The 72,089-nt window shown below is 36.2% G+C and overlaps 3 protein-coding genes and 1 non-coding gene across 5 annotated transcripts; 1 reads left to right on the top strand and 3 right to left on the bottom strand.

Annotated features, from left to right (window-relative positions):
- Positions 1-11,607: 11,607 nt before the first annotated feature.
- On the top strand, positions 11,608-23,889 carry LOC145621197 (zinc finger protein CONSTANS-LIKE 10-like). Of its 2 annotated transcripts, none has more exons than XM_081675936.1 (6): positions 11,608-11,963; positions 13,235-13,919; positions 14,688-14,912; positions 16,441-16,745; positions 23,043-23,188; positions 23,292-23,889. In XM_081675936.1, exons 2-5 carry the CDS (start codon positions 13,341-13,343, stop codon positions 23,167-23,169), a joined length of 1,236 nt encoding a protein of 411 aa, XP_081532062.1. In that variant the 5' UTR covers positions 11,608-11,963; positions 13,235-13,340; the 3' UTR covers positions 23,170-23,188; positions 23,292-23,889. The 2 variants fall into 2 exon arrangements, with proteins under 2 accessions (XP_081532062.1, XP_081532061.1); XM_081675935.1 differs by having other exon boundaries at positions 11,610-11,963; positions 23,303-23,889.
- A 624-nt stretch (positions 23,890-24,513) lies between these two features.
- On the bottom strand, positions 24,514-34,301 carry LOC145619568 (peroxisome biogenesis protein 22-like). Its single transcript, XM_081674283.1, has 8 exons — positions 33,967-34,301; positions 33,316-33,546; positions 33,190-33,237; positions 31,429-31,485; positions 31,241-31,342; positions 29,323-29,388; positions 24,990-25,091; positions 24,514-24,911 (listed from the first exon to the last, which is right to left on the bottom strand). The coding sequence occupies exons 1-8, from the start codon at positions 34,069-34,071 to the stop codon at positions 24,807-24,809; spliced, it is 816 nt and encodes a 271-aa protein (XP_081530409.1). The 5' UTR covers positions 34,072-34,301; the 3' UTR covers positions 24,514-24,806.
- Positions 34,302-45,757: 11,456 nt separating this feature from the next.
- LOC145621693 (small nucleolar RNA R71) lies at positions 45,758-45,863 on the bottom strand. The gene has a single exon (XR_014108504.1). It is a non-coding gene; the product is annotated as a small nucleolar RNA R71 (small nucleolar RNA).
- Positions 45,864-61,310: 15,447 nt separating this feature from the next.
- LOC145619628 (uncharacterized) lies at positions 61,311-63,434 on the bottom strand. The gene is made up of 2 exons (XM_081674337.1): positions 62,713-63,434; positions 61,311-62,355 (listed from the first exon to the last, which is right to left on the bottom strand). Exons 1-2 carry the CDS (start codon positions 63,432-63,434, stop codon positions 61,311-61,313), a joined length of 1,767 nt encoding a protein of 588 aa, XP_081530463.1.
- Positions 63,435-72,089: the final 8,655 nt, after the last annotated feature.

Here is a 72,089-nt window from a genome sequence, read left to right as displayed (position 1 = left end):
TGAAGTAATGGTTCACCAAACAGTGGAAGCGCCGACATATTGGCACAAGAGCAATATTAAAGATCAATACGTAAAGTGATCTTCGACGATATCCCAACGTAGAGAGGAAATTGTCTACAATGGAGAAATACTACTGTGGCGAGATAATGCCACAAATTTTAAAGATGACGAAATATGGTTACCTTCGACGATCTCCCGAGAGCCGCGTACTGCCATGGCGTAATACTGTCACAACCCTGAGAATGACAGCGTACGGTCATTTTCGGCGATGTTCCCGAGATACTGTGGAGGATTGTTGTTTTGGGTAAAATTACCCTGCCACGTGGCGGCCTGAGAATACGACATGTGTCCGCCCAGCATTAGGACACTTGTCCGCCCAGCATTGGTCTAAACAAGACCAACCGAAAACTAACACGTGGACTCCACTGTCACGTCAAGGAATGGCGGCTTTCAGGCCCAATTTCCCATAACTTGTCATAGCCCACCAAATCTAGGTCACATGACCTAGAATAAGGGCACATTTTCCCATGACCCTATAAATAGGGAGAGATTCCCCATTATGGGGACAAGTTGATTCAATCATTTATTACATCACCTGCATTTCTCTCACATCAGAGAAAGCACCTGATCTCGGGATCTGTAAAGATCTCATCTTTATCTTTTACCGCACCTTTTACTCTCCTACACGTTCTAACTTGATCGTCGGAGGCAGAACTCCAACCAACAGGAGTTTCCGTTGTTTTGCAGGTACAGGCCGCACCGGACCAATCTTCGAGCTGTAACTCTCCCAAGGGACTAAAAACACCCGAAACAATTGTCACCAAAAATATTGAAGATGACGAAATAATGTTACCTTCAATGATGGCGTTCACGAGATACTGTGGAGGTTGTCACAAACAACAAAATGCAACAACAAAACGGTTACTCCAGAGACGTGTGCTCGACGGTGCAAGATACGCGTTTCTTAACTCTTTTATCTGTTTAACTAATGTTAGTTTGCAAGTATTGGTGTTACAAGAATGATTTGGGATTGCCGAACGTTCTGAATCATTCTCCGTCCCTATCGCTACTTTGACTTTTTTTTCGAAACCTAAGTTTCTCCAAACTCAGTCAAAGTGGGGGCTTCTGTAGACACCCATTTGTGTCTCCCCAAAACCAAACCCAGTGATGAATACCTTTCATATCGAACCATAATCGAATAAGGTGAAAGTGTGGAAAGGTAAATGTTGCGGTTTAGTTTTTATTAAAATTCTCTTCTCTCTGTTTTTGAAAACAACCTTATTTTATTTAAAATAGCCAATCTAGTTTAGTTTGGTACATAATAAGGGTCCAATAAAGGTGTAATTGGATGAGGCTTGAAAAGACCTTTCCAACGATATATTATAAGCCCAATTCCGATGAATATTGAGGAAGTTATGGCCAAAATACTAAACTGGATCCGGCTCGTTATTCACATACGGCCCAATGATCTAGAGGAGGGCCCAATGTTAATTGTTATTTCTAAAAGTGTTAGGATTAATTATAATCTTCTAGAATTTTCTAGAAGGTTCTTTTAAATTCTAATAGAGTTAGGATTAATAATTATTTTAAGATGGATTTTTACTTGGAATAAAATATTATTATTTTATTATTATATTATTATTTTTAATTATACGTTTTTAGCTTCTGTACGGATTCCGTAGATCAAATTTGGTTAAAGATCGGATTCCGCGTGGAAAGCGCGTGAAAGCCAGGCTGTCACCAAACGACAAGTCCCTGTCGCCTCGCGATAGAGTGTATTTCTGGCGACAACGTGTAGTTTTATTCCTTATCAAATTCTGTCAATTTCCGGACTATTTTTCTTATAAATAGGGTCCTCGACCTCCGTTTTTATTCATCAACTCTTATCAAGGCATACTTGATTTCTTCTCTCTCTTTCTAAACCAACCCTTTTAAACACAATACCGCATTCACAAGACTTAGAAACACCTAGCCAAGTTCGAAGTTACCTTCGCCCTAGACGTGCAAGGTTGATAATTTCTGAGGGTTTGGTCCCAAATCTAGTTTAAACTTTATTTTATTTAATTCTTTAATTTTATTATTTCATTGAAGTTTACTAACGCGTGTATTTTGTTATTAGAAAGAGGTACGAGGCTTCAAAGTAAGTAATTAATTTACTCTCTTTCAATGTAGAAAGCATGTTTATTATTCATTAATTCCTAGTATCATGTTAGGATGTTTTTATTGCTTTCTAGAATCATGTTTAGGATGCTTTTTACTCTTTTCTAATATCATGTTAGGTTTAAAGATTTGATCTTTATTGCTTAGTGACATGCTAGGATTTGTTATTAATCTTGTTAGTATCATGCCTAGGATCTTGCTATTATATTAAGCTTTATTATTAACATGATTTTGATTATGATTATTATGTTGCTTGATATTTTATATTTATTGTTATTGCTTCATCACGCCTTTTATGCTTGTTAAAGGAAATTTGTACTTGAAATCACGCTTAATAAGATAATTAATAATTTGGTTTAGGCTAATATGATTTTAATTCAAGTGATCGCCAATAATAGTTTAATTTGTGCATTAATATTCAACCAACATAGATAAACAGGTTTAGGATTAATATGATGTTTGCATGTTAGTCAGAACGCGCACATGAATACGAGTAGAATAAAGTAGAGGCCTATTTTAGAGGGCGGGTCCTCTCTCTTTTAGATTAGATTCGTACCCTCATCCCCGAACCCTGATTGGTTCCAGACCTTTTGGAGTTGACGATCTCATGGATCGTTAAGGGGTGTAACCTTCACCTTGTGAACGGTTTACAAGTTCCTAAAACTTGTTGGCGACTCTTTTGCTCTTGTTTTCTTCCCTTTGGACGCCACCATACTTAAGTGTATGATCACTGTGGGGTTCAAGCTTGGGGTTATAGTGCTTGAAATATTCCCTACAGTTACCTTTAGTCTTTTCAGGGTTAATTTTGCGATCAATATCTGCACTTAGTTTCTTCCCAGCCTTGTCATTTGTTTGATTGCCTATTTTTTATGCTTGCTTGGTACACATGTCATTTTGGTTGTCCTGTATGTTGTCACTTGTCAGACTCAGATCACTTGTATCTTCAAGCAATAGAGTTTTTTTTGTAGTATTTTATATGTGGGGTTGTTTTATTACTCTCCCCTCAACTATAAAAGCAATTATATGTATGTGACATTTTAGTCATAGCATAATTGTAGTGAAATTACTGGTTATGAATTCTGTACTGATTTATTTGTGACTAGTTTTGTCTAATAAGTGATTGAAGTTTTCTTGTGAGTTTTGATGCTTATTTTATTTTATATCCCCTCAGTTTGATGATACATTGACCATGTTAGAAGAGTTCACTTGGTGACTGTCTAAAACAACCCTTTTTCAATTTTGGCTTTTGTTTTTTTATTTTGGCTTTTGTTTATGTATATATTTCTTTCCCATGCAGAATTCTGTCGCAATATCAAGTGCTTAGTATGAGTTGTTGCTATCCCATACAAGACAGTCAAAATTGTGAAGCATATCGACAAAATCGATAAAATCGTCAAAATTTGAAGGCTGACCATTGTATCAATTAACTTACTAGCTTTTTTTAGTCATTGAGTATTATTTATTGTGAATTGTGAGAGAAATCTTTGTAATTTACAAGTACATCAATTCAATATAATTTACAGATGTTGCTTAAAGATGGTCTTATATTGGTTAGATTGATAGTTATTAACAATTAATGATCTTTACATTAAAAAAATATATAAATGTAGTGTACGGGTGGTGGCAGTAGAGGAATTTGCTACTACTACCATTTTATTATTATTTTTTTTAAATAATAAAAACACTATTCGTAACTGGCATTAGGCTATGCCAGTTACAAATAATACTTTATTTGTAACCGGCATAACTTAACGCCAGTTACAAATAGTATGCTTTCTAACTTGGAAAATGGCCTATTTGTAACTGGCGTTAGGTTAAGCCAGTTACGAGTAGTATATTATTTGTAACCAACATTCGCCGGTTACGAATAATTTTCACTAGTTGTAACGGTGGCATTCGCAACCAACAATGCCAGTTACAAAAAGTTAATTTCGCCAGTTACAAATAGCATTTTTTCTACTAGTGCACACGTAGTGAGTCATCATTAAGTCAAGTTCAAACCTTGAGTCATGTCAAGCCACACGTATCAAACACTTTGAGTTGAGTCATGTCAAGCCACACGTATCAAACACTTTGAGTTGAGTCATGTCAAGTCAATGAGTCAAGCAACACTAAGTCTTAGGTCAACCCTAAGATAATTAAAAAGATGAGCAACGTCCTATAGTCCAAAATATAAATGCAGGTACATTCCAGCAAGCAAGAACATTCCCGGATTTAAGTAAATTTTTTATTTTTAATACAAAATTAATTAATTATTTAGTTAGAATTTATTTGATCTTTTCACAAAAAAAAAAAAAGAATTTATTTAATATTTAATTTAGAGTAAAATGAGAATTTTTTTTTTTTTTTTTTTTTGAAGAAGAAGAGTTAAATGAGAAATTAACCATGCTTAAAATTCCGATTAGAAGTAAATGATGTTGTTAAACGATTTAGTTAAAAAAAAAAGGTTAACCAGTTATATAAGTTGAAGGTAAATTAATTTGTTTAAAGCATACACCCCTAAAAGTTTGTATTATTAAAAAATAATCAAAATATTGACTTATTTTTGGCAGATTGTTCAAAGTTTGTATTATTTTTGATAATTTTTCCTAATAATAATAATAATAATAGATAATAATAATAATAATAGATAATAATAATGATAATAATAAGAAAATAAAAAAAATTATTAAAAAAAAAGTCGCCGGAATTCGGCCACTTTTGGCCGAAAATTTTCATTCATGGTGCTAAGTGCACCCAAGCTAATACTTCAGGGTGTTTTGGCTATGTCGCTTAATTTAGGGTGCTGAGTGCACCCAAGCCAAAGTTCAGAGTGTTGAGGCCAATTTTGCCAAAAAAATGGCTTCAAAATTATTAACAATAGCAACTACAATTTAGTCGCAAAAAATTATAAGAGCGTTGCAGTTAGCAACCGCGTAGCAACTACTCGTCTTTTTAAGTCGCAAAAATTAGTCGATAATTAGCGACCGCATAGCAACTACTGCTAAATCGGTTGCAAAATTTGCGACTACTCGTCTTTTTCAGTCACAAAAATTATCTTTGCGACTGATTATTACGGTAGTCGCAAAAATCAGTTGCTAATTCCCCCTTTTCTTGTAGTGTAATTAAATTCTCAAACTACTTGTCTACTTTCAAAGTTTCAATCTTCCATTCACCATATTCACCAAATAATTTACAAAATCACAAATTCACAAACTAATAACAAATAAACTAAATCACAAATTAATTAAAAAACATGATTACATAAACACAATTACTCATAAACTAATTCTTTAATTTTTATAATCTAAGATAAAAATTAGGATATAATAAAAAAAAAAATGACATGTGTAGGCTGGGTTGACGCTTTGACGGGCCGGGTAGTGGCGCTGTGGCGGTGTTGGACGAGAAGTCCGGTGGTCCGTGGTGCCGTGCTGTGGCGGTGTTGGACGAGAAGTCCGGTGGTCCGTGGTGCCGTGCTGTTGCGGTGGTCGGTGGTCCGGTGGTGCGCGATCTACTTTCTCTCACTTAGGTTTTTGAATTTTAACACTTTTCTCTTTCCTCCCTTTTTTTCTCCTTAACTTTCTCTTTCCTTGTTTTCTTAACCCACATTGATGTCTTGCTGATTTCTTTCTTTTTTTTCTTTTTTTGTTTTGTTTTTCTTTTGTTTTTCTATGTTTTTTTTTTAAAAAAAAAGTAGGGGGACAATGGTCCCCCCTTGTCCTTACGTGGGTCCACCCATGTCCACAACACATCAATTCTAGGAGAGCAAATGCAATTCAAAATGGGCTTAATTACTAAGAGGAGCAGGGAACTTAAAAACATCTAGAGTGATGAAAGCCCACTCTAAACTATCATAAGCCTTAGTAAGATCAACCTTTAGGCACAAATATTTTTTCCTTTCTTAGCCTTTTTAAACACATGAGCAATTTCTTTAACCAATATGATATTATCCTCAATGCCCCTTCCAGGAATAAAACTTGACTGTAAGGGGTTGATAATAGTAGACAAGAAAGGTTAATCCTATTAGAAATCAATTTGGTGATTAATTTGTAGCTTGTATTACACAGCCCTATATAGGCCTAAATTCCGAGAGTTTTGAAGGATTATCAACTTTAGAAATTAAAGCTATGTAAGAATGATTAACACTATCAGGCACGTCACAAGTTTGAAAACAATTATGCACAAACTCATAAATAGAAGTACCTAAGTCCGACAAAAAATTCTGATAAAAACGTGATTGCACACCATCTGGACCACGACATTTCATAGGGTTCATATTAAACAGACATTCTTTAACTTCATCAAAACAAGGACTCCGAGACATGGTAGCACGGTTTGAATCAGTTAAATAGAGCTTAGGTACATAGCTACCCTGCACAACTAAAGATTGCAATCTAGATCGAAAGATATCCTTAAAGTATTCTGTTGCTAATCTTTTCAAGTCGGCACTATCTTTGATCCATGAATCATTGTTATCTTTTAGTGCCAAAATTTTACCCTGACTTTTTTTTTTTAGCCAAAATATGGAAATATTTTGTATTATGATCAGCATATTTTCGCCAATTAATATCAGCCTTTTGAGCCCATATTATCCTTTCCTTCTTGTGAATATCCTCTAAATCTTTTAATAGAGACTTCTCAAGATTTTCAAGAAAAACCGATTTATTACAACCCAAATAAAGCTGAATACCATCTAACCTAGCTATGATTCTCTTTTTATCTTTTCTAATGCTACCAAAAGTTTTATGATTCTAAGAGTGAATATATTATAAAATTACCTAAACCATCTAAAAAATTATTATTAGCCGATTGCCAATTATTAACAAAAAAGGAAGCAAAATCAGGGTGTTCAAGCCACATCTTTACATCTCAAGGGGAACGGGCCTTTAACAGTAGGATTAGTCACATGAATTAAAAGAGGGAAATGATCTGAATAATTAGTATGAGTGAGATGGAAAAACTTTTGTATGAGGGAAAATATCCAACCAAGATAAGTTACCAAGAGCCATGTCCAACCTTTGCCTAATCAAAGCACCATCTTGCCCAGTATTCGTCCAAGTGAAAGGAGCACCATTAAACTCTAGATCGACCATCCCTGCCTTGATAGTAAATTCATTAAAATCCCTGCATTGACTCTGCCTAAAAGGCCTCCCTCTTGATTTTTCAGATTGCTTGGTAACTTCATTGAGATCTCCTAAAAGGAGCCAAGGAGTATCTTCAGGAGGAATAGAGTCCTTCATTTTCTGCCAATCCAAATGTCTCTCCTTCGGCACGCTTGAAACATGCATGCTAGTAATGACTACCTCCGGAGTGTCATTATGCAAGTAAAAAAGACCATGGAAGAGATAGATTGCCCTTATCCGTGAGAAACAGAAGATCAACTCCATTTTTCCAGAAAATCCAAACCCCATCTCTACCAGCATTTGGCTCGATAGCTTTGTAGTCATCAAAACCCAATTGCCTAAAGACTTGTCCAACACGCAAAGAGTTTGCTTTTGTTTCAAGAAAGACAAAGATATTTGGATGGTGAGAATCCACAATATCCTTTGCATGAGGAACATATTCCTCATTGTTTGCCCCTCAAACATTCCAGATGATCGAGGGTCGAAGCTAGGTCGTTGAGGCTAACCCCTACCCAAGGTCAAACAAAATTTATAAACACTTAACCAACCCTATACAAGTATATGGTAAGTCAAGGGTCGAACGCAAAGGAATGGTGGGCTATTGTCTATCGTCTATAGTCAAGCTATCCCGAAGTCTATAGATAGGGTTGTGAATTCTAAAACTAGAACGAACACGGCAAATAAACTTGAAGAAATCAAATGTAATAAGAACTAGGGCTAGGATCCACATGCATTCATAATGGAATTGACTAATTGGGAGGTCAAATTGGCTAAGTCAAACAATGTGAGGGAAGATCAATCATGCAACCAATAGAGCATATCAAGTTATTCTCCTAGAGGTCTAACTAGCGTCAACTACGATAAACTCTAGCTAGGAAACATCACAAGACACCTCAATCGCGTAAATGCAAGCCACAAATCAATGGTCCATATCAATGTGAACTTACAATGCAATCTAGTGCAACAATCAAAGTTGGCCAATCTTCAATCTATCACACACATGCACTGATGCACATGATTATCAACCAAATTTAATCACACTATCAACTCCATCAATTATCCCCAATTAGCACTAATCCATTACTCATACATGCTTCACCATTACCCTAGCAAGTAATCTACTCACTAATCATTGTAATTAAGATCAAAACAAAGCAAATCATCACATTCATCATGATCATATTAAGAAATCTAAAATCAATACAAAAATCAATCAAACCTAATCAAATATCAATCAAACTAAAATAATTAACCAAGCATATGAAAAACAAATGAAATCAACTAAAATCAAACTATATATTGAATCAAAGAAGAGTAATCCTTACAATACTTGATTAAAGATTAATTGAAATGAAGAAATCTTGAATCATCAACAATCAACCATGAAATTCTCTCTCTAAAAACCTAGAGTTTCTCTCTCTAAAATATGATCTCAAAAGTTCTCTAATGATTATCTAATTGATTCTCTCTCTTAAAATAGAAGGAAATACTATATATAAGAAAGATACAAAGGAAACGTCGGTTAAATCGTCCAAAAATAGACCCCGGGAGGCGCGGGCGCACGAAGAAGGGTACGGAACAGAGCACCCAGGTAGGTGCGGCCGCACCTAGCTGGTGGGCGGCCGCACCGTGGTCGTGCGCCCCCGCACCTGGTGGCAGCTCACACTTCCTCTTCTTTGTCCTAGCTCAACCTCGTGCGCTCGTCTAGGTGATGATGATGAACACCAAGGTAGGCAGTCTTGAAATGAATATTTTGGTGGGTTTGTGGCAAAGATGACGCCCCCACCGCATACGTGCACCGATCTCTTGACTTGCTCCTTGCGTTCCTTCAAACTTGAAGCTTCAAAAGCGAACACGAAGCATCCATCTTGATGAGAAATGTAAGAGGAAGGCTCGGAAATCTTTGGAAACACGACCATAACCTAAAAACAAACGAAAACAAACAAATAAAAGGGAAAAAGAACGAATAAACAAAGAAATGCACAAAACAAAGAAACTAACTACGAAAAGCGCAAACTAACAAAATAAAGAGCAAAACTAAGAAAAACTAAGGAAAAGAGCTACAAAATGATATGAAAATCATCCTAAAAGAGATCAAATGAGTGCCATAAATGACACTCATCACCAGATAATGATTTTCATATTTAAAGCTGGGATGGAACGGTGAAGGGTAGTTTTCGAAGAACTAGTTGGAAATATTAGCACTGGAATTGGGAGAAAGTAATTCTTCCAATCCTTCCAATATTCCATTGCTTGCATGGGGCCCACATCCTCCAATTTGATCGGATTCATTAACATTACCGGTGGGACGTGAGAAATAACTCACTTGAAGTTGAACTCTTACCACCTCCTCCTTGGTGACGAACATTGCGATACGGCGACATGGAACCTTTATGTTGTGACCTTGAGTGATGAACACCAAGGGCACGACCTCCATTCTTTTTGGGAACAGCAGCCCCTCGGAGCTGGAGGAGGTATGAAGTGAGAAACTCGAGTTTTTGGAATAAACTCAAAATCTGCAGTTTTGCATCCGGTTTGCGCTGCCCTGCATAATTCATCAACTTCGGGCATATCGCCCCATAATTGGGGAGACCGAGAGTTAGTTTCTCCATTGGTGATGATGTCGGAGGGGGGTGAATTCCATCTTTGATATCTCGTTATCGGCATTACATTCCTAATCTCCCACGACTTCAGCGATGATTGATTTTGGGTTGTGGGAAATTCTTGTTTGAGGTTTTGCAGATGATCAGTGTTGTTGTTTTTGTTCTCCATTTGAGTTTTTAGTAGCATGCAAAATAGAGATAGGGTTTTGTGTGATCGTGACCTGACTTTTTTCAAGACAGAGATAAGGTATTAATATAGAAGGAGAACAATTAGAAGGCTGAGTGACAAGATAAAGAGCGGAGTCATCAATTACTATTTGTGACACATGTTGAGAAACATCTTTTGCATGTTGAAAATTGGAAGCTGAAGAGTCCAAAATATTTTTTGCTTGTTGAAGAGGAATGTCACAATTATCATTAGGGGCAAGCGCGGAAACCGAGGGGGAGTTGAAGAGTTTATTTGGTAATTCAAAAGAAGCACGACCATTACCTGATGTTTTAAACCATTTTGAATATGAGGGGCGCCCTTTGTGACCAATCCTAGGAGCTGTAGAATTGTTAAACTTGACAGAATTAACATTTGGATTGATATTGACCTTTTTAATTTTCGATCTATTAGAAACCACGGTCCATGGGCCATAAGTATCCAAATTAGAATCCTCCAGTTGTGTCTCAGCTAGATGGGCCGACCCAAACTAATACTGGCATTACTAATCTTTGAAGATTGACCCAACTCCTTTGAAAGATTTAAATCCAAATTATTATCCAGATTCATATTATTATCAATGATAGGTGTCAAAGGCACTAAAACAGGAGATGTTTGTTGTTGTTTTCCTTTGATGCCACTACTTAAAACATAGCACTTAGCTTAATCATGTCCAATTCTTCCACAAGTGAAACACAGAGAGGTAAGGTTTTCATAAACAACATGCTGCCACACGCCACCTACCCTCACCTTAGTAACCAATGGCGTTTGTAGATCAACTTCCACGCACACTCTAGCATATCTACCCCTGGTAAGCTTATCGGTGGCATACCACCCTTATTGGCTTTGCCACCACACGAGCTATCTCGAACAAGGCCGACTTATCATAATATTCAACAGGTAATTCAGGGAACCTAATCCAAATCGCCATCGACTCAAAAGAGGACTGATTTGGACGAAAATTAGGCCTCCATTGAGTAAGCATCAGATAATGGTCAAATATAAACCACGACCTTCCAAAGAGAGCACGCTCATAATCATCCTGTAAAGAAAATCTGAAAAGAAAGATACTCTTACCCAAGTCAATCTTTCTCGCCTGTTCGAACCATTTCGAAAAAGTGGCTACTACCTCTCTAAAGCTTTTAGTATCCTTATTAACTGTAGTACCATTAGTGACTTTAGGGCATTAGCAGAGGGATCCCCCTCCATTGAATGATATCGGAATTGTCTAAAATTAAAACGCGAAACAAAGGAAGAACTTTCTCTCACTAGAACTTTAGCTTTTTTTTTTTTTTTTCGTAAATTCCTTTTACTCGAAAGTAAGGGTAACATGATCATTAATAATATCAGCTTGAGTATATTTATATCGTCAAATAGCAATTCAGTTAATTTACGATACCAATTAAGTGAAACCCACGTGTATGTAGATCTTTTACCAAACTTGATCAAAAAATGGGGTATCCAAAAATTGAAGCATTAATTCATCACACTAGGGGTTGGGTCCTAACTCCTAACCCTTTTATTTGTCGCATGAACCCAAGTAGGCCCCCTTTTTATTGCACTTTTTATCACTTTATGTCAGATATTCTTCCCCACCCATTTTTATTTTACATTTCTTTTTTTCTATTTGTTTTTTCTTTAATGGTCCACCTTTTTTTTTATTATTTATTTCTTTTCCTTTTTCATTTATTTTAATATTATTATTAACTTGAGCTGCTCTCTGACGTCTGACCCACAACAACAGATAGAGAGGAGATATATAGCCTCTCGAGTCGTCTTTTTGGTATTTTTTGGTATTTTCATTTTTTTTAAAAAAAAAAAATTATTTTTTGGAGATATTTTCAATCGAACAGATTTGTTGGTGCTTTAATGTTTCTTCCCAGATTCCTGGTAATTTCTTTCATTTTTTGATTTTTTTTTTATAATTTGATGTTTTTTCTTTTTTTTTTTTTTTTTTGTAATTTGATTCTCTTGATAATGTTCTGAATTTTGCCAATTTAAGTACTTGATTTTTTTAATTGTTTGTTGTTGTTAATTTGTGGAAGTTTAAGTTTATGTGATTTTATTGTTTGATTTATGATGTTAATTAATCCGATCATTTCCTAAGTTAGAGATTAAATTGAGCTATTAATTGGAATATGTTGTACGATAAAGTTGTTTTTGTTCAATTTTAGAAATTTGATATTGGTTTTGAGGAGGTTTTTGTAAAGCTGAGAAAGTGTATGTTAGATTTTTAACTTATTAGTTCATACTTTTTATGGCAAAATTAAGACAACTATATTGCTCAGGAGATGCTTAAATAGTGTGTTATTTTGATTAAAATTTGTTTGCTGTTGCTGCTTACTTGTTGCTTGGATTTACTTTCTGACTACTTGTTGCCGGAGTTCACTTTCGGAGTACTGGTTGTTGGGTACTTGTTGCCGAAATTTGCTTTTGGAGTACCTATTGTTGGGTACTTGTTGCCCAACTTTACTTTCCTGAGTACCTGTTAGTCTGTTACTTGTTGCCGGGCTTACTTTCCATGTACCTGTTATTGGGTACTTGTAACCCGGCTTTACTTTCCGAGTACCTGTTGTTGGGTACTTGTTACTTTCCGATTACCTGTTGGGTACTTGTTGTCTAACTTTATTTTGCTGAGTACCTGTGTTGGGTACTTGTTGCCGGGCTTACTTTCCATGCACCTATTATTGGGTACTTGTAACTCGGCTTTACATTTCGAGTACCTGTTGCTTTGCTGGGTACTTGTTGCCTGGCTTTACTAACCGAGTACCTGTTGTTGGGTATGTGTTGTCCATCTTTGTTTTACGAGGTTCCTGTTGCTGAATTTTTTACATAATTTCTGATTATCTGAGTACAAGTTAAATAATAATTCTGGAACTTGATGAATGTCTGTTGCTGATTTTTTAAACATAATTTTCTGATTTCCTCAATATCTGTTGTTGGTTTGTTTTTATTTGGGTGGGGATTTTTGTTGTGGAGTCAAGTTGTTATTTTGGATGTAACGAAATTAATGTCAACCTTTTTTTTATTTTATTTTATTTGGAACAGGTGATTAGTTTGTTCCTTTTGAGTTTCGACCCTTTATATGGAACTTTGATGCATTGAAATAGGATTTTGATTGCTGACGAATTTGTTCATTCTTTTTTTGTGTGATTTTGTAGGTTATAAACAAGTTTTTCACTATCACAATTTCTCTGAGAGAATAAATCATAGCTCACAAATTTGGCTGAGAACTGGATTGATCAATTGAACTTGAGAGGAGATACTATGGGATACATATGTGATTATTGTGGGGAGCAAAGATCAATGGTTTATTGCCGGTCTGATGCTGCTTTTTTGTGCTTGTCCTGTGATCGGAATGTTCATTCTGCAAATGCCCTTTCAAAGCGCCATTCTCGGACCCTTGTTTGTGAAAGATGTAATGTTCAACCTGCTTATGTTAGATGTATTGATGAAGGAGCCTCCCTTTGCCAGAATTGTTTTATGGTTGGACATGATGGGTCTACAACCTCTTCATTACATAAACAACAAAGTATAAGTTATTATTCTGGTTGCCCATCAGCAGCAGAGCTCTCCAAAATCTGGTCATTTATCTTGGATCCTCTCCCTTCATCAGACAATTCTACATGTCCAGAGGGAATAGGTTTATTGAGTATTTCTGAAAGCGGTGCAAAGAATAACGTGGATCCTGTGGGTGAAGACGATGGTCAAGATGCAATGGATGTGGTGGCTCGGAATGATCTGCAGAATATTAATAAATCTAGTGTTTGGTATGAACCTGCATCTATTACCGAATTTGTTTCACGTGAATGTCCTGACCAACATGAACGTGCAGAATCCTCTAAGGTAACCATAACTCCTGATTTTTTAATTAGAAATTTGGACAGGAAAGACATGCAGAAACAGCTTTATCTGGTCCAAAATATTCCAAGAATCTTGTAGTTAATAATGTAATGATGTTGATGAATCAAAACAAGAAATTCTAGAATTCGGGTATCAAAGTCTTCTGGGAGAGTGATCTATTCAAACAAACCAGCACATTACACACTGCTAGTATTATAATGAAGTCACTTGCACTGGTATAGTCCCATGCTCCAGCAGAAGCTAACAATATCTGATATTTAGGAAAATCTATACCCTTATTGCTAGAACTTATCTTGATTGTTAAAATTACCATTCTTTTTCCCAAACAATTAACACATGTTTCACTAGTTACCGCTTGGAGAATCAAGATTAGAGTCATGAAGCTAATAATCACTCTTAAGTTTCTGAAAATTGAGCTTTGCTAAATGCATATTAGATGTATGAAATATCACATTGGCACTTTGAAAATCTGAAAATGAAATAATCCAACTGTCATTGTCATTGGTAAAGCCTTTTGTGTCGATTACTATTCAAAATGTTGTCTCAACCTAGGGAGGTTAGTGTCCTTCAATTAAACTTGCCCCTCCCCCCTTCAATTTTCTTTTATTTTATATGGTTAGAGTCCTTAGGAGTTTTTTTGGATCAGATTCTTACTAGTTGCATTTCAATCACTTTGTTGTTTTAAATTTTCAGGGCTGTTTATTGTCTGGATTGCATGTGACTTTTTTTCTCTCTCAAACTTGTGTGCAGTTGTTTAATTCTACTAATAGAGTTCCAAGGATTTGTGAAGACGATCCACTTGCAGACCTGGACATGGACGAGGTTGACTTAAATTTTGAAAACTATGATGAGCTCTTTGGTGTTACTCTTACTCACTCTGAACAACTTCTTGAGAATGGTGGAATCAACAGCTTGTTTCGAAGACAAGGCATGTCTACAACTGATTCTGAGGGCCAGGGTGGATTCAGTGTTAAGGTTTGCTTCATTTTGGACCTTTCTAATTTTTTTTATATTAGTATCTGTGTTGCAATTAGGATTGATGATTTTAGTTTTATTCCATTTTATCTAGCCAGTTTACTCACTGAGCTATTGCGATTCTACTGTTCCTAGTCTGTTACTGGGACTTTTCATTTCACCTAAAGTACTCACGTCAGATTCCCTACACCTCTGCCACTCCATTCTAGACCAAACTTATGGAATTTCTTGTTCAATACTTCAATTGCTGATTTTGACTCATGTACATGTGTCCGACATGGGTATGCGAGTCTTGAGTGAGAACAATACATACGTATGAACTACGAAAAGAATAAACTTCTGCCCAATTGGCTTGCTGCCTTGCTAATTCAATTTTAAATATCAGACCTATATATACATCTACTTTACATGTAAAGTCTGAGTGACACAACAATACACAAGCATGATCTATGAAAAGAATAAACTTCTGCTCAATTGGCTTGCTGCCTTGCTAATTCAATTTCAAATATCTGACCTATATATACATCTACTTTACATGTAAACTACTTATCAATCTAGACAAATGCTTCATGCTTCCATTATGTTACCAATCCTTTTTAGCCAATACCACACCAGTTTTAAAAAAAAAATCAATTTAATAAAATGCATGCTAACCTCATAGAACATCATTACAAAAAATGGGAAATCTCACAGAGGGGTCATGCAATGAAAGCAAGATAATCACTTTATTCCACAAACTACTCACACCCTGTACTTCTATTAGCACATCTTATTATGCTGCTCAAGCTACAAAATCTGAACAAATTGTTATACTTTTTAACCTTCATAGGAAGTCTCTTTCCTTTTAGGCTGATAACTTTCAAAAAGGCATTCTTAGCATGCAAATGGTTCAAAATAAATGTTGAAGAAGTGCACTGAATCCTTTGACCTGCTATAATTATTCTCTAACTTAACAGCCACCCAATGTATGAAAAGTGGTTTCTCATGTGATGATGTGATTACATCATAAGAAGAATACGCCCACGTCAAAAAAAAAAGTCATTAAATTGGAATCAGTTTGTATAGAATGCAAGTCTGAGAATAAAACCATTTTTTAATGGACTTATTTTTTTTTCATTCTCACTCTCCATGTTCCCATCTCCTGCTCCTTCGTTTGGTCTTCCTAGCTCAGTAGCTCCTATCTCCTAGTTACTCCTTACAACTGAATTAAAACAAAACTACAACTGAATTGAGGTATCCTTTGATCAATTGATTAATAATTAATGATAATGGTGATGATTGTGATTTATGGCCTATTATCTCCTGTTTTTGTAGCAACTAGTGTCCCATGTCCCTGTTCCCATACCACATATTGAATCAAATCATGTACTGTGTAAAATTGGTCAATAATTATGCTAATAAAATTTAATTTTGTCAGAATTGTCACTTATTATTCCTTTTTTTGTAAATTACTTTGTGCAATGCGTGTTCTTGACTAGGTATCTGCTCTTAATAATGATGATGGTTATGATATTTTGATACAACTCAGGGAGAATCTGCTGGAAACACCGGCCAAGTGCAGCCCGCATGCAGCAATGCAGCTTCTGCTGACTCAATGATGAGTGTCAAAACTGAACCAATCCCTGTTATTGCTGCAAAGCAAGCCCATTCCAATCTATCCTTTTCTGGCGTCACTGGAGAAAGCAGTGGTGGGGATTATCAAGACTGTGGGGCTTCTTCAATGCTTTTGCTTGGAGAGCCACCCTGGTGCCCTCCTTGTCCGGATAGTTCAATCCAATCCACCAGTCGAACCGAAGCTGTTATGCGATACAAGGAGAAAAAGAAGGCCCGAAAGTAAGTATCTGGTGAAAGCTGGGTTTGTTTTTCGATGGATATTCTATTTCTAAAGTTCCATTGTGCTCTTAATGTTGTTGTTTAGATAATATTAATTCCTTTGGACTATCTGCTAATTGAAGTTCTGGTTAATATGCCCTGTTTATCTGCTGCCATATGTTATGTTAGATAAAGAAAAAAGGTCTTTATTCTTAAATCAAAAGGGTTTGGAAATGGACCAGGTGTCTTACTTCAAAGAAAAAGTAAATAGAAGAGCTCTAATTAGAAAGAGAGTGTAGAATGAACCCTGGAAGAATATGATAAAATATACTCCCTCTGTGCTTTTTTGTTCTGCTCACTTTCCATTTTGGTCTGCTCTTCTTTGTTCAACTCACTTTGCATTATTCAATTTTTGGTATACTCCTTTTACCATCTTACCTCTTTAATCCCACAAAAATTACATATTTCTGCACTCTCTCTCTTACTTTATTCACCTTTTTCTTACCTTTTTTCATTCTCTCTTACTTTATCCTATTTTATCTTACAATTACACCCACTCACATTCTTCAATATTTTCTTAATTTGCATATTCATGGTCACTGAGTAGAACATAAAAGAATAGAGGGAGTATATTAGTTGGAATCTCTACCCCAAGAATAAAGTCAATAAACTAAGATAGTTAGTCCCAAAGGATCATGTCATTTCTTTCTTACATAGCAAACTCATGATCAACAAACAAGCTTAATCCCACAAGTGTTTTGCCCCCCCTTGCCTTAAGTTCTCCATTTCGAAAGACACTTGATAGTTGACACAAACCTCAACTGATGGTGTCTTTTAATATATATGTATATACGGAACCCTGTTTTTCATTAAGCTTTTGCCATTGTCTTTCTCTTCCATATTTAGAAGGTTTAGACGTGAGATAAATCTTGCAATGTCAAGTCCCTAAAGTTACTCGATTTTTAATAGTTAAAGACAAAAAGAACGGTTAATAAAACTTTCATGATTAGAGGAAAGAGCTTAGTGTGGGGTCAGATTTAGCAATTGATGAGTATTTTGATATTTTTTTTCTGGTGCATATCATCAAAATCTCCATCTGTCCACTACAGGAGAATGATAGTCTAGTCAGCATATATATGGTTCATGAACTTTCTACTTTTGTCATGGTTTCCTCCAGATTGTATTCTCCATCAGTCCACTACTGCAAGTGAACAATATTGCACTAGTCTAGTGAGCCATATAATGTACATAACTCATAAGGTGTCAACATCGAGTTAAAATAAAGGCAATTTCCATATCTCTAGACCATTCTTTTTGGATATTCAAATGCTTCCGCCACTGCTTCATCTGTTACACACTGCTCTGTAACTTCATCCGCCATTAGCATCCGTTATTAAGGATGTTTGTGTAATTATACTATTGAACTGAATACTTCATTACAATAGAATTGCAACAATTGTTTTCTCGTGGTCTGGTACTTAGACCAATTTTATGTCTAATTGTATCAGTAAAGTCTATGATATATTGACAACTTGACCTTTTAAAACTTCTCATGAGACGAATTTAATAAGAGCTCACATGATTGTACATATTCTCATACATTGGTGTAAATTCTTGATCTAAGTTCATGAAGTTTGACCTCTAAAAAGAGATATTTTGCATTTATTCTGGAATGGAGGAAGTTTAAGATAACTTGACCCAGGGATATTAGTATATATGTTGTATTGATTGTCTCCATTCTTTCCAAAATGTGGTTAAAAGGTTTTGTAAGGTGTATTTTCAATTATATAATGATAAAGTGGTAAATTTTTATTGGTCAATTCATATTGCAATGGCTGCAAAGTCAATGCAATAGCATGATGTCGCTTACAACTGTTGTTGTTTTTCTTTTTATTTTTTTTTGATGATTAAATTCTACGACTGTGACCATGATTTTGTATGCAATCTTATCATTGGAATTCACTAAAACATCCTTCATGACCAAATCTTGTTATTGAAGTAAGAGAAAAGCGAACTTGTAATGCTTTATATTGGTAACTGTTAACATATATTTGGGTAGTATGTTTTTTTTTTTTTTTTTTTTTTTTTTTTTTTTTTTTTTTTTTTTTTGGGTAGAGAAGTGGAGTCTGGAATCTTACTGAATCTGGTTAATTTTGTAGAGATAATGAGGATCAGGGCTTTGGGAAAACGGTTATTGGTTTCTTTCGTACAACACTTGGAAATTTCTATCAAATCTATTACTCCCTCCGTTTTTTTTATATGCATCACTTTGGTTTGCACAAAGTTTTAGGAGAGTAATACAATATTGTGAGGGGGTGAATAAATTATTATAGTAAAAGTAAGATGGAGACCGTGAAAGAGAAAGTATGTGAGAGAGGATAGATATTTTTATTATTTTAGTGGGGACCATCAAAGAGAGAGAAATAATAAAATAAGTTGAGTGGGGTTAAAGTAAGAGAGAGAAATGATAAAATATAGTAAAAGTTACCAAATATAGAAGTGATGCATTTAAAAAAAACACCTCAAAAAGGAAAGTGATGCATATAAAAAAAAAACAGAGGGAGTATTAAAGAAACTTTTATTGGAAGGAGATTATCTACAATAGTACTTCAAATTAGTTCGTTCATATATAGGCAGTTTTTCCTATAGCTGAGAGAATTGTTCATTTCCAATGGAGTCAAAGTTTCATTGCCTTAAGATCCATGACATTCAGCTGCATGCTATAACTTTTATTTGCGTGTCAGCAAATGAGCAAATTGTTGAATGGGAGCACCTGCATTATAAAGGTCTTCATAAGAAAGGGATTACATTCTCATCTTTGTAGGGAAGCCATCTACAGAAGAGAGATGTGAACAGGACAGAGAGAGAGTGAAAAGATGAGAAATAATAGGGTTTCAGGCTAGATGTTAAAGGAGGGCTGAGGAAGTATAATAAGTAGAGGGGAAGAAGTCAAAATAGAGGAGATTGAATGAAAACAAAGTACAGAGAAACATTTAATAGCCAATTTATCATCAATCAATTTTTATGATGTGGCATAGGATGCCTTGAAAATAAAATAGGTGGTAGATGTTATTTATAACCCACAATGATTTCCAACTTGTGCACCAGCAAAGTAAAGATCTGGGTATCTTAACATAGTCTATTTAATCTTGGGGCGTACGACAATCTTGGTAACATATTCCCAAATGCCTATTTTGACTTTCCTAGAACTTCCCTAAAATATCCTAGAATCCGACCCCTTTTTTTCCCATTTTTGGCATGCTAATGTTGTTCAGAATGAAAAAATAAACACTTTGGGCGAAAAGGTTTCTTAAAACTGTTTTTAGAGCTCCGACTTACGGCCAAATTACTTTTCGGCTTAGGTCTATACGAAAATAGGCGTAGAATCCGACCTCTATTTTTTCCATTTCTAACATGCTAATGTTGTTCAGAATGATAAAATAAACACTTAGGGCGAAAAAATCGCTCAAGAATTGTTTTCTTAGCTCAAACTTACGGCCAAATTACTGTTCGGCTTAGGTCTATACGAAAAAGGTTGTGTAGAATCCGAACTTTTTTTTTTTTTTTTTGCATTTTTGACAAGCTAATTTTGTTTAAAATGAAAAGATAAACACTTTGGGCGAAAAAATGACTCATAAATCTTTTCCGAGCTCCGACTTACGGCCAAATTACTTTTCGGCTTAGATCTATACGAAAATAGGCGTAGAATCCGACCTCTTTTTTTTTCTATTTCTGACATGCTAATGTTGCAGAATCTTCAGATTGAAAAAATAAACACTTTGGGTGAAAATTGCTATTTTCCAAGCTTCGACTTATGACTAAATTACTTTTCGGCTTAATAGACTTAGAATCCGACCTCTTTTTTTCCATTTCTGACATGCTAATGTTGTTAAGAATGATATAATTAACACTTTGGGCGAAAAAATCGCTCAGAACTGTTTTCCAAGCTCCGACTTACGGCCAAATTACTTTTTGGCTTAGGTCTATACAAAAATAGTTGTGTAATTTTTTTTTATTTATTTATTTTTTATTTTTTATTTTTTTTTTTTTTGACAAGCAATGTTGTTGAAAATGAAAAAATAAACACTTTGGGCGAAAAAATTACGGCCAAATTACTTTTGGCTTAGGTCTATACGAAAATAGGCGTAGAATCTGACCTTTTTTTTTTTTTTTTTTTTTTTTCCAATTCTGACATGCTAATGTATGCTAATTGTAACTATAAATAACTTAAATTAATTGAGGTATTATAATAAAAGCTAAAAAATGGAAATTTCACTATTATAAGGTGAAGTGACTTGGCTCCTAGCTATATGCATTGTAATAGTTTAAAAGTAGTTTTCTTATTCAGCTACAATATATTTTCATTGAAATTTGAATTTTTTTTCTCTTATCTTGATATAAAATTGCTTCTTTTTGGAAAGGATTGAAGCTAATAGTATATTTTTTACCCAAGGAAATTTGATTTGTTCATGATTATGGGTTTCCCTTGTTCTGAATATTATTTGATGTTCTACCCGCCAAAAAAGTTGCCAAAAGAAATACAGAGGAACATTAATTTATCTTGACCAGAATTAAATTTTCTTGTTTTCTAAAAATTCTACAATTCATGAACCAGATAAAAGCACTTTGTAGTGTATGATGTTAGGACTTACTTGATTACCATATGTAGCTAAAGCTATAAGAAAAGTCCTCCTGGATATAAAAATGACACACAAAAGCTTTAGAAATTGGTGGTGGGATTGAAAAATGTTTGAGTGTAGGTGGGAGAAGGGAGAGGGAAGAGTTTATGGTGGAGAGTAGTGGATGCCTTGATGTGGTATTTGTAGTACATCAGGTAAGTGGGGTGCTCGGCGGAGGGAGGGGGGGGGGGGGGAGGAGTGGTATAATTTGGTTGCTTCAAGGGGCATTGGGTTTGGTCACTATTGTTGAGCTTCAGACCATTGATTGTTGGCTACTGCCAACAGAATGAGTGATACATATGTAAGCCCATAAAGGAGTTTTTAGATTCAATTGTTGATGCAAAATGATTATCCTATCCAAACATGATACAAATCAATCATCTTCCTGAAGAGAATAGTACAATGCTCCATGTATATGAGCTTCACATAATAGTAAACTGTAAAATAACTTTCTACTGTTAGTTATTTTCTCATTGCACAGATTTTGAGCTGTTTCTTACACTTCTTGGTGGCTTTAAGTTGTGGATGGCTCTTGCAAAGTGAAGGGATTCTATATTTGGGGTGATCATAAGTTGTATATGGTTGCTAGTACGTAGAGCTAGTCACTAGTAGTGAGTGGAGACTAGTAAGTGGGGAATTAAATCCTCACGAAAATAGGTATCATAGTGGACTAGTGGGAGTCAGAGGGGTTATGGAAAGAATAAGACTCATGGAGCTTCTAAAGTCCTAATCTAGTTGAATTATTTAGATATTTTTCCACTTTGTTTTGTAGACACAAGTTGTAAGCAAGGTGATTTATTAGTGAAAGAGGTGTGAAATGAATTTTGTGGGGAGTATGCCGCAATGGACAGTTTATGAAAAAGAGTTACAGAGAACGCCTGCCCACTTTTAATAATTTATAGTGTTGGATTGAGTGGAAGGGGAATGGAGAAAGGGAGTAGTTAAAGGCTGACTAACCTTGACTTTGAAGGGTTTGTTTAATCCTTGTCAAAGCTGAGTTACAGGGTTGGTTACATGGAGGCTGTTAAATGAGCAGAGTATTAATTCCTGTGACCTGCGAGCCTCATAAGAGCTGAGTTGCTGGTTGAGTTTGGTTGCATGTGAGCCTTTTTATCCTGGGACTCACACATGTCAGCTGTCAGCTTTTGGTTTGGGACGAGGAGAGGAAAAGTCAACAATTTTTTTGTTTTGATTTGTGAAGAAGAGTTGCACTTGATTCAATTTGATTGACTATTTAAACTACTTTAGCTCTTGCTATACAAACTTCGAATCTTAATCATTGAATATTTATTCATTGGTATAATGTGATATCCATCAGCTGGAAGTTGCTTCCATGAAGTAACACTTGTATATTTACACTCCCTTCATCTGCAATTAGTCTTTACATTTTTTAAACTCTAATAACTATCAATGTAATAAGATGATTTTACAACATATACTCTTAGTAAGGGCACATATAGTGTAGATAAGTTGACATGTTTCTGGCATCTTAAATATGATGTGACTATCAATTTTAGTATAAAGGAGTATTAAATTATGTCCAATGATTTCTGAGTTACGTTGTGCTATCACTGCTTTTATAATAAGAAAAGGAAAAAAGTATAGATCTAATAACCTTGTTTCTTTATTGACCAATTAGATTTGAGAAAAGAGTGAGATATGCATCCCGCAAAGCCAGAGCTGATGTGAGGAAGCGTGTAAAGGGCCGATTTGTCAAAGCTGGTGATGCTTATGATTATGATCCTCTGAATACTAGGAGCTACTGAAGATTAAATTCTCATCTTTGTAAGGAATGAAGTTTTGGATTATGTCATCGTTAGATATGGTCTAACATATCTTCTTGTTTCTATTCTGTGATGACATTATGTGTCTGTATTGACATATGCAGTTGTATTACAGGAGCGTGTAAGCAACGAAATATTTGGTGTACAATGTGGTCCACAGAAGCTTTAGGGTTTTGACCCGTTAATTGATTGTACATCTGGAACATATCAGATGATTATGAAATTGCCATCAACATGAAGGTTGGCTGTTTGCCTTAGCTTCAGATGGTTAGCACTCAGAGTAACTCTTTGGCTGACAATATGCTCCTGTCATTTTGAATAGTCTATCCAGATTCTCCTGCTCGTAAATTCTGGCAACTGATACATGCCAGGCATAGATGTATAATTGTCTGCAAGGATATGGCACCTTCATATGGCTTCTTATTCTCAGTATGTCTGCCGTAGCTTCCTGTGGAGTCTTATTACCATTGTATGTATAACCAAAGTCCTATAAGTTATAAAGGGAACTGGCGAGGGTTCCTTTATTTATTTTTGCAGGGGGGTGGTGGGTGTTTGGGGAATGTGCTTTGTAGATTTTATGTACATTGCTTGTGTTTTGCGGAATCAACCATAGAGTTGAAAGTGTAAATTGTAATCTATCGTCAGAGAATCATAGGCTATATTTGGTTTTGCAATAACATCGTCTGGTATTTCAGGTGTCCATTTGTAGTAGTATTGGACAATTATTGTGGTACAAATTACATGAACAAAACCAACATGACAGATGCAAGTAAAGCAATAAGTTAGAAATACTGCCCAGAAAACGATGATCAGTATAAAATGCAGTTGGTAAAACCAAGAAGTGATCAAGTTAGAGCTAGATATTGTTTCCGGCATAAAACAATCACCAAATCAGAGATTTACTCTGAATGTAGATAATATTAGGCATAAATTTATGCTTTACTTGCACGCAAAGATGATTAAACTGGCCCTAAGGGATGTTTGAGAATATTTGGTTTGGTGCTTAAATTAGTACTTGTAAAATTATGAATTTTATGAGGAAATAAATAGATGGAATTAATTACCTTAATTGTTTTCCCCTAAGTTGCTATATACCGTTTCATCTGAGTTGCAGCCCTTGGCTTCATTAAGTGATTATCATGGGATTCAATATTTACAATTAATTAAAGATTTATATCGATATACGTAAATGGGACTATCAAACGCTTTATCTAATTAACTTTTTTTTAAGGGAATCTCATCATTCCATTGATTATTACAACCATGGTAAAACACAAAATAGAATTCCATCAACTCAGTAATTAAATAGAAGTCGTACACTGCAGATATAGACAAACATTCATCGATCTTTTAACAATGGACAAACTGTGGGATGCCAGACTTCAAGTACAGCAATTCAACATTTTCAATATTACAGACCTATGGCTTATGGCCAATAACAGATCTTTATATCCATTGTCAGAGTACTAATGAAGTCCAAAACTACACATATTACAAGAAAATCTCGCCCTCCACAATTAATGGAGAAGTAATATAGCCTACAACAAATATGACGAGAGCAAAGAAGGCAGCAACTGAAAGCAGCACAAAGCATTTGCAGATCTACTGTCTTCTAAATATCACACACATCCAAAGAAATGTTCCAGGGATGTTGAATTAAACACATTTGATGCCAGTCGTTCTGGTCTGCTGGGAGAAATATGAAGCTGATATTTGATGAACCTCTGGAACCAGTAAATTGACATCATTAATCACAAAAAAAGTGAAGTATATGAAAATCAAAATGTAAAATAAGTGATTACCGCTAATTGTGTAGTAATTTCAGAATTTGAGTCAATATGCCAATCAGGCTCTAGTTGCCGCACAAATGATGTACGCCCAATCTCTGTACTACAAAACAAAACCTGCAAATGGAGGATGTTCACAATGAGTAATAAAACATGCATAATTTAATTTAATTTTATTTACCAAAATAAAGGAAACTCCACCAAAAAAAAAAGCACTCTTAGGCAGGCTTTCTGATATAACCACCCCTAATTGCAAAATTATAAAATATGAACCGTACTTGTCATTCCATCTCTGCATTAACACTGAGAAGCAGTTCAATCCATTACCATTAGTATTTTCAGTGATTGACAGTATTTAGCCTCATTTATAAACAACACCTGAAAAGCTACTGCTGCACAAGTCCAAATATGATATGACCAAAGTAACTAATAAGAATTATTCCTTTATATATAAGAACAATTAGGGGTAAATTTAATTAAGGATGATTTAAACTAGAAAGATACTCTCTCCATTCCCTATTGTTCTTCACATATTCTGTTTAGGGTGTTCCCCTTTGTTCTTTTCTTTTTTAAAACATCAATTCTAGACACAATTACCCTTGCTTAGGTTTTTATTTCCCATTTTGTCCCAAAAATCCCATGTGATATACTGATATTGTACCTTTTCCAATTTTTTACTGAATAACTAGGCTGATTTCAATGCTAGTTATTACTTTTTTTCTCCTCTCTCTTCTTCAACCTTTTCTTCCTCTCTTCTCTACTCATTAAGTCATTCCCACATACCACCGCCACTTCTGGCATATTCAATCTCCCCCACCACCACTTCCTCTATCAGCATCAACTTCGGCTGTTGACAACCCCAACTTCCTTCCTCGCCTGCTTCCTCACCTCCCAAAATCACCGGAAAACCTCAAATCTCCCACCACTGGTAAATTCTAAGATCACCTACCCATATCCCACCGGAGGGAGAAAAAAAAAATTGTAGAAGAATCCGGAAATAAATTAGTCTTAAGAGCAAACATTAACAGATTTGGAGTAGTTGCCTAGACCAATCTAACCCCAATATCGGAAATGAGCTAAAGTGGAGCATTTATAGTCTTGTCAACATGGAAGAAGCCCATGCAAAGAACTAAGCAAGACCCAACCTGTCAACCATAAAGGCCACCATGCAATCTACCTAATTGCTCCAATCCCTCAACTTGCCACTTACACTTGCCAAATGGTCCAAGATAGATTATTGAGCTCGTAATGCTGCCACTATTGTGAGTTCAAACCTCATTTTCTATGCATCTATAATCTATTTACAAAGTTATAGGTTAGTTCTTATCTATCACTGTATGGGCCATTCAGTCATATTCATATTAATGTTCACATACACTAATATCAGCAAAAACAACAGTTGCTAGTTGTTACTCTCTCCCAACTTTTGGCATTCATACCATTTGCATTGCTCCCAACAAAACATCAAGGTAAAATTCTATTTCATGAAAGGGAATTTAATTTGGTCCTAGAGAACCACTTGAACTCTTTTACTTCCATAGCTCTTCAACAGGCATGTTGTGCCTTAAAGTGGGTTAAGAAGATGATCCACAGCTTCCATTCATCTCACTTTGGAAAGTAGGGAATAGTCGCACTGAAATATCGGCATACAGGGTTATTCAAAGTGAACCAAAGCATTTTTTTAATGCAGTTTGCGGCTTCAAAATTGCAGTGTGCGCACGTGGCTTGAAATTTTGACCAAAATGCGGTTTGAGGTTTAGTTGTGGATTCCAAAATTTTTGAAACCAAATTGCATTGCAAACCACAACTTAATGCGTTTGTGTGGGTCAAACTGTTTTGCAATGTTTTTTTTTTTAAAAAAAAAAAAAAATTAAAAGTTTTTAATTATTATTACTTTTTTTTTTGGTAAGCAACGAGAAGGCGCGCTACCACATACGCGGGCAAGGCCCCTTGGGAGTAGAGGTGGGGAAGAGCCGGAGGGGGAAGGTAAGGGAATCTCTACCCCCAAGTTGCCTCTGGAAGGGATTCAGCCCACAAACTCATGATTGTGAGATAACAATCCTTTCCACAATTTTGTGGTGCTTGATGGTTTTAGTAAAAGAGCCTAATTTAGAATTATGTTAGCAAAATATATACTAGACTAAATAAGTGGATTTTATTTTTTTTGAATTTAATAGAAAGAAAAAGATAAGAAAATAGAAAAGAGAGGGACAAGATCAGTTACTTGACTATCTCACTGATTCACTAGTTTGTGGGCACCCACTGTAAAGCATATATGAGAGAGAAAGAGAGGAACAGCACAGAATTCTGAAAGTTCAGAATCTTCATAGAGTGCATGTAAGCGAATGGACAAGAAAGAAGAAAAAGGATAACAGAAAAAGACGAGGAAGGGAGAGAATGATAGAAAAAAGATTAAAGAGGGAGTAAATGAAGACCACAAGGGAGTGAATAAAGTACTAGCCTGAAAATGCTTAACCAGTGATAAGTCTGATAACCACTAGAGCAACTGGAGCTGGGCCCTGGCCACTTCCAGTCTACCAGGGATAGCTCGCTGGCAATCTCTCAAGCGGACGAGTTGTTGGCCACCGCTACTTCCCAGTTTGTAATTTAGGGTTTTCTTCAAATTTGGGATTTCAATTTATGGTTGACATAAAAGAAATTTCATGGATCCATTGTGGTCTTAAATTATATAGTAATAGCAATATAATAATAAAGGCATCTTGCTCAATTATATTAATTTAGAAGCCAGGGAACAGTTAATTTGAAATAATTTTGATTTTTCAAAAATTCAAAAGCATGTGTACCCAAACACATTGCAGAGTGTCAAAGGTTCTGCACCTTGCACCTTGCGCCTTGGATAAAGTGATGAGAAGGCGTGCACTTTCTGGAATGTGTTGTGCCTGAGAAGGCGTGGACTTTGTGGAATGTGATGTGCCTGAGAAGGTGGATGCTCAACTGTTTGTGTGAGCCTAGGGTGCACTTTTAAAAACTGAGTTATGTACAGTATATAATCGTTAGGACACCATGCATGTCTTATTGCAATCAAGAGTTGATCTAGATTCTGCATTTGTATAAATCTTAATTACAAAAAAGCATATCACAGGATCACAGCAAATCAATATCATATCACTGAGTGTTTAAGAAAGCTTAAATATAGGTGTGAAAACATCACGCGTCATTCACACCGCGATTTAGAATAAATAACTAGCGTATGGCCCGGGCGTAGCACCGGGTTGCTACTTGAAAATATAATTTTAGTAAAAAAAAAGAGGATTGAGAACAACTATCCATTGTCTTTAAATTGTTGAGGCTATTCCTCTTTATTTATTTTTTTAGACTACAGATTTATTTTTTATTCTTTTATTGTACTAACTCAAAGATATATCATATATATATTTATGTGTATATAATGAACATAAGTTAGTATTGGCTAAGATGGTAAGAAGTGTGATCTTATATTCATGAGGTTCAGTATTCGAAACTTGGGGAATGTTTTTTCTAGTTAATGATGAAATGGAGTAATTGTTGCAATGCTAGTAGTGACGTGACTCAATGCTAGTTAAATGACGACAAGGCACAATGCTTGTGCAGATTTACGTGGCACATGAACGGTTTTAGGCACGCTTTTTAATATATAAGTATAGATATTGACCATTTACAAAACCCAAAAAAAATAAAAATAAAGCACCATAACCACAACAGATCATAAGAAGACAGTCACCATATAAGAGTATAAGACTAGCCTAATAATCCAAGACCTCGGATCACCTCACGGCTCACATCGCTCAACTAACAACTAAGTCACCCATGATCCTATTAGCAATCAAACTCAATTAGATGACTGACAAACAATGGTTAACTAAAAGACAAAGTCATCAATCCAATTATAATCTCTTGGGGATTAAGAAGGAAAGGGGGAAGATAATTAGAGAATTTATTTTTATGCACATGTAAAATAGTTATAGGAGCTAATTAGACTTCTTCTAACCATGCAACATGATAGACTTTAAGGAAATTGATCTTCACAACCTTTAGTGTCAGATTAGAGAAAGTTCTAAAAAAGGCTACCGATTATTATTTCACACACACACACCCAAAAAAAAAATAAAAATAAAATAAAAAAAATATCATCATTCCAACTTGTTAGAAGCACTAGCAGTCGAAAATCATCTAAATCAAATAAAACAGTTAGTGAAGTATATCCATCTTTACCAGCTAGGTAAAATTTGCAGATAGATGATAGATAACCCCTCACTGAAGAGCAATACATACACCACAAATCCTTGCCAAATATATTGATAGAAGACATAATAAAGCTTTCGTGACTTTTGTTGAGACAAGAATATACCTTATCTTTGACTAAACCTCCAGATGTAAAGATCCCTGCTTCCTCCAGAGCCATCAGAACCCTTTTCTGCACAATAAAGGGAAAAATTAATGAGTGAAACAGGAAAGCACCAATTCACTAGTAAAGGTTCAAAAGACTACCAAAGCATTAAATATCTAGAATAGATGCAATAAATTCCACTAATGACATAATCCATTCACATTCATCAACAAGGATCGTATATTAATAATAGAAGCAGTTGTGTGCAAACAGATTCAGAAAACTTAAAGTAGTTTCACTTTTGATAACCAAAAAAAAAGGTAATTGCCAAATCAAACAACACTAGATGTAGTTCAGCGTAGATTAAAACCAGCAAAACTTAAAGAAAACAACAATAAACAATCACATATGAAACATTGGATGAAAATAGCCAGTCAAATCATGATTGGAACAAGGCTGTAATAGGTTGAATACTGTCTTTTATGAAAAATTAGACTTGTCTATAGAATCATGAAACTACTAATTTTACAAATACGGAGTACATACATACATGCAAATTCTCTCCATCACATAGATGAGAAAAGTTATAGGAGCTAAATAATTTTAACATATAAGGCGCCTTTCTCATCTTGTTATTTCCCATAAAATTCTTAATACGTATCTTAATAGGTGTATTGTTAGATAAGAAATCTAGAATTAAAATAGCCATTGCTAAACCTAAAAAATTTTGATCCTTATCTTCATAATATAAGCCAAGGGGTGAGGTAGTGTTGTTCACATGATATACCTAATACGCCCTTCCCTTTCATTTACTCATTTAAAATGATTACTTACACTTTGTTTGGATTGAAGGAAATGGAGGGAAGGGAAGGGAAGGGAAATAAAGGGATGACCTATCTTTCATTTGGATATGGAATGAGGAAGGAAGGGGAATTGGAGGGAAGAGAAATGGAGGGATTAAAATTGTGAGAAATTGATCTCTCCAACAATAAAGAAATTTGGAAGGAAAACTCATCTTTCTTCCCTCCCCTCCCCTTCACCTCCCTCCCCTTCTTTTCTTTCCCATTTCTTTATACAAACACACCGTTAATGAAATTTAAAGCACACATCATGTGCACATTGATCTAGTTTAGAGATGTGGCAGAGATAGTCATAGTATGCAATTATCAAAAAAAGGGGGGGTGGGGGGGCTAGAGGAAAAAAAAATGTCCAAAGGTAGTTGATCCTGTATTTATACATAAAAGTAACAAGTTCCCTCTTGAGAGGAGGGGTGTGGGAAAATTTGGTTCCCTCTAGGTTTTCTCCTTGGGAGGGTGTTTTAGTTCCCTCTAGGGTTTCTCCCTTAGGAGGGTTTTTCTAGCCTCCATTGCTAGATTTTTCTTCTTTTTTTTAAAGGTTTTCCTTCAATCTTCTCCTTCTCTATCAAAGTTTGAAGATTTAGGGTTTCACAATCTCCAAAAGTGTCTAGAAGGCCATATGAGTTTTTTCACCCAAACAACTATTCATATGTGGATCTCAAGCCGAATTAGTGCTAACTCACAGATTGTATTGCTTCAGATGAAGATTTTTATAAAGGCGATCGTTGATCAAATCTGCGATGTAACTAGTTCTAAGGTGAATTGTATTTGTATTGGAATTTTACATTTCCTCAGAATTGTTTGTAAGTGTCGTTTGACTATCTTTCATTAATGAAATCCTTTCTCTTCTTGTCAAAAAAAAAAAAAAAAAAGAGAGGAGGGGTGTGGGAGGGGGAGGGGGAATCAATCAATCAATATTGACCATGATTTTAGCAAAGACTTCAGAAATTAATTAAGAACAAATAAAATAATGATCCTCTCTCAAAATCACAAGCAGATAACATTTTAAAAGAAAATAAAGTCAAGGAAAAAAGAACTAAAGCATCATGACACAATGGGATTTCCATAAGTGGTGTACATACTTCGCTTTCATCATCAAGAACTCTTTCCATGAGATACAGGTCACAGAATTTTGTAATCTCCAACAACACTTCCAAAACAGAAGATTTAACTGTTGCTTTCAACTGCATAAACAGGGGGGAAATTAAAATGCACTCAACCATTTTACTTGTTCATCCAAAGATCAGAAAAATTAAAATAATATAAATACCTGAAGCTCTTCAGGACTAGTTTCTTCAAGGACAACACCAAGCAAACGACAGGTCACCTACACAGTTTAAGGCAAGGACTGCTATCATACAACGAATAAGAGGCTTATGTAGTTATGCATAATTCAAAACTATAGCCCAAGGAAGTTCATATGTCACATGCACGTGAGAGGAAAGAATGCATTGCAGGGATCCCAATCATTTTTATTTTTTTTTATCATAAACCATTGACAGCATACAGAGATCAATATTGTTAACTAACTAATTAATCACCTACCACAATATAATATTGCCCCTGTGTATAGCCCATGCAACCCATTTCCAATCTAAACAGCATTTTATCTCACTTTTCTTAGCTGTAAACCTTAAATAGTTAAATGGGGTGTAAAACATAGAGTTGGGAGTGCTTTGTAGACAAAATAACTCTTTATCGTCATCAAGGGTACTTTTTTTTCTGGGTTTTTCAATTTGGTAGCCAGATACACTTATGCATTCTCATTGGTAGCTATGTTTTTTCATAAATCCCTTTAATAGCATTAAAATTATAATCTTTCCTTAATCTAGCTTTATTTTAATACTTCTGACACAATTAACACCCTCACTACCACCCCACCATACCCTCACCCTCACTCCCACCACATCCTTCAGTGAACTTTACCATAACCCTACCACTGAAATCACCCAGCCACCCCTCACCCTCCCGCCTTTCCCGTCCCTTAAAATTTGTTGCCACTCTTCCCTTTCCTCCTGAATCACCGAGCCGCACTTACCCCACGCCTGAAGCACCATGGCACAGCTCCCCCTTCCCCGAACAATCCAATCGTATCTTCCCCTCCCCACAAAATCCTGAACTACCCCTAACGTATCCCCACCGAGAGAGGTGCAAGAAGAAGCGAGGGAAGGGAAAAGTGATTCGGAGGGAGGGGAAAGGGTTGCTGATGATTTCAAGGGTAGGGGGAGGGCCGGTTGAGGGTTTCACGAGGAGGGGTTTCGAGGATGGGGGCGGTGAAACTGAGTGGTTCGGGGGGAAGGGAGGGGCGGCTGAGTGTTTGAGGGGAGGGGTGGCAAGTTGGTGGCTGGAAATTTTGGTGGTGGGGTTGGGGAAAAGGGTGGTGAAGGTGGGCGGCGGTGGTGATGGTATGGTGGTGTGATGGTGAAGGTATATTAATATAATCATGGTCAATCTATTTTAGGTTGATTATGAGAGTACATGTTTTCCTTATAACCTCAAAAGTACATGGTAAAAATTCCTGCTATAACTAGAAAGATATTTCAGTGGTCTAATTATGGTTCATCATGGTTGTGGCTACGCTCACAGTGACCAAGGTGTTGCAAAAGTCCATCTCAAAGGCATGACAAGAATCGGCAGATTGAAATTTTTGTAACATTTTTTTTTATAATAATACAGGACACTTTTATGATTTTCTAAACAATAATCATGACTTGAAAAAGAATTCAAGTTTTCATATTGGTGACAAGGTCCAAATTACAGCTTTAATATAAATCGTAATTGCTCAACAATAACATAACAATGCAACAAAAGCATGCATTCTTCTCAATTGAGGCTCTAAGAGTGAATCAAAGTGTACACCAAAGTAAATTTTCAGTTTAATACAGTAATAAAATAACATACACTCTTCACAACTGAGGCTCTAAGAGAATGCTTACACAATACTCATGGACATTATTGTGAATATTTTTACTCAGGCGATTCAATATAACATAAACATACAAACCCTGGAATATCTAAGAGGAGAGTATACCTTTCTCCCTTCACACAACTTCTGCCTGACAATTTGCGTCAATGTTGGCTGAAAAGCAAGAGGAAGATATCATTCAGTAAAGTTTCAAAGAATATGGTTCGACAGCAAGAATCGAGACAATCATACCTTTACAGGCTGAAAGAAATCATCAACAACATGTTGCGCCCTCAAATCCTCTGATGATGCCGAAGCACCAGAAGGGTCCAAGGTAACCGTCTCCGAAGTGGCACCGGAAGAAGTAGTAGCTCTAGTAGGCTGCCTCTTCGGTTGCCTTGGTTGTGGGGCACTTGGAAATACTTTCCACGTAAAAACAATTGCAATAGCAAGTCCAGCAAGAGCACCAACAGAAAATAAATCCTAATTCCAAACACAACACACAAAAATTTAAGATTTCTAGAATTATTAAAAGGGTTTTCAAATCTGATAATATTGCAATTCAATTCCACATGTTCAATTCAAAGGTTTTTACGCTTCAAAGATTAATCAATCACCAAAACCTAAACGGAAAAAATCGACAATTCAACCAAAAAGCAACCAAGTTGCAATTCAACATGTTCAATTCAAAGGTTTTTAAGCTTGAAAGACTAATCAATCAATCATCAAAACCTAAACGTGTAAGCTGGAAAGATTAATCAATTGAAAGCAAAATTCAACAATTCAACCAAAAAGCAATCAAATTAAAGCTAAGAAAAGTCAGAAATCATGAAAAACAGGTACAAATTCTAATCAGATCCAATAATCAACAAAAACAACGATAAAAACAAGGAAAATTGGTACCAATTTCTGGGAAGCGATGGTGAATAAATTGGACATTTTAAAGGTAAGATAAGCACTGATGCGCTTAACAAGCTGAAGAAGGTCGTCCTTGGAATTATCAGCCATAACCGAGGTAGAATGAGGAGAGAGAAACAAAGGTTGAAATGAAGAGGAGAAAAAGAGAGAGAGATAGAATCTCTAATCTTCCATTAGAGAAGAAATTGAAATTGAAAATGGTGGTGCAATTTTCGATGTGATGAGCAGAGTTAGAAAGAAAAAGAGTTATGAAGAAGTACTCAGCTTTTTCACCGTCGGCCGATCAATCGACAACAGAGGCGTGTTCGATTGAAAAGGAAAAACAGTACGGGGGGCATAAACAAAGAGTGGTATATAGCCGTAAAGGTGTCAATTTGGGTGTTTGGGTCGGGTTTGGTGATATTGAGTCAGGTTTAATTTTAAACTTGAGTTATGCTAAATTACTACGTATTTAGTTTATGTGAGTCGAAATCTGAATCAGATATTTTTCAATTGATTTCAAAGCGGGTTGGTCGGGTCCTGTTTTGACACCTCTTGTTGGTGGGGACTAGGGATTGAGGTGATCAAAAGGGAGGGATGGGCCATTTGGTCGGGCCAAGCCGAAATGGGAAGATTTTATGTTTAGAAAAATACTTCTTTCGTTTCATACTAATCACAATACTTTAATTGACACATATATCAATGTCAACTAGCTTTTTGGCCTGTTCAATGCACGGGTTGTTGCTTGGGTTAATTAGTTGATTTGAACTCTACGTTACTCTCATATTGGGTAATGAAAGCCGAAACTACATCTTCCCATGTCGCTTTGAATTTTGGATCTAGCCCATAGTACCACTCTCTCGTGGCTTGGTCTAGAGATAAAGGGAAAGTCAAATCATAAAGCTTAGGATCAACTCCCTTTAATGCCATGGTGCCAGCAAAACACATTAAATGATTTTTTGGATTATAGGTCACCTTAAATATTGGCAAGTCCGTAGCTACGAACTTTTTTGGTAAAGCAAGTTCTGCGGGAGGAGCAAACTTTTCTGCGTTGAAGTACTTGTTCCTCAGTGTAGAACGAAGAACTAGCTTCTCTAACAACTTTTCTTTGATGGACAATTGTTCCATCTTTTGTTGCAAGGCTAAGGTTTCAACATTTTTCTTTTCAGCCTTTCGAGTTTCTCAATTCTTTTCTTTTTGGCTTCTTAAGCCTTTTCCTCTCTCAAACGAAGAATCTCTTCTTGAAGTTCTTCAATGGTTGACATTGTTGTTGAACTAAGACTAGTTGTCGAGGGAAGGCGGTTTGAAAGGGATTGATTATTTGATGGTAAACGTAGAATGCGAGTGCCCGGGAGTCTTCGTTCCTGTAGACACCTAAAATTGTCTCCCCAAAACCAAACCCGATGAAGAACAACCTTTCACCGCCACTATTGGTTGGGTTGAGTATGTAATCTTTAGAGTGCTTAAATCCATGTTCATTCCCAATACATTTCATAAACCAACCCAATTTGTAACCCATTTCACCAAACCATAACTTATTTTCCTCTTTTCGTGCCTTTAAACCCAAAATAATTCATTTCGTGTCCATTAAAATCATTCATTTCATGTCCTTTTTATAAAACGTTTAGACCAGTTTATTTTGGTCCATAATATGGGTCCAATGATTTAATATTTGGATGGGGTTTGAAAAGATCTTTCCGACGATATATTATAAGCCCAAATCCGAGTTATAACGAATAAGTTATGGCCAAAATACTAAACTGAGTCTAAATCGAACCTAAGCCCACCTTACCTACGACCCAATGATCATGTGGAGGGTCCAAAGGCTTAAATACCACTCCTAATCCAATTAGGATTAATTAGAAGCTTCTATAATTTTCTAAAATATCTTAATTACACAATACCCAAAGATAAGATTAAAGCGTTTAAAATTGAATAAAACTTTTATTTTTGAAAGTCCTAATTCTATTCGAATTGAAAGACGTTCAAAGATTGACAGATATTATTTTCGTGCTTCATAGTTTTAATCTAAATCTTATATGGTTGGATAGCCCTTGAAATTATCTTTCCAGTTATATATTATAATATTAATTCTGAGCTATAACAAAAAAGATATGAATGAAATACGAAACTCTATTCAAAACTGACACCGTCCCACTATTTCGGCCATATCTTTTGTTTTACAGAATATTTTAATCTGATTCTAATTGGGTTAGAAAGTAGACTTCAAGATCTTTCCAACGATATCTTTTTTATTGTATTCCAATTTTTGGATCAAAAGATATGATAAAAACAAAAACCGCAAAAACTGCTGTCTATCGCAAGAGTTTTATTCCGATTCGAACTCTATCTTTTCTTGATTCTTCGACCCTCTTTTTTCCCTATAAATAGAGGTTATATCACCCCTTTTTCAATCATCAACAAGCTTGATCATCAAATCATTCTCTCTTCCTCTCTTCTACACAAAAAAATCATTCTATCTCTCCATACACCAAAAAATCATTCTTTCTCTCCCCTCTTTAGCTTAAACCCTAGCCACCCTATTCTCTTATAATACATCCCTTAAGCACTCCAAGGAGTCCATAAAACACCCGAAGTTCTATACTTAAACGAAGGCGTGGAAGGTAGAACTAACTGAGGGTTTGGACCAAATCAACTCTACCTTTTATTTAATTTAATTTCCATTTGATTTATTATTTATTGAAGTTACTAACAATTTGTTCATGATGTAACAATTTATAGAAACGCGCGGAATGTGAGTAATTAATTAATTTAATTACATATTTTATTTTATATTGCTAATATCATGATTAGGATTATTATTATTTGATTTGACTAACGTTATTATTGTTAAATTGTTTCCAATATTAATGTTTATTCTATTATTATTTATGATCACCGTATTGCATGTTTAAAGGGAACATGTAATTGAAAATCACGACCGATAAGATAATTTGGACAACCAGTTTAGGTTCCTTTTTAATCTTGTTATTTAATCAAGTGATCACCAATATTTTAGAATAATGTGTGCATTAATATTAAACCAATTCAGCATAATAATAGTTTGGAGCAAATTGAATATTTTGTTCGCATGCCTTTGAGATTACAGGAATACTTTTTACTATAAGAATCGAGTAGAGGCCAATACGGGCGAATGTGACTCCATGACTCACTTCGTACCATCATCCCCGATCCTCCTTTCGTGGTTCCGAACCATATGGAGTTAGTAATCTCATGGATTATGAATGGGGTGTAACCTTCACGGGTCAATTGTTGTTGCCTATCGTGTCTCTTTTCGTGGTTGCTTTTTATGATCCGTGAACGGTTTACAAGTTCCTTAAAAACTTGTTGGCGGCTCCCTACTTTCCTTGTCCCTAACCGTTGTCCCTAATCGTATATGTCAATTCCCACTTCCTATGAGTGCCAAACATATTCACACATGCTTTAACGTAGGCGCACTTCAAACGACGCCTACAGTTCCAAACTTGAAAACCGGCCCTAAAAGAAGTACGAAAGGATAAGTAAATCGCTATGCTTGTTTAGAAAAAAAGAAAGAGGAAAGAAAGCAAGATATATTCGAACGGATAACATCACCCCGAAACAATTCTTCAATGAAGATAATGTTTGAATGAGCCAATTTGTTTTTCGAAAAAAATCAAAATGGCACGTAGCAGTGGGTGCGCGCAAGTGACTAGGCTGCACACGGCTAGCGCACGCTTCTCAATCAATTGCGCTTGTCGGGGTCGCGCAACTCAATGAGTGGCGTGCACCACTTGCTCGTTAATTTTTTTTTATTCGAGCGTTTTTTTTATTTGTCATCATTTTTTTTTCCGATTTTTTTTATGTTACCCTTCAAATATGACTCAAAATTACGAAGAGACAACTTTGTAATTGGGAACCTAAACCAAACTAAAAATAAAAAAGACTATCCTAACACGTCGCATATAGTCACGTAATCACATAAAGCATATCATAAGCCATGATTCACACAATGCCATTATATGGTCAAAAGCTTGGATTTCCAAAGGTACCATATCTTAAGAAACGATGCACAAATCAATCATTCAACGTGTTGAATCATGGCATCGTTCTCCCAACATTTTGTTTGCGATATAGGTTGGATGATTATTATTGATTTCTGGATAGAAGCCTAGTGTTGGCAACCTCTAATCAATGAACCAATCCCCAAAGGTTAAAGTGAGCTATGATTATGCATGATGCAATGTTGCTTGTTTGGTTTTTACTTTTGTGCAAAAGGAAGATATTATGCGTTCAAGTCTCGCTCTCTAACTAGAGTTTTCCAAGTTAATTCCTGTTACAACCCATAGGCAACCTAGTGTTGGAAACCATGGACTATAACTAAGAACTAATCTTGTAACCTCTAAGTCCCCAGTGGAGTAGCCACTGTAAGGAGGGTGTTCCCATCATAGGGGATCATTCTCCTTAGATGCCCATGGCCCTTTAGAAGCTTAGGACTTTACACTTGTTAGGGTGTATTAGGATTTGAATTCCTAACTATTTTAGGGACCTTGAATTAGAATTCGGTCTACATAAATCAGAAATGAGTTCGGGAGCGAGGGTACTAAAATAACGTTCCCTATAGGGGGGAATCGCTATCCTAGCCCTAGTGCAGCTTCTACTAGCTCTTCCTTTTTTACAATTTCATCACCAAACAATATACGCAACGTGATACATAAAACTAAGTTAGTTGATTTTATTTACATGCATCAATCACGTAGGAATTACACTGCAAAGTCGTTATTCTTATTTAATCAACATTCGTGAAAAGAGCAAAAATAAACAAGATTCCCCTTGGCTTAAGTGATCAATCAATCAATTAATTATTCAATTCTAATCTTTATTTAACGCAAGATACTATGTGGAATTGATTAATTAAGAAATCCTTTTACGTGATCAAACAACACTAATTAATTCATTAAAGTTCTTTTACACAAGACAATAAAGGTGATTTATCTAAGTGCTCGGGATTTTACCACTTCTCCTTGCTAGATCTCTGTTTAGAACACTTATGGACTCCTTCTTGTTCGGGAACCTCCACCGTAGTAACAAAATATCAAAGGGCTGAGTATTTAGGACAAGAGGGGTTTGGTAGCACAAGTTCACAAGATTTCATTCAGGATTTTAGTTTAATTTCTGTGTGTTTAAGCCTCGGATTAAGCCTCTATTTATAAGGAATGAGTACGATTAGGGTTTAAAGTATTCTGCCGCAGCAGGTGTCGCGTGCATCTGGATGACTGCGCGCGACATCCCAACGCAAGTAATTTGGTTGCGCTGCTATGGGCAGCGTAACTGAATGTCTTGCGCGCGGCATTATGGTAAGATTCGGTTATATATTTTTATGAAATTTCTGAATCTTCCGCGAGAGCATTACTAAAAGTTGTGCTGGGTTTCGCGCGTAACTAAATTAGTTGCACGCGCTAGCCCAGCGCGACTCATTAAGATGCGCGCGGCTTTTTCTGCGGCAGCATTAATTTTAACCTAGGCGCTTCTAAATTTGTCACTATTGGGCTTTAAGCACGGGCTTTAGCCTAATTATGATCGAGTTTAGTTAATTGGACCCTGTTTACATTTGTTTTTGGGTTAGACTAGTCATTTTGCGTCTTTGCGGTTTAACCAGTAATCCATAAGCATTCTTTACTTTGATCCAACACGAAGATGGTTATATTTATCGACATTGCACTTCCTGTTGGGACAGGAGGCCAAAAGTAGATGTCTACAAAAGCTAGAGTAAAAGAGTCGCCAACAAGTTTTAGGAACTTGTAAACCATTCACGGGTGAAGGTTACACCCCTTCACGATCCTAGAGATCGCTAACTCCATAGTGGTCTGGAACCATGACTGGATATCCGGGGATGAAGGTACGAATCCAATCTAAAAGAGATTGAACCCGCCCTAAAAATAGGTCTCTACTTTATTCTTCTCATATTCATATGCGCTTTCTGACTAACATGCAATCATTAAGTTAACCCTAGACCTGTTATATCTATGCTACTTTGGTTGATCATTATTGCACAAACAAATTATTATTGGCGATTGAATTGAAATTATATAAATTATTAATTATCTTATTAAGCGTGATTTCAAGTACAAATTCTTCTTAAACTGCATAAAAGGTGTGATCAAGCAATAACATTAATATACATCAAGCAACATAATAATCATAACGATCATAATCATAATCATCATAATATCATAAGACACAATAGGGCTTGATAATAATAGCAAGATCCTAGGCATGATACTAACAAGATTAATAACAAGTCCTAGCATGTTACTAAACAATAAAGATCAAAGCTTTAACCCTAACATGGTACTAATAAGATATTAGAAAACAACAAAAACATCTTAACATGATACTAGCGTAGACACCCAATTGTGTCTCCCCAAAACCAAACCCAGTGATGAATACCTTTCATGTCGTTTAATAATCGAATGAGGTGAAAGTGTGAAAGGTCTAGTGTTGCAGTAATTTTTATTTAAAAATCCTTCTTTATGTTTTCAAAAATCTACTCTATTTATGAAAATAGCCAGTCAATTTAGTTTGGTCTATCATAAGGGTCCAATAATAGTGTAGTTGGATAGGGCTCGATAAGAGGTTTCCAAAAATATATTTTAAGCCCAATTCCGATGAATAATGAGGAAATTATTTGCAAAATACTAAGTTGGGCCCGATTTGGTACTTGCATGCGGCCCAATGATCTAGAGGATGACCTATTATTATTTGTCATTCCTAAAGCTAATAGGATTGATTATAGTCTTCCAAAATTATCTAGAAGGTTCTCTTAAATCCTAATGGATTTAGGATTGATAATTATGTTTTTAGAGTTTTGCTTGGAATAAAATATTAGCTTTTATGAAAATACCATTTTAACCTTAAGCACGGATTTTACGACTTAAATCTATTAAGAAGTGGATTTGATAGGCATGAAATAGGTCGTTAAACTATTTCCCTAATCAAATTAATTATTTATAACCTAAGCTACCCTAACACAAGTATAAGGGTAAGTATAGGGTCGAACCCAAAAGGAAGCATGCAAGTTAAACATCAAGTTCACTAAGCAAGAGTCAAGGAAAGGATAATTTTGTTGTTTTTTTTATTGAAGGCACTAAAACTACAAACAAAGAAAGATAAAATAAATTAAATCAAGAGAGAACGACGCTAGGGGTACGGGGGTGTGAAACATGATTAGAAAGAGGGGAACAATAATGGTTATCATGATGAACATGCTAAAGAACACAAGATTCTACCTAAACAATTCATTCTCATGCAATAGTCTAGGCAAATCAATGAAAAAGGTCTTTACTAATTAGGATCATTCTCATGCATCCTATTAGTTACAATCAAAACAAGAGATTAAAGAAGCACAATCCATAAAACTCCATTTTAACAACCCATTCTCATGCAATCATTAAAATAGAGGTGATCTTAATCTAGTTCAAATCATTTTCATGCATTTAAACTAGAGGGCAATCAAATAAAGTGCAACAATAATCTCAAGCCATCAAAAATCATGTCTTTCATCAATTTAAGGCATGTATTCATTCCAACCATCATCATTCATCCAATATTGAACACATATTTTCCACCCCTTTCCCCTAGCTAAGAAATTAGCCTAAAAAAGGGGGGTTAAACATAATAGCAAAACTAAAAGTAAACTCAAGAAACACAAAACCAAACATGATTAAGAACAATATAATGAAAATAACAATAATAACTAGATAAACTAAAAGGATTAATGAAAATAAGCAACAATAAAGCAAATAAATAAAGCTAAAAGAAGAGATTAGAGATTACTAAAGATGAACTTGATTAAAGATGAAAACTTGAAAGAATAGCTTGATTGAAATGAACTTGAATAAAAGTTGAATACAATGAAGAAAATTGAGCAATAATATACTTTCTCTCTCTAAAATAATCTAATCTAACCCTAAGAGAGAGAAGCTCTCCTAAAACTAACTAAGAAAATAGCATAATAGATGATGGTTAATCACCCCCAAAAATGGGTATTTAAACAACTTAGAAAAAATAGGAAAAATAAGAGGGGAAAAATAAAATAAAGAAAGAAATAGGAAAAGGGAAAGAAATAAAAGAATAAAGAAAAGAAAATAAAAATAAAAGAAAATGAAATTTAATAAACCCACAAATCCCACCATCAGACCCATCCTCCTCTTCGATTTCGGCTGCTCTAAAATGGGGGTTTTAATCCCCTACTTCACTCACCATCAAATACCATCAGCTTCACCGTAAATCAGCATCATCATCATCTACCATCACCAAGTGGTCAACCGTTCGATTAATTGAAGTAATCACAGCCGCACAAATTCATTAATTCGTACGATTAAGCTCGATAAAAACGGAGTGGCCGCTCATACCCATTGGAGCGGCCGCTCATACCTTCTGCCTCAAATTGGTGAAAGTGAGTGATAATGGAGCGGCCACTTCAAAATTCAGAGTGCCCGCTCTAAAGGGTATGAAATTGGGGTTCATTTTCGGTTGCAATTGGAGGAGCAGAGGAGGTGGAAACGGTGGTGACCATAGTGGTTGTTGCGGGTGGAAATAGGGGAAGGTGGCAGAGGTTGGTGTTGCTGGTTGCTATGAGTTGCGTGGCTGATTGGAGTTGCGGGTGGAAATAGCCATGTTTAGCCCTTAATAGCCTAAGCACTTAGTCACACGGTCATGACACGAGTCTTCGCATGCCACTTGCACTCACTAATGAAGCACACACTTAATTTGTATGTTACACCTTGACCATGTCTAGAGAGTGTTGGGTGTAAACGTTTCTGTCATTCGAGTAGGGGGTACATTCCATTTCTATTTCTCTTACATGCTCTCTTCCCATCTATTACATGTTGAATAGAGCTTGAGTTAAAAAAAATAATAAAAAACTTACCCCTAACTTCCCTTTCCACATCGCTTGGTCAAGAAAGGAAGGGCGTTTAATCAAGGACAACACCTTCGTTCAAGTTCAACTTTTTAATAAACCAGTTAGTCGGAAAAGAAAAGCTAAGAAGATAATGGCGAGTGAAGAAGAAGTCAACGAACTTAGGATGGACGTGGCTAACATGACTGAGATGATGAGGGCTTTGGCTCTTCAGATTAATGACCCTGCGAGGCAACAACAAATGGAGCGTATGCAAGAAAGCTTGAGCAAGCTCTCTAGTGACTACAGGTTCTAGGGCATTAGCTCGCAAGGGGTCTCGGTGGACAAGGAGCTTCATCCGCAGAAGTTCAATGCCAATGACATCCCTAGGTTCAAAGCAACGGACAATCCTTACTTTCATTTAAGGGCTTTTAAAACTATAATGAACATTAAGGGGATTGATAGAAATATTTTTCACCTTTTGTTCTCACTATCTCTTGAAACCGTTTGTCAATATTGGTTCTTTTCTCTTGATAAAGAGAAGACCTCTACTTGGGATGGAATAAAAAAATACTTTCATTGATAGATATAAGTGCAACATTCAATTTGAAACTAACCATAGACAACTCGAAATGCTGAAGCAAAAGGAAAACAAAGGGTTCACCACTTTCTTCAACAAGTGGAGGGAAACTTCCGCTAATATGGTTGAGGTTCCAACTGGAAAGGAGTCTATAAGGATGTTCATTAAGAACATTCAAGACAAGTATTCAAAACATTTGAAATATCAACACAATTTGAATACTTTCAAGGCCGTCTATGACATAGGTATTGAAATCGAAGATGATCTTGAAAAATAGAAACCTACTAACAATAGTAACCATAGTGGCTGGGAAGGAAAGAAGAATGACAATCCTTCTTCTTCCGAAAACGCCCACTCTAGTAACAATGTTAGTACCTTCGACCTCAATGAAGTCTTAGCCATGGATAACCAAGGACCTAAAAAGCAACTAAGGAAAGAGTTCACCCTTATTGGGATGAGCTATGATGCTGCCTTCGATCGACTCCATGCCAAAGGACTCATTACTCCCATTGGACCTATTCAAGATCCCGTACCTAAAAGAGGTTACCTAGTTGGAACCCAGATGCACACTGCAAGTACCATCAAGGTAGGGGACATGCTACCGAGAGTTGTTGGAAGCTAAAAGAGGCCATCTAATATTTGATTGATAATAACAAGCTTCTAATACCTCCAGCTGGCAAGAAGACCGAGTGATAATAAAGCACAAGACGCGAGGCGAGCTTCAGTGACAAGATTTCATGACCCCTTTTTCTATTTTTTTTATTCATTTTTTCCCCATTAAGTCTAGTATAGGCACCTTTTATTTTCCCTTAGATTTATTTTGTAGGATCATTCTTTCTTTTCTTTAATAAAATGAGCATACGATCATCGCATTGAAAAAATAAAAAAAATAAAAAATAAAAAATAAAAAATAAAAAAAAGAAGTCGAACTAAGCACAAGGTATACCAATGATTTGAGGCACCCCTTGTAGCCTATCATATTATCTTCACCTTTCATATACATAATCCTTTCTTGATAAACCACTTTGAGCCTCGTCTAACGATATACCTTTCTTTCTTCAACCCACATCTACCTTGATTGTAGATGTAGAGAGTTAATTGTAGAGAGAGAAAGAGTAGATTTGTAGAGAGAGAAACTCTTGATTGATGATTGAAGATTGATGATTCTAAGAAATTTCTACTTTGATTTGAAGCAAGTTTGTAAGGATTTCTTTTACTTTAATGCAATCTTTAGTTCTTGAGTTCATTAGTTTTGTGAATTGTTCAAGTTTGATTGATTTTAGTTTGAATAATATGATGATGATGATGATGAATTTGTTGTTTGGCTTAGTTTTGATCTTAATTTCCATGGATTGTGTGTGCTAGGGTGATGGTAAAGCATATATGAGTGATGGATTGATGTTAATTGGGGGAAATTGATGGAGTTGATGATGTGATTAAATTGGTTGATTGATTATGTGCATGTGTGTTATTGATTGAAGAGTAGCTAACTTTGATTGATGCACTAGATTGCATTGTAGGTCTACATTGATACGGACCATTGATTTGTGTCCTACATTTGTTGATTGAGTTGGTTTGTGAAGTTCCTAGCTACAGTCTCTCGTAGTTGACGCTAGTTTGACCTCTAGGAGAGTAACCTATCATACTCTTAGTTTAACGACCTAGTCCAATCCCTAGTCAAAAATGGCGCCTTTGCCGGGGAATGGTGTAGATGATTGTTTTTGTTGTTGAGTCTATTTCACCTTATTTTCAAAAATACAAAAAGATTTTCTTCTTTAGGCTACACTTGTAGCCGTGTTACTAATAGTTTCATTGAGTTTTGTATCCATAGAGCACGTAGACGTTCCCTAGTACCTTTTGATCCGAAAATTGAGAAGACACTTTCAAGGAGAAGGATTGCTAGTAGGTCTTTGAGCAAAAGTTCTTCAAGTGAAGAAGAATAAGAGCAAAGCATGGGAGAAAATCCGAGATTAGCCTTGAAGGAAATGGGAATTCTCGGTGCATATAGGTTTGAAAGTGGGATTGCATTGCCAATAACACCAGCGAACGACTTTGAAATAAGACTGGCCATGATCACTTTGATCGAAAGAAGACAATTTATTGGGGCTAAGAATGAGAGTCCGCTAAACCATCTCAAAGAATTCGAGAAGTATTGTAACACTATCAAAGTGAATGGAGTTTCTCAAGAGTTTATCCGGCTCAAGTTGTTCCCCTTCTCTCTCATAGGTCGAGCCTTGGAATGGTTGGACAAGGAGTTCAAGCCAAATTATCTTAGAACATGGGGTGAAGTTACTAGGGAATTCTTGTCTAGATTCTACCCCAAAAGAAAACGGCGGAGGCAAGAACTTTGATCCAAAGTTTCAAGCAAAAACCTAGTGAGAGCTTGTATGAAGCTTGGGAGAGATATAAGGAGTATAAAAGAGAATGTACCCATCATGGAATCTCAACCTATCAAATCATTCAAATTTTCTATGGAGGTTTGAGTCCCCAAGGCAAATCATGTCTTGATGCGGGAGCTGGAGGGCCAATCATGAACAAAACCGAAGAAGTGGTTGTGGACATTATAGAAGATGTGGTGCACCATTATTTGGATTGGCAAGAAGGAGAAAGAGAGTCTTCGAGCAAGAATGGATCAACGGTTTAATCGGTTGATCACCTTAATACCGTCAACAATCTATCCTCTCAAATTGCAAGTTTGGGAAAGGAAATGACAACAATCAAGGCTAAGCTTGAGAGTGCAACTTCTAATGCACAAGGTCATCCCTCCCACATTAAAGGGAGGTACATTTTCTAACTCTACCCCTCCTTCTACTTCTAACAATATGCCCAATTCCAATGGGAGTTATAAGACCTTTTGCGTGTAGGCGATCAAACGCGGTGTCATAACTCATGCCGATAGGAGTGTAGTTCTTCCTAAACGGTTTCTTTTGTCCTTGGTTGTTATTCATGGCTAGGACTTCATTTAGATTAATGGTGCCAACATTATTTGAGTGGGTGGTTTTGGAAGAAGAAGGATTGTCGTTCTTCTTACCCTTCCAGCCACTATTGGAGTTATTGTTAGCAACTTTTTATTTAGCTAGGTCGTCTTCAATATTGATACCAATATCATAGAAGGCCTTAAAGGTGTTTAAATTACTTTGGTACCTAAGGTGCTTAGAATATTTTTCTTGGAGGTTCTTAATGAACATCCTTACAAGTTCCTTTTCACTGGGCACCTCAACCATTTTTGCGGTAGTCTCCCTCCATTTGTTAAAGAAGGAAGTAAAGCCTTCATTTTCTTTTTGTTTTAAAATTTCAAGTTCTCTATGATCAGTTTCAACTTGAATATTACATTTATATCTATCAATGAAAGCACTTGCAATGGACTCCCAACTAGAGGTCTTCTCTTTATCAAGAGAAAAGTACCATTGTTGACACATAGTTTCTAATGACAAAGAAAATACAAAATGAAATGCTTTTTTGTCTATTCCCTTAATATTCATTACAGTTTCAAAAGCTCTTAAATGAAAATAAGGGTTGTCCATAGGTTTGAACTTCGGGATGTCGTTGGCATTGAACTTCTGCGGAAGAAGGTCCTTGTCCACCGAGACCCCTTGTGAGCTAATCCCTTGGAACCTAAAGTCATTAGACAGCTTGCTCAAACTTTCCTGGATTAGGTCCATTTGTTGTTGTTTCACAGGGTCGTTGATTTGAAGGGTCAGACCCTTCAATATTTCAGCCAAGTTAGCTACCTCTCCCATAACTTCATTAAGTTCTTCTTGACTTGGCATTATCTTCTTAGCTTTCCTTTTCCAACCAATTGGTTTGTCAAAAAGTGCTACTTGAATGAAAGTGTTGTCCTTGATTAGACGCCCTTCCTTTCTTGTCCACGCGTTGTAAATTAAACCATATTCGTTTTAATTACCCGACTCTAATCGACTTTGATTTTATGGTTTAAAAGTAAATAAAAAATGAAAAAAGCAAAAATAGGGTGCATATTTTGGGAATGGGTTCAATCAAGTGGTTAATTGGAGGATTAATATCCGACTTACCCCCCTACAAAAATGACGGAAAACACGCATTCAAGACTCTCTAGACATGGTCATGGTGTGACAAACATGTTATGTGTGTGCATTATAAGTGTGTGTGAGTGACATGCTTTGACTCTTGTGTATGACCATGGGACTTAAGTGCCTAGACTCAATTAAAGGCTTGGACATGGTTTGAATCATTAATAAATCGGTGAACTGGTTAGTAGACTGTTTAATTAGATTTGTCGCGATGACTCGAGCAAGAAACTGGACTGTCGCTATAACAACAGGACTGTCGCCACTGTGTAAAGCATGTCGCCAGACGACAGAGCTGTCGCCAGGCGACAGACAATAAACAGAGGCGCCACAGCCCAGATTCCTGCGCCATTGTTGGAACATTAATCTGGACTGTTTCCAGTAATTTTACTCTAAAGGGACATGCTTAAAGTCGTACTAAGTCAAGTTGATTAATTTATTAGCCTTTAATTAATCAAATTAATTAATTAATTAATTAGACAAAGTCCTTTTAGTCATTAATTGATTTATATAGTCTTAAACACAAGTCAACAAACGGTTAGCACATATATAGTATGAACAAGCAAGAATGCACAAGTAGTTCACATAGTCACAATATGATGCAATGAGTTTGCAACCTAACCATGGCTCTAGTTCTCTAAAGTTCAAGGATATGGGTTAAGTCAAAGAGGGTCCATGGTTATGAGTCCGAATGCATCGCGCGGAAGCCTTACCTTTGGAAGGGTTGGCGCGTATGGATGGGACCCCGCAAATTAAAAACTTGCTTCCACGGTTTGGTGGATTCACTAACTCGGATGTACCCGTCGTTGCCAGGAGCGTTCGATTGGGTAGATGGAGCGTGAACCCCCAGAGGGTTATGGTCATATGTAGAACATATATGAGTTTCAGAAAAGTGAGAAAAACTCAATCAGAAAGTAGAATCGAGCCAACAGTATTAGAAATGGTCAAAACAAGAAGGCAGAGTTCTGGCTCGATATTGGAAGAACTTGGCGCCAGACTACAGGAACTGTCGCCGCAAAAGAACCTCTGTCGCCAAGCGACAGAAGCTCTTTACAGGCGACGGTCTCTGTTTTCTAGACGCTAGTTCCTACATGCCTCAGCAGGTATTGTGCTCTTAGAACTTTCTAAATTTCGCAGTATTATTTCGATTCTAGTTGTGAAAGATATTTCTCAAATTTCCTACGTGTAAAATCCTATGTTTTTGACTCATTTCGGATGGTCTATCCAATGAGGACCTTTTTTATGCATATGACAATAATGTTAATCAAAATTACGCACATGAAATACTTAGAACTTTTCGAGTCTTATCCGCTCATTCTAAATCATTGCCAAAATAAATTTCAGGAATTAAAATAGAAATCCTCCCTAGTGGAGTCGCCAAAAACTGTAGGGAATATTTCAAGCACTATAACCCCAAGCTTGAACCCCACTATGATTATACATTAAAGTATGGCGGCGTTCCAAAGGGAAGAAAGCTAGAGCAAAAGAGTCGCCAACAAGTTTTAGGAACTTGTAAACCCAAAACGATCCAGGAGATCGTCAACTCCATAAGGTCAGGAACCAAATAGGGTTCGGGGATGAGGGTACGAATCCAATCTACAAAAGAAAGGACCCGCCCTATAAAATAGGCCTCTACTTTATTCTACTCGTATTCATGTGCGCTTTCTGACTAACATGCAAACATTAAATTTACCCCTAAACCTGTTTATCTATGTTGGTTGAATATTAATGCACAAATGAATCTAGTATTGGTGATCACTTGAATTAAAATCATATTAGCCTAAACCAAATTATTAATTATCTTATTAAGCGTGATTTCAAGTACAAATTCCTTTTAAACATGCATAAAAGGCGTGATCAAGAAATAACAATAAATATAAATCATAGTATCAAGCAACATAATAATCAGCATTATTATAATAATAATCATAATAACAATAATAACAATCATGTTAATAATAAAGCTTAATATTAATAGCAAGACCCTAGGCATGATACTAACAAGATTAATAACAAACCCTAGCATGTCACTAAACAATAAAGATCAAAGCTTTAAACCTAACATGGTACTAACATGATATTAGAAAGAAAGTAAAGGCACCCTAAACATGATTCTAGAAAGCAATAAAAACATCCTAACATGATACTAGGAATTAAACATTAATAAACATGCTTTCTACATTGTGAATAATAAATAGGGAGTAAGATATTCTACTTACTTTGAAGCCTCGTACCTCTTTCTAATAACAAAATACACGCGTTAGTAAACTTCAAAAAAATTATAAAATTAAAGAATTAAATTAGAATAAAGTTTAAACTAGATTTGGGACCAAACCCTTAGAAATTATCAAACCTTCCACGTCTAAGGCGAAGGCAACTTCGAACTTGGCTAGGTGATTCTAAATCTTGTGTATGCGGAATCGTGTTTGCAAAAGGTTGGTTTAGAAAGAGAGAGAGAAAGAAAGCATATATTGCTGAAAAGAAAGAATAGAGAGAATCAAGTAATTCTTGATGAGAGTTGATGAATAAAAACGGAGGTCGAGGATCCTATTTATAAGGAAAATAGTCCGGAAATTGACAGAATTTGATATGGAATAAAACTACACGTTGTCGCCAAAAATACACTCTGTCGCGAGGCGACAGACTTGTCGTTTGGCGACAGCCTGGCTTGCACGCGCTTTCCACACGGAATCCGATCTTTAACCAAATTTGATCTACGGAATCCGTACAGAAGATAAAACGTATCCTTAAAAATAATAATATAATAATAAAATAATAATATTTTATTCCAAATAAAAATCCATCTTAAAAATAATTATTAATCCTAATAATATTAGAATTTAAAAGAACCTTCTAGAAACTTCTAGAAAGTTATAATTAATCCTAATTATTTTAGAAATAATAATTAACATTGGGCCCTCCTCTAGATCATTGGGCCGTATGTAAATAATGAACCGGGCCCAGTTTAGTATTTTGGCCATAACTTCCTCAATACTCATCGGAATTGGGCTTATAAAATATCGTTGGAAAGGTCTTTTCGAGCCCTATCCAATTACACTATTATTGGACCCTTATCATGGACCAAACTAAACTGGATTGGCTATTTTTAATAAAATAGAGTTGTTTTAAAAAACAGAGAGAAAGAGAATATTTAATAAAACTAAACCGCAACACTTGACTTTTCCACACTTTCACCTCATTCGATTATGGTTCGACGTGAAAGGCATTCATCACTGGGTTTGGTTTTGGGGAGACGCAAATGGGTGTCTACAATACACTTAGCCTTTGCAGCCTAACTTTAGTGTCACTTTCACACACTACACAAATACATGACCAAATAATCCTTCCCATTAAGAAACCTTTGTCATGAAGTCTTAACATAACGTTGAAACATGCCTTATCAAAATCACACATCACTCATAATCATCATTGTATCAGGAAGTATAAAGTGCTTAGCCACCATGCCTAAGTTACCTAAATACTTTCATAATCGAGTCAACTAAGATAGTTTAGGAGGAATTAATCCTTGCACCTTGAGGGACAGTATCGAACGCATATATTTGCCTCAGCTCATTCGACATGCACCATCACTCACTTTGATTCTTTTTCACGTCTTTCTTTTTCGGGAGAAAGTCGGTACCCTCCACAAAAATGACGGAAATTTTTTGCTTTTTTTGCACATCACACACGAGTCATGTACATTGAGTCATGTCGTGTCATATCACATCGAATTGAGTCTAATACATGTGTCAAAACACATTAAGTCACACGAGTCATGACTCACACGTGTCAATTTATCTTGAGTCAACCTCAAGTCAGTCAATCACCTTAGGTCAACCCTAAGAAACACATCAAGCCTTAGGTCAACCCTAAGAAAAACACCAGCAAAGTCTTTTGGCAATCTTTTGATTTTTACAGGATACAACCATTTAGCAAAGCTCCTGTTCGCAACCAACCGAACGATCGCAACAAACATTCAAGTATCAAGCTCTATTGTTCAGAGACGCGTGGACATATCATCAAATCTCTTTTGTTCAGAGACGCTTGGACATATCATCAAAGCTCTTTTGTTCAGAGACGCGTGGACATATCATCAAGCTCTTTTATTCAGAGACGCATGGACATATCATCAAGCTCTTTTGTTCAGAGACGCGTGGACATATCATCAAGCTCTTTTGTTCAGAGACGCGTGGACATATCATCAAAGCTCTTTTGTTCATAGACGCGTGGACATATCATCAAGCTCTTTTGCTCAAAGACGCGTGGGCATCCTATCATCAAGCTCTTTTGTTCAGAGACGCGTGGGCATCATATCTTCAAGCTCTTTTGTTCAGAGACGTGTGGACATATCATCAAAGCTCTTTGTTCAGAGACGCGTGGACATGTCATCAAGCTCTTTTGCTCAGAGACGCGTGGGCACCACATCAAAGCTCTTTTGTTCAGAGACGCGTGGACATATCCTCAAAAGAAGCTCCATTGTTCAGAGACGAGTGAACAGTCCTCAAAAAAGGCTCCATTGTTCAGAGACGAGTGAATATCAACAACGGAAAGATGGCGTTCTCTAGCTTGTGGAAGGTCATCAAACAAAATGCAGCAACAAAAACGGTTACCCCCAGAGACGTGTGCTCGACGGTGCAAGATACGTGTTTCTTAACTCTCTTTATCTGTTTAACTAACGCCAGTTTGCAGTTATTGGCATTATAAGAATGATTTAGGATCGCAGAACGTTCTGAATCATTCTCCGTCCATATCGCTACTTTGACTTTTGTTTTCGAAACCTAAGTTTCTCCAAACTCAGTCAAAGTGGGGGCTTCTGTAGACACCCATTTGTGTTTCCCCAAAACCAAACCCAGTGATGAATACCTTTCATGTCGAACCATAATCAAATGAGTAAAAGTGTGAAAAGTCTAGTGTTGCTGTTAGTTTTTATTAAAAATCCTTCTTTCTGTTTTCAAAAACCCACTCTATTTTATAAAAACGTCCATTCTAGTTTAGTTTGGACCATGATAAGGGTCCAATAATAGTGTCTTTGGATGGGGCTTGAAAAGAAATTTCCAACGATATATTGTAAGCCCAATTCCGATGAATAATGAGGAAGTTATGGCCAAAATATTAAACTGGCCCAAACCGGATTTTACCTACGACCCAATGATCATGAGGAGGGTCCAAGGGTTTAATCCCATTCCTAAACTAATTACGATTGATTAGAATCTTCTATAAGTTTCTAGAATATCTTAATTATCCTTTTTTGAAAAGATAAGATTAAGGAATTTGATTTAAATATAAACTTTCCTTTTATAAAACTTTCCTTTTTTAAAGTCCTAATTCTATTCGGATTTAAACATGTTCAAAGACAATCATATGTTATTTTCGTTCCTTATAATATTTATCCAAATTTTATATCGTTGGATAGATCTTGAAACTATCTTTCCAATGATATATTATAATATTAATTCCGAGCTATAACGAAAAAGATATGAAAGAAATACGAAACTCTATCCAAAACTGACACAGTCCTACTATTTCGGCCATATCGTTTTATCTATTAAAGATTTTAATCTGATTCAAATTGGGTTAGAAATTAGACTTCAAGAGCTTTCAAAAGACATATTATATGACTTATTTGGACTTCTGGGTCAAAAGATATGATAAAAACAAAATTTGCAAAAACTGCTGTCTACGAGTTTTATTTCGATTCGAATTTGGATTCTTTTCTTAATTCTTCGACTCTCTTTTTTCCTATAAATAGAGGTCATATCTCCCTTTTTTCAATCAACAATCAATCAATAATCACCCAATTTTCTCTATTCTCTCTTGAGCAATAAAGCTTATTCTTTCTCCCTCTTGTTTTTCTAAACCAACCTTTTTTAAACACAATACCGCATTCACAAGACTTAGAAACATCTAGCCAAGTTCGAAGTTGCCTTCGCCCTAGATGTGCAAGGTTTATAATTTCTGAGGGTTTGGTCCCAAATCCAGTCTAAACTTTTTAACTCTTCCTTTCAATTTCTTTAATTTAATTCTTTGATTTATTATTTTCATTGAAGTTTACTAACGCGTGTATTTTGTTATTAGAAAGAGGTACGAGGCTTCAAAGTAAGTAATTAGCTTACTCCCTATTTTAATTTCAATGTAGAAAGCATGTTTAGATTTTATTAATTCCTAGTATCATGTTAGGATGTTTTTATTGCATCTAGTATCATGTTTAGGGTGCCTCTTATGCTTTCTAATATCATGTTAGTGCCATGTTTGGTTTAAAGCTTTGATTTCTATTGTTTAGTGACATGCTAGGATTTGTTATTAATCTTGTTAGTATCATGCCTAGGATCTTGCTATTATTATTAAGCTTTATTATGCCCTATCATGATTATGATTATATTATGACTATTATTATTATTGTTATGTTGGTTATTATTATATTGCTTGATATATATTATTATTATTGCTTGATCACACCTTTTATGTATGTTAAAGGGAATTTGTACTTGAAATCACGCTTAATAAGATAATTAATAATTTGGTTTAGGCTTATATGATTTTAATTCAAGTGATCGCCAATAATAGATTTATTTGTGCATTAATATTCAACCAACATTGATAAACAGGTTTAGGATAAAAATAATGTTCGTATGTTAGTCAAAAAGCGCACATGAATACGAGTAGAATAAAGTAGATGCCTATTTTATATTGCGGGTCCTTTCTTTTGCAGATTGGATTCGTACCCTCATCCCCGAACCCTATTTGGTTCAAGACCTTATGGAGTTGACGATCTCATGGATCGTTAAGGGGTGTAACCTTCACCCTGTAATGGTTTACAAAGTTCCTAAAACTTGTTGGCGACTCTTTTGCTCTCTTTTCTTTCCCTTTGGACGCCACCATACTTAAGTGTATGATCACAGTGGGGTTCAAGCTTGGGGTTATAATGCTTGAAATATTCCCTACACATCTCTACATCATGCCAATCCATGTAGTTCCTTACCACGTCATCTATTACATCCACAACCTCTTTTTTCGTTTTGTTCATAATCGGCCCTCCGGCTTCAACAAGGCTCGATCTACCTTGAGAGCTCAAACCACCATAGAAAATTTGTATGACTTGATAGGTTGGAATTCCGTGGCGAGGGCATTCCCTTTGGTAATCCTTGTACCTTTCCCATGCTTCATAGAGATTCTCTCTAGGAAATTGCTTGAAACATTGGATTAAGGCTCTAGCCTCCGCCGTCTTCTTTTGTGGGTAAAAGCGAGACAAGAAAGATTTTGTGACTTTATCCCACGTCCTAAGGGACCTTGGCTTTACCTCCTTGTCCAACCACTCTAAAGCTCTTCCAATGAGAGAGAAGGGAAACAACTTGAGCCTTATATATTATTGAGTAACTCCGGCTACCATGATTGTATTACAATACTTCTCAAAAACGTTGAGATGGTTGAGAGGATTTTCACTTTTTGTACCACCATATTGTTTCCTCTCAATCAAGGTGATCATAGCCAGTTTGATTTCAAAATCACCGTCCGGGATCAATAATGGAGCAATCCCGCTCTCATACTTGTAAGCACCCGGTGTGCCTAACTCCTTCAACGTTACTCTATAAGCTTCTCCCATGTTCACTTGCACACAATCTCAAACGAAATTATTAGTAGCACGGCTACAAGTGTAGCCTAAAGGAAAATCTTTTTGTGTTTTTGAATTAAGTGGAATAGACTCAACAACAATATACAATCACGACACCATTCCCCGGCAACGACGCCATTTTGATCGAGGGTCGAAGCTAGGTCGTTGAGGCTAACCCCTACCCAAGGTCAAACAAAATTTAAAAACACTTAACCAACCCTATACTAGTATATGGTAAGTCAAGGGTCGAACCCAAAAGAATGGTGGGCTATTGCATATTGTCTTTAGTCAAGCTATCCTGAAGTCTATAGGTAGGGTGTGAGTTCTATACTAGGACAAACACGGCAAATAAACAAGAAGAAACCAAATGTAATAAGCACTAGGGATAGGATCCACATGTAGTCATAATGGAATCAACTAGTTGGGAGGTCAAATTGGCTAAGTCAAGCAATGTGAGGGAAGATCAATCATGCAACCAAAAGAGCATATCAAGCTATTCTCCTAGAGGTCTAACTAGCGTCAACTACGATAAACTCTAGCTAGGAAACATCACAAGACACCTCAATCGTGTAAACGCAAGCCACAAATCAATGGTCCGTATCAATGTGAACTTACGATGCAATCTAGTGCAACAATCAAAGTTAGCTACTCTTTAATTAATCACACACATGCACATGATCATCAACCAAATTTAATCACATCATCAACTCCATCAATTTTCCCCAATTAGCATTAATCCATTACTCATACATGCTTCACCATTACCCTAGTAATCTAACTACTCACAATCCATAGAAATAAAGATCAAAAAAAGCTAAACAACCAATTCATCATGATCAAAATGAACAAACTAAAATCAAATCACAAATCAATCAAACTTCAATCAAACTTGAACATTCAACAAAACAATTGAAATCAAACTAAAGATCAAACTAAAGATTGAATAAACGAAAAGGAAATCTTACAATCTCGATCAAAGATCAAAGGAATTAAAGAAAGCTTCAATCATCAACAATCCACCATGAATTTCTCTCACTAAAACCTAGAGTTTCTCTCTCTAAAAATATCTCTAAATTGATCAAAAACTAATTCTAATTCTATTATAATTCTTCTCTCTCTAAAAAATAGAAGGAAAGACTATATACAAGAAATATACAAAAGAAAAGTCGGTTAGATCATCCAAAAAGAGACCCCGGGAGGTGCAGGCGCACAAAAAAGGGTACGGAACAAGGCACCCAGGCAGGAGCGCCCGCACCACCCTGGTGCGCGGCCGCACCACCCTCGTGGGCACTTTCTCTCTTTCTTCGTCCTAGCTCATCCTCGTGCGCTCGTCTTGGTGATGATGATGAACACTAAGGTAGGCAGTCTTGAAATGGATATTTTGGTGGGTTCATGGCAAAGATGATACCCCCACCGCATGCGTGCACCGATCTCTTGACTTGCACCTTGCGTTCCTTCAAACTTGAAGCTCCAAAAGACTAACATGAGGCATCCAAATTGATGAGAAATATGAGAGGAAGGCTCGGGAATCATTGGAAATACGATCATAACCTAAAAACAAACGAAGACAAACAAATAAAAGGGAAAAAGAACAAATAAACAAAGAAATGCACAAAACAAGGAAACTGGCTACGGAGAGCACAAACTAACGAAATAAAGAACTAAACTAAGGAATACTAAGGAAAAGAGTTATAAAATAGAATGAAAATCATCCTAAAAGAGATCAAATGAGTGTCATAAATGACACTCATCAGTCCAAGACCTCAAGGTAATGGTGACAATTCCTATTCTCAACCCTTATCGTCTAAGTCCAATTTGGAAGAGATAATTGAAAATCAAACAAAAATCTTTAACACTTATATCACTGTGAGCGATAAGAAATTTGATGAGATGATGACACATAACAAAATACTTGAGACACAAATCACTCAACTAGAAAACACCTTGAAAGATTGTGTTAGTCCTTCTTTATTACCTTCTCAAGGAGTTGATCATAAGAAACCTGTTTATTCTATCACCACAAGGAGTGGAAAAGTTCTTGAAGAGAGAGTTTCTAGGGATTGTGAGGGGGATGAGAAGAAGAGTGATTCAAGTGAGGAAAAAGAGGAAGATGTGTCAAAGAGCGTGAGCAAAAAGGAAAGCTATGAGAAAAAGAAGAGTGTTGAGAGAATGCAAGAGGAAGTGGTAAAACCCAACCTTCCATACCCCCAAAAGTTTATGAGGAACAAGTTGGATGAACAATTTGGGAGGTTCCTTGACATGTTGAAGGAGGTCCATCTTTTTATCCCTCTTACCGAAGCCATGACCCAAATGCCTAGATATTCCAAATTCCTTAAGGATATCTTGAGTGGCAAGAGAGAGTGTAATGAGATAGATTCGATGGAGCTTGGTGAGTGTTGTAGTGCTTTGATTCACAATGACTTACCCAAGAAGATGAAATATCCAGGTAATTTCTCCATTCCTTGCAAAATCAAGAGTAAGTTGTTTGAGAATGCTTTGTGTGACTTAGGTGCTAGTGTTAACATTATGCCTTACTCGGTCTTTAAGAAGCTTAAGCTAGGAGAACTTCTTCCTACCAGTATGACTTTGCGATTGGCCGATAGATCCATTAAGTTTCCAAAAGGAAGAGTTGAGGATGTTCCCCTTAAGATAGGTGGTTTCACAATTCTCGTTGATTTCATTGTGCTTGAAATAGAAGAAGATGACCACATTCCTATTATCTTAAGGAGACCGTTCTTAGCTACTTTGAGAGATTTGATTGATGTTAAGGGAGGCCGTATCACATTGAGAGTTGGTAACAAGAAGGAGAGCTTTAAGCTAAAACCGATGCATGAATCCTTATCCCTTGTGAAAGGAATCAAGAGTGATGATTCCCTTCGTCCATTTGATAATATGTATGTAATTGATTCTTCATATAAAATGTTCATGAGATTTTTGATGATGTGCTTGTGAGTTTTGATTTCATAAAAGTTAGTGAAGACAAGAAGGAGCTTTCAAAGGCTAATGATGAAGAGGTAATTGACATTCCGCGTTGATTTGAGCTTTGTCTTCAAGAGGAGGGCGATTCCATGGAAGTGGATGGTGTGAAACCGTCTACAAAAAGGAACAAGGCTAAGAAGAAGGCAAGAGCTTCCAGAAAGAAGAGAATGAGGTTGAAGTTAAAGAATGGGAAGGTTGTTTTTGAGATTCATGCAAGTGAGGTTTCATCAAGAAACAATGAGGGGTTGCTCTAGATGAAGAGGAATTTGTGCCTTCCACCACTTTGAAGAAGGTGGTGTCCTTTGACCCTCCATGATTTGGAGGAAGAGTCGAGCTTAGGACAATAAGCAAGCGCTTCCCGGGAGGCAACCCGGAGATTTGTAACTTTTTCTTTTGATTTTCTTTCTTTTAGTTTCTTTTAGTTCACTTTTCTACTTGATTGGATATATAGGTTGAATTCTTGGAGTCGGATTTCATCAAGTGAGCACGAGCAATGGTAAGGTGCTTTGCGATTTTCGATGTGATTGAGTTCGATGTTATCAAATTTTGAGGTAAAAGAGTATGAATCTTATCAAATTTTGAGGTAAAAGAGTATGAATCTTAGTGAGGTAAGGTAGGGAAACTAGTGCTTAAAATTTAAGAAAGTTTGAACTTGGTGGGTTCATTGTGGTGCTACCATTATTTTGGGATGTTGAACCCATTGTCAACTTGATTTGAAACTGCCACTTTTGGTGGGTTCAATAGCCCCGGGATGATATTGAACGAAGAGCCCACGCATGAACGCACCAAGGAAGCAAAGTTTAGCGGGAGCCAGTTGGCGCGTGTGCGCTGCCAAGTCGCACAGCCGCGCACCCTGCGTGCCGAGCCCCTTTTATTTCTTTCTTCCTCTTTTCTTTCCCTCATTTCATATTTTTCCTTATCACTCACGACCTCATCTCTCTTATCCTCACCATAACCGTAACAACCCTCAATTTTTGCTCATACAATTTAATCACAAATCCATTAAATTTCATTCAAAAATCATCAAATCATTCTACAAATTCCTTATTTTCAACAAATTTCACACTACTTTACTCAAATTCAACCTCCATTCTCTCTCCTCCATAGTTGAGCAAAATAGGGGTTTTTCATTTTGGAGGAAATCGGTCGCCATATGGTGTTCAATCTTGCTTCTTATATGGTATAATCATCATCTCCTACTTTTAATTGCTTTATTATATCATATAATTGCAAGTTTTAGATTGTTCATGGTTGTGAATAGTAGTAGTATGATGTTTGGTGATTTTGATGATGAATTTGATTTTTGGATGATTATTTGTGTTGTTTGTTGATTGATTTTGCCTCACATTGTGTTGTTTGTTGTTTTTGTAGCAATTTTGAGCTAAATTGTTGTGAATTGTTGATAGGCCGTCGTCGAGCCTACCAAAGAATAAGTCCTAACTTGGTCTCTCTAATGGGTAGAAAGGGCAAGTAAGGGTCGATCCCACAAGGACTAAGGGGAGCACTAACAAATATTGATTTGTGATAAGCTAAGACAAGTTTTTTTTGGGTTTTGAGTTATAAAGAAAAATTACAAACAATAATATAAAAAGGATCTTGGGAAGGTATCCACCAATTAAGTCATTCACAAACTACAATTTAACATACAAAACATAGCATTTGGGGATAAATTAGGGGAAGTCATCTAAGGCACCCAACTACTCTCTCAAGCTAGAGGGATTACTTGAATCATGAATACAACCTACTCTCGTGGTTACAAAGCATAAAGCAAGTGTTAAAACATAATCACAATGACATAAACATTCCCTTGACTAGAAATTCCTATTTTCATGGCATTTCAAGTCAATTAAGCATAATGGAGCTAACTCAAGTTCATCTCTCGATCCTTCGTTGAGAAAGCTTAGATAAATAGTTCTAGCAATGGCCACTTACAAGAACTAACAAAGAAACCACTTAAGCTCAACTAATTAACATCTCACATTGGCTAAATCAACACATGCAAATAAGTATTTTGTGAATTCATTAATGGTTCCAACCATCCCAAGTAAATAAACTACTCACAAAACATTATAAATTGCAAAACTAAGGAATTAACAACTAAGAACATGAATTCAAACACTAAATTAACATAAACAAGTAATAAAACTAGAAAAGATACAAAAATAAACAATTAAATCAATAAAATAAAAGAGAGAGTAAGAAATTCTCATTGATATTGCAAGAAATAATCAAATCTTCAAGTCTCCTTCCTTCAATTCTTCATATTTCAAGCTTTCAACAAGTTTTTCCCACTTTCTCTCTCTAGAAAATGAGAGTTTCTCTCTCTAAAAACCCTAACCTAAGCTAAAATTACACTAAGAAGCTCTCCCTTTTACAATCGGAGCTAAGAAGGTATTTATATTACCCCAAATAGAAAGGACGGAGAAAACGAGAAACGACCCGTCTACAGGTTGGCACGGACGTGCCAAAGGTTGCACGAACGTGCAGACCTGTTAAAATACGAACAATAGCTACTGCCTAACCTTGCACGGACGTGCTTCATTTGGCACGGACGTGCAGGGACCTGCACGGACGTGCCACTTATTGGCACGGACGTGCATCCCTTTTCTGGCGAAACAATTTATTTTCGGAAGGTCATAACTTCTTCGTTACTCATCGGAATAAGGCATGTGACCAGTTGTTGGAAAGCTCTCGATATGAACTTTATTCTCCAATTTGAATCACTTCAAAATGTTGAGTAGAACAAAAGTTATATTCAGTTGAAGTTGACCCTTGTGCAAACAATGCTTCAAAGCTTTCCATTTCTCTTTAAGGCACTCATCCTTCTTCCTCCATTGCTCTATCAACCAAGCTTGCCCTTCTCCTTGTTCACTCATGATTGATCACATCCATATATGGTGCTAAAAATAGCTACATTACATCAAAAACACAAACAACCCGTGAAGCATGGATGGTACAAAATTTGTATAAAAATAGGATAAATAATGAACTTTGATGTCGAATAATCACGAAAACAAGGTTCAAAAGTACCCTAAAATCATACCAAATAACAAGTTATCAATTGTGGAAGTTGAATTTTGGTAGTATTGGTAGTATGGTTATGGTTTGATAAGTATTGGTTGTTGTTCTCATTGTGATTGGAGTTTATTTGGAAGGGGTTTGTTGAATTGATTGGTGTTGATTTTTTTTTTTTGACAAAAGAGCTATCAAATAAAAGGAACAACAACCAAAAAACAACTGTCAAACCAAAAAAAACTAAAATAGAAAATACAACAACTGACGACGTCGGGCACAACCAGCCAACCAATGAGCAGGATTGACCCACAAATGAGGAACCTTTTGAACCTGGCCAACTAAAAAAGACTGAACCGAAGCCCGCAACTCCTGAATGAGCCACCAAGCAGAGATTTCCATTGAACCAGAAGGAGGAAGAAGAGCAAGGAGGGCAGCACAATCTGTATAAATCCGGATTTTCAAAAAACCTTTACGAATCGCAAACTCCAAACCCCATATACAAGCCTGAAGCTCAGACTGCAACGCTGAACTAGCCATAAAAGCCCGACAACCCCCTCCTAAGACCTCAGAAGAATCAAGATCACGGACTACCCAGCCTGCACCCGCCCTGTTAGTAGAACAATCCCAAGCCCCGTCTACAATCAAGCATGTCGTTGGAGAAATATAAGGTAACCCCCGCAAACACAACCACTTAACATCCTGCTTGGCCTCCAAACTAATCAAACGAGAGGACCTCACAAGCCGATTCCAATCTAGAGCCTGCATATTACGAAGAACCCAATTTGACGCCAGGCCAACAATTGACCCAGGCGACCAAACGACTTTCCTAAACCTCAAATGATTCCGAGAAATCCAAATTGCCCAAAGGAGAGCAAAAAACGAAGCAATACCCTTCCAATTTCTCCAAGACGAAAAGAGAGAAATTGTTCTCGAGAACCAAATACTAAATGGAGGAAACTGCATAAGATCCCATTGGATGTCCAACGCTCCAGACAGCCAAATAGTACAGATAGCAGGACAATCTCTGAATGTATGAGACACAGATTCCACATCCATATAACAAAATGCACAAACCGGATCAACAGGGAGACCTCGAGAATTGAGAATAGACGCCAAAGGAAGCGCGTCGTATAGCAATTTCCATCCAAATATTTTCCACCTAAGAAGAATTGGTAAAGCCCAAAACTTCCTCCACCATGCTTGAGAGATTTGAGATGGATTACCTAACCTGACCCCAGGCTCACAAAGAAGGGCATACGCAGATTTCGTTTTAAAAACACCATCCCTGGCAAACTTCTAGTAAACAAAATCATCCATTAAACGCACAGGTCGATCCAACGAAAGAATTCTAGCAGCAGAGCTAGAATCAAACAACCCATGTATAATAGTAGCATCCCACGCGCAAGAACGCGGATCAAGTAAAGAAGACACAAGAGTCGGACGAACCGACTCGGACGAAAGATCCTTAAAATGAACTGGTCCCCCCGGAACCCAAGAATCCTCCAAAATACGAACTCGAGAACCCGAACCAACCTTCTAATACAAACCCTTCGACAACAAGGACATCCCTGAAATAAGACCCCTACAACCCTAGGAGGGACGAGAAGCCGGAAACAAATCAGTAGAACGAAGAGCCGGATACTTCGCCGACAGAAGCCGAGAAACCAACAGCTGAGGGCACTGAATAATTCGCCAACTCTGCTTCGCCAACAGTGAAGAATTAAAAGGGGAAATACTACGAATTCCCAATCCTCCTAAACCCTTCGGAAGATGGAGCAATGACGAAGACCGAAGAGCCAACCCTCGATTAGAAGAAGAAGATTTCCACCAGAACCTGGCTAGCAAATTATCCATTCTGGAACATATAGAATCAGGAATTTTGAAAACAGACAGGATGTGATTAAAGGAGGCAATGAGCACTGAGTTAATAATAACAAGCTTAGCTGCTGGCGAAAGTCGAAGAGCTGTAAAGGCCTGTAGACGTTTGGCCACCTTGTCCAAGAGAAAACTAAACTCAGAGCATTTACTACGACCTAAATCCACAGGAAGGCCTAAATAAGATCCCAATCTAACTTCAGAGCGCATTTTCAAACAACCAGACAGATAAGCTCGGTAATCCTCAGGAGTGTTAGGACTAAACTTGACAAACGACTTTTGCAAATTAAGCATTTGACCTAAAATATCACAAAAGTTAGAGAGCACCTGCAACACCTGTTCACAAGCCTGAGGAGAAACCTGGAAAAATAGCAAGGAGTCATCGGCAAAGAACAAGTGTGAAATGGAAGGAGCCCCCCTAGCAATTTTAATACCCTGAAAAAGGCCTTTTGATTCTGCCTTACGCAGCATAGCCGAAAGAACCTCCATGCATAATACAAACAGATATGGAGATAGCGGATCTCCTTGACGTAGACCACGTTGAGGACGAAAACCCTATGTAGGTGACCCATTAACCAACACCTGGTAAAAAACCGTAGATACACACTGCATAATCAGATGAATCCAATAAGGAGGAAACCCAAAAACCTGAAGAACCCGGCACAAAAAGTCCCACTCAACTCTGTCATATGCTTTATTCATGTCTAGCTTCAGTGCCGCATAAAAACGTTTCCTAGCTTTGGAAGCATTCATAAATGAAAGAATCTCATGCACCATTAGGCAATTGTCAGACATCAACCTACCAGGAACAAAGGCATTCTGAAAATCCGACACAATGTCGGGTAGTATCCAACGTAGACGGCGAGCAAGACACTTAGCTATGCATTTATATAGAACATTACAGAGGCCTATCGGTCTAAATTGAGAAACAAGTTCAGGATGATCAACTTTAGGAAGCAAAACTAAGAAAGTCCGATTCGATTGGTGTTGGTTTGTAGGATTGGTAAAGGAGTTTTGATTGTAGCAACTTGAAGTGTGTTGGTTGGTGATATTGCGGTATTCTTGGTGTTGTGTGATCGGATCTTTGAATACATATCTTTGAACCATCACCATGTCTAAGAGTATCAAAAACCTCTTCAATAAATGCAAAACTACCATAACCATTGAAGAACCTACTCCTACTCCCTCTACCTCACAAACACCCCAACCTACTCCCGTTCCCAAATTAAAAATCCATGATCCAATCCAAAGATCAAGATACACCAAAATAAAAGATATCTGTTCCCTTAAACCCTCTCGCCACTACTTCCAACCCGACATGATCAAGTTGGGTATTGATGAGGATCTTAGGGAATTGCTCACCAACCTACAAATGGGTACATTTATAAGCCGTAGCTACCGCACTTATGTTCAACCTACTTTGGAGTTTTTAGCAACGGTGGAACTAGTTGTCGTTGATGGAGGTAACTACCGGGTCCGATTTCAACTTTTCAACAATCATTTTGATCATTCACTTGAGCAATTCAATGCAGTTCTTGATTTCAATCTGAACTCGGATATTTTGGATTGCGAGTACTTCTTCAACAACAAGTATAATGAGCACTCTTGGTGGGATGACATTTTCGGGGGTGGTGACTTTAAGACCCAGTATGCCAAGATTAGTAATGTGTTCCAACCTTGTCTTTGGGTTCTTCATAGGCTTTTGGGGCATTCGGTATTCCCAAAGCAAGAGTTGGGGAAGATGAGTAAATTGGAGCTTTGGATTCTATGGTTAGCTATCGGTGCGGAGCACCGTGGTCAGTTGAACTTGGGTACACTTTTGTGACTTATTGTGAGGGTTTGCAAGATAGCGAATCCAGGGAGATTCTGTGTGGTGGTTGCAGGAGTTATGTCTTCGATAAGTGCAATTACTAGATATAATAAGGATCACTATTATGGAGATAATAAGATCATTCTATAGGGTCGTCAATATCTGTTGCTAGATATGATAATTGATCTTTGGGTTAATTAAATAGCTCAAAGCCTTATAGAATGGATCCTATGAGGTTACACACAAGGGTATTGGGTTAAGCAAGTAAGAGGCCCATTAATGGGCCTCATGAGCAATTAACTAATCATGAATTGGATTGGGCTAGCATAGTTGGATTGGAATTAGGTTTTGGGGTCTTGACATGGGCTCTTATTTAGAGATGAGATCTATAAATAAGATCCATGCCTAGGGTTGGAAGTAAGCAGTCATAATTCACATACAGTGTATATTTACATCAAGGCAACCAATCCCAAAACCCTAATCCTCTCTCTAACTCACGGCCCTCATCCCCCCCTCGTCCTCATGGCCGGCCACCCCCTTGGTGGTGCGTGTGGTGGTTCGTGGTGGTTCTTGGTTAGTATGTCGCTCTTCTCCGTAGAAGGTCAATTGAAGGGTTCAATTGCAACGAACTAGCATTAGTGGAGGTTTTAATCTATGCCCGTGGACCAAGTAGAGGAATCACACTTGAGGTTCTTTATCTCCCCTTGTTCTTGTTCGATCGCACGTGGAATCACGCTTCAAAGGTACAATTATGTGTTCTTTATGTGTTATGCAATGATCCTTGGTTTAGGTGCTTTATGAATATGATTCATGTTATTTCTGCTGCGTAGTACCTACAAACTCTTACAGTGGTATCAGTTAGCCTATTGCATATACGCATATTGACTATAATTCTTTGATAGTCCACAATTTTAATTCAATTAGGAGGGAGAATAATTAATTATGGTTCAATATTTATATTAAATGGAGATTTAATTTTGGAATATGATTAAATATGATTTAATTGCTCAATTTTTTCAAGCAAAATCCGAATTAAGCCTTAGTTTTTCGAAAATTTTGATTGAAATAAAGCCCTAAAATTTTGATTTTGTGTGCTTAATTTTGATGATCTTCGAATTTTAAGTATTTAATTTGATCTATTTTAATTATTCATACATAAAATATTGTGTTTGATTAATTAATTTATGTAAAAGGGTTTTATGTGAATTATAGATTAAATTGTGTTAAAAGCCCCAAATTAATTGAAATAGTGATTTTGGATTAATTTTGAAATTAGGCATAAAAGAGTTTATGTTTAATCAATTAGATCACCAAAATTAATTTTACAAAAGTTGTGAAATTAATTTTAACTCAAAAAAAAAAAACAAGAATTGAGAGGGAGCAACCACGGCTGGGTGGCACAACCACCCTCGGGTGGGCCACGGTGGCTGCTCCGGTGGTCAGGTGGGGAAGAGGACAGCAAGGTGGCGGAACAGAGGCAGGGCAATGGCTGAAACACACTGCTGCTGCTCTGCTAGCTGGCTGTCGTGGCTAGGCATTCTGCCTGGTTGCGCGGCTGGCTGCGGCTGGGCTCCGGCAGGAGCTGTGTGGCTGGGCGGAGAGCTCAGTCACGAAGATCAGCTCAGTAGTTTTGCCGAGGGCACTGGGTAGTGGCTTGACGACGCAATCGTTGCACGTCTAGCTGCTGCCCTGCTTGGTTGCGTGGCTGGGCTTAAGGCCTGGCTGCGCTAGCTGTGTTCTGCGGTGGCTGGGGTAAGTCCTGGCTGCTGCGGCAGGCTGCTGCGGTGGTCGGGCTTCGGCCTGGTTGCTGCGGTGGTTAGGGAAGTAGCTGGCAGCAAGCCAAGCCACGATATTCCCTGTTTTTTCAAAAAAAAAAAAATGTTTTTATTAAAATTATTTTATTTTTAAAGATATTTTCAAGGTAAAATATGATTTTTTTTTTGGAGATAATATCAAATTTCAAAAGTTGTTAATTTGATAATCATCCATAATTAATTTGTTAATTTTTGGATAGGATTTGTTAGAATATTCTGAGCATATTCCAAAAAGATAAAGATTGATTTAAATAATGTGATTATCCCATAATTATTTTTGGATATAATTGATTTAAAATTTTGTGATTGGCTAGTAATTAGGATAGAATTACCTAACATTGTTAGGATAATCTTTGAGGATAAATATGATTTATCTTTCAGGATTAAAATAAGATTTGATTCTATCTCATGACTAATTTAGAATATATGATATTTTATTGATGATCATGAATAATATATGATATTATCTAATTACATTAATTAAAATATGAGATATTTAGATGCCATGTTTCCTTAATTGTGAACATTCGATGTTGTAGTTTAGGAAACCATGATGGGTGATTTATTATGTGGCAATTTTATAATGTAATGCCAATAAAAATGGAAAATGAAAGACCCAAAGTAATGAGAAAATGACTTGTAACTGTAAAGCTATAGGGTATCATACCCTGGAGATTACGAAATAACAAGGGAGAACTGCTTTGATTCATTTTCCACGCATAAAAGGGTTGTAATAGCTAAAGCTATGCTTTTGGAAAGCGGTCCCTTACCTTGTGACCTCTATTTCCTTCCCGTAATCGAACCTTCCACAGAAAGCAGCTCGCACTCGGTAATAAGACTTTAACATGGATTCTTTCCCATCACCGGTAACCAAAAGAAGCAAGCCGGCTTCGGTAGTGGTAGTAGCTTCAAAGGAATTGGTAGTATGTCTTAATTTCGGTAACTCGCTCATGGAGTAATGGAACACCAAGATACTTGCCTAGGTTGTTGTTTATTTCTATATAATGACTAGCATGGCCCAGTAGATTGCTAAATACGATCTGCGCATCGTGATGTATTTTTGTAATCTAAGTACGGTCTACGTACCGATAAAGTATTTTTGTAATTTTATTTTTATTTATTTAAGTAGTAGATAGAATAGAGTAGAATTACAGGTTGCAGATAATCCAAGAAGCCCATGAAGTGAAGGCCCAAAGGAGCAAGGTGGATGAGATCCATGATGATTCAAGTAGGAGCTTTTTACTTTATTAGTTTTCTCAGGATTAGGGGCCATGCTATGTCTTATTTATGCATTCAGTATTTTATGCATGTTAGATTTTATTGATGTTTTGTGATGATGCGCTAGAGTTCACTATTTAATCACAGCATAATAAATCTAGATCCTAGTAATATTGAGGCAGCTTTTCCAATTAAAAACCCGACGAAACCTTCGTTCGTTTATGATGGGTCGGCCTCAGCAGAGTGTCATAATATATCTTGGAGAAGTGGGGGTAGATCACGTTCTACACTTTTAATTGGTTATACTCAACAAGGTTACCTAAAGATCAGTTGTAATCAGTAAAGAGTTTACTCACCTTGAAAATGTAATGGTTGATGGCAGGGCCTTAGTCCGATCAATTATTGCACAAATAAAGGATCTTGGAATCATTTTATTCAATAGGGATCATTTAAAATTGAATAAATGCTTTAAAGTTACCAATTTTTTTAATTCGCTTATGGTACTTTAAATTTTATTAAACATAATTGAATTTTGCGTTTACTTATAAGTAACATGTCGTTCTAATTTTATTATTATATATAATCTCCTTGATTGAAAATAAAGTTGAGAAATGTTCTCAAAAGGTTAAAAGATAATCCATAAACCTATATTCCAATTTTGCTAAGATGGTTCTAAAAGGCAAGTTTTAGAAATCCATGTCACATGTCTAAGGTTGGTTTTGTTCAAAATGTTTGAGTAAAATGCCAACACATCTTCATTTTGAAACATGTTTCAAGGGATATAATGAGATGAGAGGTACAAACCCTCCAAAAGACAAGTGTAAAAGTCCAATAAAATCTCTTATCTTCAATATGATTGAATATAAGAAAGTGATTGGAAATCTCTATGATCAAAAGTTGATCAAATGACGCTATTCTTCATCCACTTTATATAAGAGTTAAATAGTTGATTAAACTCTAATATGAATAATAATTGAATAGACTTAGCAAAATCATGAAAAGTGCTTAAAGAAGTTAAGCAAAGTATCATTTTGAACCTAAGAGAAATGTTCTGTGTGGCTCTAATGGGAAAGGTTTAGGAATATATGAGGATTGCATTAAGAAGTTATAGACCAAGAATTGCAAACAAGTTGCTACTTCTCAAACCTAGAACTACTTACATGCTAAAAGTTGTTATGAACAACAAATGTTTCAAATTAAAAGGATCAATTCCAATTGATTAGAAACTACCTCATATAGTTGGAAGGTAAAAGAATGGAAATGTTCCAATTTAAGAATTATATTATAGAAATTGATTTAGCATATTGCTACTTCTTGGACATATAATGTCTTGTTTAGATCACTCATTGCACAATGTGGTTGAGCTAAAAAAAAGAAATTAGCTAAAGGAGAAATAAATTTACAAGTTTAGAAGCAAATGTTGCTACTTCACAAGTAGAATCTACAAGTCTGAAAGCAAAAGTTGCAACTTTACAAGTAGAACCTATATTTCACCTTACCTTACTAATTGGCTAGAATTAAATAAATGTTATTCATTCTTGCCATTATCAAAACACTATTCAATGTTAGTAATGACTAAGAATTGAAGATTCAAAAACGTGGAATAAATGTTATTCTATGCTTCTTTGAGTCATAATGTGTTTTGGATTGCTAAATGGGTTTAAAGTTCTATATGATAGAATAATTAAACCATTTCTATATATATAAATTGTCTCTAATAAGTCAATTAATTCAAAAGAAAATGAAAATTGCATGCGAAAGATCCAAAGGGATGGACTTTCAATATCATTGGATTATGAATCCATTGATATATGTAATTATCATTCTACTTTGAAATTTTGACAAAGTCACCATTTAGAGAAATGATGATGTGAACTCGAGGTCGAATACATATTGATGTAAAAAAACCAAAGGTTCAAAGGTTAGAGACGGACAATGAAACTTCATTTGTGATATGATCACTTGTTCTTAGTTGAAGCATAAAGTATGAAATTTTTGAAAAGTTCAAAATGTTCAGTATGAAGTTCAGTATCAACTTGACAAGAAAATGATTACATTACAGTATGATTGTAATTGTGAAAATTTACGTCAAGACATGTACTTGGCAACACATTCGAAATATTGCGATATGATCGTGATAATGGGAATTTAAACCAAGACCTTGATAAACATCCAAGAGTTGTGAAATCGTTTTACAACAAACTGTGAAAGAAAACCTTGAGAAGTGTTTATGAAGGGAGCTATCAATCTATATGAGATATATTTTGATAATGGATGTAAATTACCTATCTTCTAACCATTGTTCAAGGGATATACTTTTAAGTTAAGCTACAAAACTAAACAAACTACATACGTCAAATCAAATGTAGCAAAGGCTTCATATGTGATATGGATAAGAAAAGTTCTTATTAAGTCTTTCTACAAAGCAAGGAATAAAACATGTATTAAACCGTTTGATGCAGATCGATTCCTATATAGAGAACGGGGTACTACTACACAACCATACTTAGCACAAAATGTTTGTTGCTCAAGTAGATGCCCTTATGGAAATTGTTCCAAAAGGTCATGTGGGAGTAATGTAAATCTCGAAAGAGTTCGAGAAAAGCAACAAACAAACATGGTTCAAACCATGATTGGTTCATCCTATGCTAAAAATGCCTCCTCAAAAGGCAAGTGGGAGTATAAGAATCTTGAAAGAGTTCGAGAGCCTCGAAAATCTAGAAGAAATTTGAGAAGTTATCGAATAAAAGAAACAATATGAGCATGATTCACCTCATGTTACAAATGACAACGCGTGGTCTCATTAAGTGTAATGGGATTAATAACCATGTGTCGAAGGTAGTACATTCCAAGTGCAAATCCTCTATTGTCGTTTCTCATTGAAAACTAAACAAAGTTGTTGTATGAGTTTCAATTGTTGCATAAAAACCCACAACGATGACTAGAATACGTAAAACTTAGTCAAAGAAATATGATTTCATATTGACTAAGAGTTCTAAAATATTTATTTTGGAACATGATGATTTTGCAAGTAATAAAGATGATTTGACAAGTTATAACTCCAAGTGGTTTAAAACCAGGAAATCTGAAATAGATTTTAAGTCTGTAAGCAAGTGTATGACACTTGAGTAATTTGCCTAAATTGGGTGAAACCCATTGTAAGCAAAGCAGACAAGAAAGAAAAATGTTTTCTAACTAAAGCAAAGACTTGTTAAAGGATTCAACAAATTCATAGTATGACTATGACTACGATGAAACCTTTACATTGGTCATGTTGCAAAGATCTATTAAAGATATTTTAGTGATTTCTACCTTATGAGATTTGGTAGATGGATTTCAAAACGCTTTCTTGAAATTGTTCATGAATGAAGATTTGTATACGATACAATCAAAAGTTTGGAAATCCAATAATCCTAGGAATGCATAAAAGATCCATAATGGATTGAAGTTAGCATCAGGGAGTTAATGTTCTTAATTTTGTGAGTTAATCAAATTGTTTGATGTTCTCGTAAAATGAAGAAAAGGTCTTATGTGTACAAAACGTTTAGTGGGAGCTATGAAGTTTTCTTGGTCTAGTACAGAGAGAAATTATTGAAGGATCAAATGATGGCTATTGCATTTTGTATGAAAACCTTGAAGAAGATGATGAGTACATTTGGGATTCAAGATCTATATAGATAGGTCTCGAAGGATGTTTGAGTTTTGGTTAAGAAGCTTATATTGATAAGATTCTTATAAGGTTCAACATTATATTGAAAAGAGTTTCAATCCCATGTGACATGGCACGTTGCTTAATGATTCAATACCTTGAGAAAGATTGATGAAATTAAGACCTTGAGTGATGATCCTTATGCAATTTGCAAAGGATGCATCATGCATGTCATGAACTATACTCATCCATTTGATTCACGTGTTTTAAGAACAAGTGATGATAGATTTCAATCGAAATCCAATGTAACGTTGGAATACAAATTAGAAATTCCTAAGTTCATTCCTTGCGAAAGGGCGAAGGAAAATTCTTAGTGTATGGAGATGAAAATGATTATAAGATTTAGAAATTGCAAAATTCATGTTTATGAGAATGTCTCATGAACTCTACTTACTAAACCCCTTCCATTTCCAAAGCATGAGAAACATGCTAATGAAAATGGATTGAGGCAAATGATGTAATTAGAAGTTGTATTTGTTTTTGGAGAAAAACAAGTTACATGTTTAATACATTCATTTACAGAATTATGTTTATCAATTGAAACAAAGTTTCAATCTTATTTAATCGTGGTTTCAAGATTAAATAAAATGTCC

Source organism: Chenopodium album, chromosome 27 (genome assembly GCF_948465745.1).
Source record: "Chenopodium album chromosome 27, dcCheAlbu1.1, whole genome shotgun sequence".
Classification (NCBI taxonomy): Eukaryota; Viridiplantae; Streptophyta; class Magnoliopsida; order Caryophyllales; family Amaranthaceae; genus Chenopodium; species Chenopodium album.
The sequence above is the reverse complement of the archived record's forward strand: the minus strand, read 5'-3'. Positions and strand labels throughout refer to the sequence as shown.

Bases quoted from the DNA above. Each gene is read 5' to 3' on its own strand.
- LOC145621197 (XM_081675936.1), top strand. From the start codon at position 13,341: ATGGGATACATATGTGATTATTGTGGGGAGCAAAGATCAATGGTTTAT. The intron at 13,920-14,687 runs GTAACCATAACT...ACTTGTGTGCAG, and splicing joins AACGTGCAGAATCCTCTAAG to TTGTTTAATTCTACTAATAG. The intron at 14,913-16,440 runs GTTTGCTTCATT...GATACAACTCAG, and splicing joins AGGGTGGATTCAGTGTTAAG to GGAGAATCTGCTGGAAACAC.
- LOC145619568 (XM_081674283.1), bottom strand. From the start codon at position 34,071: ATGGCTGATAATTCCAAGGACGACCTTCTTCAGCTTGTTAAGCGCATC. The intron at 33,547-33,966 runs GTACCAATTTTC...GTTTGGAATTAG, and splicing joins CCATCGCTTCCCAGAAATTG to GATTTATTTTCTGTTGGTGC. The intron at 24,912-24,989 runs GTAATCACTTAT...TACTGGTTCCAG, and splicing joins AAATTACTACACAATTAGCG to AGGTTCATCAAATATCAGCT.
- LOC145619628 (XM_081674337.1), bottom strand. From the start codon at position 63,434: ATGGAGGTTCTTTCGGCTATGCTGCGTAAGGCAGAATCAAAAGGCCTT. The intron at 62,356-62,712 runs GTATCCGGCTCT...GAAGTTTGCCAG, and splicing joins TCTCGGCTTCTGTCGGCGAA to GGATGGTGTTTTTAAAACGA.